Source organism: Myotis nattereri, assembly GCF_964212035.1.
Source record: "Myotis nattereri genome assembly, chromosome: 6".
Lineage (NCBI taxonomy): Eukaryota > Metazoa > Chordata > Mammalia > Chiroptera > Vespertilionidae > Myotis > Myotis nattereri.
Window position 1 is genome coordinate 5875224 of NC_138081.1, and position 69768 is coordinate 5944991.

At 49.9% G+C, this 69768-nt stretch overlaps 3 protein-coding genes across 6 annotated transcripts in view; 1 reads left to right on the forward strand and 2 right to left on the reverse strand.

The window, feature by feature from the left end:
• Window positions 1-26181: 26181 nt before the first annotated feature.
• On the reverse strand, window positions 26182-32219 carry LOC308520792 (HLA class II histocompatibility antigen, DM beta chain). Its single transcript, XM_081093521.1, has 6 exons — window positions 31587-32219; window positions 30692-30973; window positions 29176-29460; window positions 27696-27812; window positions 27518-27553; window positions 26182-27175 (listed from the first exon to the last, which is right to left on the reverse strand). The coding sequence occupies exons 1-6, from the start codon at window positions 31663-31665 to the stop codon at window positions 27159-27161; spliced, it is 816 nt and encodes a 271-aa protein (XP_080949647.1). The 5' UTR covers window positions 31666-32219; the 3' UTR covers window positions 26182-27158.
• A 9331-nt stretch (window positions 32220-41550) lies between these two features.
• Window positions 41551-44928, reverse strand: LOC308520891 (HLA class II histocompatibility antigen, DM alpha chain). 2 transcript variants are annotated; one of them, XM_081093589.1, is made up of 5 exons: window positions 44757-44928; window positions 43505-43786; window positions 42497-42775; window positions 42161-42289; window positions 41551-41873 (listed from the first exon to the last, which is right to left on the reverse strand). In XM_081093589.1, the coding sequence occupies exons 1-5, from the start codon at window positions 44848-44850 to the stop codon at window positions 41869-41871; spliced, it is 789 nt and encodes a 262-aa protein (XP_080949715.1). In that variant the 5' UTR covers window positions 44851-44928; the 3' UTR covers window positions 41551-41868. The 2 variants fall into 2 exon arrangements, with proteins under 2 accessions (XP_080949715.1, XP_080949714.1); XM_081093588.1 differs by having other exon boundaries at window positions 41572-41873; window positions 42161-42775; window positions 44757-44864.
• Window positions 44929-61022: 16094 nt separating this feature from the next.
• The window catches only part of BRD2 (bromodomain containing 2), a 9404-nt gene continuing 658 nt past the window's right edge, over window positions 61023-69768 (forward strand). The window contains exons 1-13 of one of the 3 annotated variants that reach the window (XM_081094471.1): window positions 61023-61137; window positions 61683-62967; window positions 64542-64845; window positions 65459-65596; window positions 66071-66209; window positions 66289-66503; window positions 66599-66973; window positions 67478-67606; window positions 67798-68031; window positions 68162-68427; window positions 69006-69310; window positions 69478-69600; window positions 69713-69768. The exon at window positions 69713-69768 is cut by the window's right edge and continues 658 nt beyond it. In XM_081094471.1, the coding sequence (XP_080950597.1) occupies window positions 62942-62967; window positions 64542-64845; window positions 65459-65596; window positions 66071-66209; window positions 66289-66503; window positions 66599-66973; window positions 67478-67606; window positions 67798-68031; window positions 68162-68427; window positions 69006-69310; window positions 69478-69600; window positions 69713-69768 (2310 nt within the window). In that variant the 5' untranslated portion in view covers window positions 61023-61137; window positions 61683-62941. Of the gene's footprint in view, window positions 61138-61446; window positions 62968-64541; window positions 64846-65458; window positions 65597-66070; window positions 66210-66288; window positions 66504-66598; window positions 66974-67477; window positions 67607-67797; window positions 68032-68161; window positions 68428-69005; window positions 69311-69477; window positions 69601-69712 lie in introns of those variants that run through there. The other 2 variants (XM_081094472.1, XM_081094473.1) reach the window with 2 other exon arrangements.

A 69768-nucleotide genomic window follows, 5' to 3' on the forward strand; every position in this document is an offset into this window, starting at 1 on the left:
TTCTGCCTGATTGCCCCTAACCACTCCCCTGCCTGCCTCATCAACCCTAACTGCTCCCTGGGGGGCGGGCCAGCCTGGGCGAGGGGCCTGGTGTTCTGGTCTCCTCTGGTCATTCCACTGTTTCAGTTGCTGGGCTTTTATTACATAGACTACTTACACTCACTATCTATGATGCAGGCTAGCATTTTCCATTCTATTTTTTTCTATTCCATTCCGTACATACAAAATATTTGTTATAGACTTTTTATATATTACTATACTGTATATTACACATTTGTAGATAAAATCCATTTTAGCTATAAATAGTATATATCTCCATCCCACTAATATATGTATGTATATAGTCTCTCAGGTCGTGGGTGGAAGTGGACTTCGGAACGCGACCAGTGCTGGGACTCCCCTGACCCCACATTTCCACCCCCATGGTCCCTGCGCCTTCGGGGGACAGGCGAGTCTGCCGCATGCCCTGGGGCAGATCCAGGGTGGGTCAAGGTGCGAAATTCTCACGGAGGCTGGAAGGACTTGATGCCAAGTTCCCGTTTCCCGGCCAGAAACCCCCTCCCGCACTTTCCGTGTCCGCGGGGAGGGAGTGGCCACGGGAGCTGTACCGAGAGAAGAGGAACCACCTGGGGAGGAAATGTTCCCTCCCGCCACCTAACCCCGCCCCTCCCCGCACTCCGCCCCGCTTCCTCCCGCTTCCTCCCGCGGCCCCGCACCCTGCCAGCCGGTGACCCGGCCCGCGAGGGCGGGAAGCTCCGAGGCAGCCGGCGCAGCGCCCAGGTGGGAAGGAGCCGGGGCGCTCAGCCCGGTACTTGTGGTCGCGCTGGGGGCTGAGTCAGGGGGGCGAGGCGGGGGGCAGGGGACAGCCCCGGCGCGAGGGCTGGACGCCTCAGGTCCCCGCGGGACACCCGAGGGTCTTCGGGGAGCCGGCTCCATCCCGGGAGCCCGGTTAGACCGGAGGGTCCGGCGGCGTGTCCCCGCCCCCACCGCGCCGAGCTCTGATTGGCGTTCAGCCGAGCCAATCACAGCCTAGGGGTGAACTGGGCGGGGCCGGGGCGCTCGGAGCGCTCCTCTGGAGACTGATCCCCGCCTTCCCCGCTCCCCTAGCCCCCCCAGACGCCGGCTTTCCGACGCTCCAGCCCGGGGGGACGGGTCTCCCACGGCCCTCACCGAAATGTCCGCACCCGGGCCTGGGGACCTGGGGACCTGGGGGCCTGGGGACCTGGACAGCAGTGGACACCGCGGCCCGAGACCCCGGCTCCGTGGGAGACCCCTGTGGTGCAGAGTCCGGGCGCCTGCCTGGAGGAGGAAGGCGTCGGAGGCTCTGGAGATACCCAAGGACGCACTTGATCGCCTGTGTGGGGGAGCCTGGCTCCCAGAGGCTCAGTCTCTCTCAGGCTGCACAGCTGGACCAAGTTCGACTTTGTTTTCCTAATTCTCTCAGTTTTTTCCAGCTGCCTTCCACTGCTCTTTGGGAATCTGGTCCATCAGGAACAGCACTGCCTTTTCCAATGCCACTGGCATAACCTCAACCAGCTCCCAATCCTCCATGGCAATCCAAGACATCAGGATCGCTGCTACCAGATACCTCAGCCGGGTCAGAGGCCACCTGACCTCAGGTGGAGCAGACAGGTCACTTACCCCAGGATCCTGCTTGACTATGCCAATTGTTGGGTCCAAGATCCTCTGCCAGGGCCTTGACCTCTTTGGATTCCAGGAATTGGAAAAAGACACGAGCTGCCTTTTGGGTTTGTGTCATTGAATTAGGTAGATCTGCTATGCCTCCCAATCTCTAGTGCAGGGACAGTGTCAAACGCTGTTTCTGACTAATTAGATCAGGCAAAGACTCAAAGTCTCCAGAAACCCACCTCTACCTGCAGACTGATTATATTCAGTCTTGAGTAGCCTCAGGCAATCATCCACAGGTGGGGTGAGAGATTTTTCAACAGGGTGGTCTTAGGTTGATTATTCAGGATGGTTATTTGTATTTTAATTGTAATTCCAGTTTGATCCTGGGAGCATGTCAGTGTAGCATCCACTTACTCCACTGCCGTTTTTAATACCCCCCATTTTTTTAAATGTCATCTGGAAGTGACTTTGAAAAGTATGACAAAGAGATGGACACTTTAAACTAAATGTGTGTGAATAAGTTCACTTCACTGTAAAAAATGATTAATTTTATAATTGTGCATTTGACAGGTGTAGAACAGTGTGCCAACGTCCAAGAGGGAGAAATTAATCCAAAATAAATAAACCTGGCCTGGCTGGCGTGGTGCAGTGGTTGAGCATCGACCTATGAACCTGGAGTTCATAGTTCAATTCCCAGTTAGGGCATGTGCCCGGGTTGCAGCTCAATCCCCAGTGTAGGATATGCAGGAAGCAGCTGATCAATAATTCTCTCTCATCATTGATGTTTCTATCTCTCCATCTCCTTTCCTCTCTGAAATCAATAACAAATTTTAACAAAACAAAATAAATGAACCTGGACCTCAAGGCTTTGTGAACATTTTGTTTTGTATTCATGCATAAGTGGATTTCTGCTTTTAAGAGCACAATTTAATCTACTTGGTGGAAATCAACAGCAAAATAAAGAAGAGCTATTATAGCATCAATAAGTGTAAGTTTACAGAAATTCTATTACCAATTGCTATGCGTATTATTTACAACAGAATCCATGAATTATTTCCTTCAGATTAATCTGAATCTAGTGGGTATCCATTAAAACTAAATACATGAGCAGAGAAATAATAGTATATCATAGACCTGTACTCAAGTAGAAAAAGGTGTTCATATGATTAAGTAATATTTTTTAAAGTTAATGAAAATATTTCTCCTATGAGTCTGAATAAGTACAAGAAAACCTAAATGTGGCGATTCTGTCAGGAGTAAATGTGGAGATTTTTGCCTTCACTGCCTTGAGGTTCCAGAGAATGAGTGAAGTACAGATGAGTTGCAGTGAGTGGGTCCTTGTTGGTACTTTGCAGTAAGTTTTATTACTTTACATGGTTTTTGTGTTTAGAATGTGATATAATCCTGAAACAGACAGGGTTTGGAGCTTTGCCATGAGTTTGTCACTTTAGTGACGTAAAAACCACCACTGTGGGTATTTCTCGCCAGTGCTAGGGGGCCATTCCTTCTCTACAAGTGTCAGGAAACGGATGGTTGCGGTCCTCAGAAGAAAAGTTTTCAGCATTCCAGCTTCTCCCCCGAGGACTCATCAGAATCCAGAGTACTGTCACTTAGGCCAAAACTGCCCCATTTCTTAAGCCACATGTCACCCTTAACACAAGGTTATTCAACCTGGAGGATTATTGACATTTGGGACTGAATATTCATTGTAGGGAGCTGCCCTCTGCAATGTAGGGTGTTTATCAGCATTTCCCACTCCTGTCCACTAGATGTCAGCAGCACCCAGCCCTCAGTGTGACAATCAAACCGGTCCCCAGACACATTGCCAGAGGTCTCCTGGGGCGCTAAGCGGTTGAAGATCTTTGGCCTTAACAGAAATGTCGGTGCAAGACACAGAAAGGCCCAAAGCTGTGGCTAACGGAGCTTTGTGGACCCAGGTTTTGAATTGTCCTCTTATTTGGTACTCAAACATCTTACTCCCAGGCCAAAGCACCGAATATATTCATTCGTGACAGCTAAGCAGTGTGCCTTTCCTTTGTAAAGTGGGAGGATGATTGTGAAAGGGGAGGCGGGGAGAGAGCTGTAAGTGCAGTCATAAGTATATCACTTTAAAAAGCTGGCTTAAAACAATGAGCATTTGATTAAGCACAGCACTTTTTAAAATGTGTGCACGTGGATGTTGAAGGTCTAGATTCCCTCAAATCCAAGGGGTACCTGTGTACGCATTGGAAAGTTCTGGTACTCTCAGAAATACAAGAACCTCCGTTTGAAGATTGCTATTCTTGGGGGCTGGTACAAACCCAGGGCCACTGTGGATGAAGCAAGCAGGTGAGTCCCATGTTTTGTTTCTCTGGGTTTATTGTGTGTGTTTTCCTCTAAGCCAGCGGTTCTCAACCTGTGGGTCGCGACCCCTTTGGCGGTCGAACGACCCTATCACAGGGGTCGCCTAAGACCATCCTGCATATCAGACATTTACATTACGATTCATATCAGTAGCAACATTACAGTTACGAAGCAGCAACGAAAATGATTTTATGGTTGGGTCACAACATGAGGAACTGTATTTAAAGGGCCAGAAGGTTGAAAAACAATGCTCTCAGCTGAAACAAAGCGTCAGTTCCCTGAACATTCACCTCCAGCTGCCCAGCTGCTCAGCACATATCAGCCTGATTCCTCCCTTGATAGTAAGTGGAATGTGAAAGCAACCTCGGCATTTAGAAACTTTGATTGCCGTGAGTTAGGAGGACGATAGGACGAATGTTATTACCGTATCTTTGAATTCCCGTAGGAAAATGTTAGTTGTGTCGTTGACCAGCTTTAAACTGTCTATAGTATCCTCAGCAGAAGGCGATACACAAGCTGTAGAATGCCAGCTCCTCCCGGCTGCTTTAAAACGCCCTCACCACGCGTCACTCCGAGGCCAGCAGAGCTCTGAGAGGAGAAGCAGCTCAGGTCCCGAGGCCCTTAGAGGCCTCAGACACTTACACTCGGTTAATGTCAGAAAAACGTCATTACCATTGATATCAGGAATTTATCGGAGAAATAGGATGCCACAACGTTTCCCAGATGCTGTAAGTGGAGGGACGGGAGGATTCCATGGCATTTGCCGTATTGAATACTCAGTTGTGTCTCTATTATTTGGCCGCCTGTGACTCCATTTACATACTCTTAGACATTCATTTAAGGAATAAACACCAGTCTGCTCTGTAAGGTAAGTGAATGAAGTTCAGGACCTTCATTTAATCTGGCATTTCAATTTTAAAAGGTGGGGGCTGCCCAAACTTGTGAGTAACAAGATATCCTTCGACAGGTAAATGGATAAACAAACTGGGACATTTGTACAATGGAATATTCAGCAATTTTTAAAAATGAGCCCAACTAATTTGGAATATACTCCTCCTTTCCTGAGTTAGAGAACTTGGGATACATCAGTTTCCGCTTTTCCAGTAGCTTCAGACACAGGCAACATACACATGGGCTGAGAAAATGAGTCTTCTAATCTCCCCTTTTTAGGCCAACAATTCATTCTTAAATATTAGGAAGTATAAACAAATTTTCTTTGATTTTAGAATAAAATACTATTCAATTCTAAAAGAATACATTTCATATAAACTTTTGAAAATTAAAAATGTCTTTGAAAATATTGTAATACTGTTGCCAAACAAGAGAAACTTAATTCTTGTGTTCTGTACAAAAGCAGGAAAACTTGGAGTTTACAGCTAATGGCTTCTTGGAAGTTCATGAGAGTGCAGACGATCGCAGATGTAACTGAAGACCACTGGCGAGAGCACAGTAGAAGTACCAGGAACAAACTGAGTGAGCTGCTGAAAATGTGCAGATTTGTGCCCTAAATTCACCACCGTAGAGAATTCTAGACAGCACACGTTCTGTTAACTGTTAGAACCATGATGCGATCACATGTCATTGTAGCCTTGAGAACTCTCCTGTCCAGTCATGGGAATGAAAGTGAAAAGGGCAAATAACATCTTAGTGTTATAAATAGTTTTGACCTTGTGGGACCTCTAAGGGGATCCCAGGGCTCTCTCTTTCCCGGGGATCCTCTGACCACACTTTGAGAACTGCCAGCTGTGTCAGTTAACGGTGCTAAGAAAACTGGCTGTCTCCGTGTGCTGGGGGGCGGGGAGAGGGGGAGGTGGCGGGAGGATCAGATAGCCTGACAACACCAAGTGCTGATGGAGAGATGAGGAGACATAGGAACTTGTGTACACTATTTTTTAAAAAATCTTCACCCAAGGACATGTTTTTCATTGATTCTAAAGAGAGGGGAAGGGAGAAGGAGAGAGAGAAACATTGATTGGCTGCCTCCAGTACATGCCCGGACTGGGGACCACAACCTGGGTATGTGCCTTGACAGGGAATGGAACCCAGGACACGAACCAACTGAGCCACACCAGCCAGGGCTTGCATACACTCTCGGTGGAAGGGTTAATTCCCTACTTATTTCAACAATGTAGTTCACATATGCAATGCTGAATAAATTTGAAAGTACAAATATGCTATAACCCAACAATTCTGCTTCTATTTATTTGCCCAAGGGACCTGAAGAATTCCTCGTATACATGCACAAGGAAGTACACATAAGGGATGTTTGTTGCAAAGTGTTGGGGATAAATGTTGCATCTATCGTTTGGGATGTCAATCAATGGACAAACAAATAATGAAATTATGTTGTATTAATATAATACAGTACTGTGCAACCATGAACTAAATGTTCATCTTTCACAAGGACAATTCTCAGAAGAGACTGAGGGATCCACACTGACTTCAAACAAGCAATTAAATTAAGAAGGGAAAAGAGATGCAAGCAGCAAACCTGCATTTCAGTAGTGGATCGCGGTCATGGCCATTGCTCCCTGGATCTTCTGTGTGTTAGGAGTGTTTAATGTTATTTGTAACCACACAAAATGTGCTCCAGGTCCTTCATGCTGCCCATTATAGGATGTCTGCTTTTCTGGTCAAACTTCATATTCTCATAATCCACGTACAGGTAATAGAATACGTTTTTTGTTAAATTGACTAGAAGTCCAGTGCACAAAAATTTGTGCACTCAGGGGTGGGGGGGTCCCTCAGCCCAGCCTATGCCCTCTTGCAGTCTGGAACCCCTCAGAGGATGTCAACCTGCTAGCTTAGGCCCGCTCCCTGGGGGATTGGGCCCAAGCTGGCAGTCAGACATCCCTCTGGCAGCCCAGCAGCCCTCAGGGGATGTCCACTTGCCAGTGGGGAGCAGGCCTAAGCTGCAGTTGGACATCCTTAACGCTGCTGAGGAGGCGGGAGAGGCTCCCACCACCACTGCTGTACTGGTAGCTGTCAGCCTGGCTTGTGGCTGAGCAGAGCTCCCCCTGTGGGAGCGCACTGACCACCAGGGGGCAGCTCCTGCATTGAGAGTCTGCCCCTTGGTGGTCAGTGTGTGTCATAGTGACCAGTCATTCCCAGTCATTCTGCATTTAGGGTCAGTTTGCATATTACCCTTTTATTATATAGGATAGAGGCCTGGTGCACAGGTGGGGGCCGGCTGGTTTGCCCTGAAGGGTGTCCCAGATCAGGGTGGGGGTCCCGCTGGGGTGCCTGGCCAGCCTGGGTGAGGGGCTGTGGGTGTTTGCAGGCTGGTCACACCCCCTTCAGGGTGGGGGTCTTTACTGGGGTGCCTGGCCAGCCTGGGTGAGGGGCTGATGGCTGTTTGCAAGCTGGTCAAGCCCCCCCCCCAATGGGGACTCTCACCCCATGGAGGTTTGGCCAGCCTGGGTGAGGGGCTGATGGCTGTTTTCAGGCTGGCCACACCCCCTTTGGGGGTGGGGGGTCCCCACTGGGGTGTCTGGCTAGTCTGGGTGAGGGGCTGAAGGCTGTTTTCAGGCTGGCCACGCCCCCTGGCAACGGAAGCTCCCAGCCTCTCCTTTTTTTCTTTTTGTTTTTTTTATTCTGGGATTTATTTACCTTCTATAATTGAAACTTTGTAGCCTTGAGAGGAGCTCAGAGCCGGCGAGGGTGGGCGGGAAGCTTGGCTTCCTCCATCACCAGGGGCAACCCAAGCCTCCTGCTCGCTTCAGCTCCGTGGCCACGGCCGGCTGAAAGCAGGTATCTGGGGTTTATTTATCTTCTATAATTGAAACTTTGTAGCCTTGAGAGGAGCTCAGAGCCGGCTGCGGCAGGCGGGAAGCTTGGCTTCCTCCATCACTGGGGCAACCAAGCCTTCTACTTGCTCCAGCTCCATGGCTACTGGCCGTCGTCTTGGTTGGATTAATTTGCATATAGTCGCTCTGATTGGCTGGTGGGCATGGCTTAAGGCATAGCGAAGGTATGGTCAATTTCCATGTTTGTCTTTTATTAGTGTAGATTATGGTGACATTGGTTAATAGGATCACATAGGTTTCAGGTGTACATTTCTATGATACATGACCTGCGTGCTCACCACCCAAATAATAAGGTTTTTGTTTTTCAAATATATTTTTATTGATTTCAGAGAGGAAGGGAGAGGAGAGAGAAACATCAAATGGGCTTTGGCCCATTTGGCTCAGTGGATAGAGTGTCAGCCTACAGACTGAAGGATCCCAGGTTCTATTCTGGTCAAGGGCACATGCCCGGGTTGCAGGCTCAATCCCTGGACCCTGTCAGGGTGCCTGAGGGAACAACCAATCAATGTGTCTCTCTCACATCAATGTTTCTCTCTCTCTGTCTCTCCCACTCCCTTCCACTCTCTCTAAAAAGAAAAATCAATGGAAAAATATCCTTGGGTAAGGATTAACAACAACAAAAAAAATAGATGTGTACTTTAAAAAAATGAATCCTCGATGGCTTCATTTGAGACCGACTTTGAATTTTATTTCCAAGGAGACGTTTGTGATAATTTTTTTTAAAAAAAATCAATAATGAGAGAGGATAATTGACCAGCTTTCTCCTGCATGCCCTCTATTAGGAAACCCTGGGCATGTGCCCTTACTGGGAATAGAACTGTGACCTCCTGGTTCATAGGTTGATGCTCAACCACTGAGACACTCCTGCCAGGCAGGAGTAAGTTTTAATTAATTCTATTTAGAACTCAACAGAACTATGTCTAGTTTTGGGGCAAATAACAATTGTTCATATGCTTAGTATCTTTAAAATCCATTAGTTTGCCAATTCTTTATGATTTTTCAATTTTAATGTATTTTATTGTTAAACTAGAGGCCTGGTGCACAAAATTCATGCACTTGCGGGGGGGGGGGGGGGAATGGTCCTTCAGCCCAGCCTACACTCTCTCACAGTCCAGGAGCCCTCGGGGGGATGTCCGACTGATGGCTTAGGCCCACAGACTGCTAAGCCTTCAGTCAGACATCCTTAGCGCTGCCACGGAGGCGGGAGAGGCTCCCACCACTATCGCTGTGCTCGCCAGCCATGAGCTTGGCTTCTGGCTGAGTGGTGCTCCTCCTGTGGGAGCGCACTGACCACCAGGGGGCAGCTCCTGCGTTGAGTGTCAGCCCCCCTGGTGGTCAGTGCACATCATAGCAACTGGTTGTTCTGCCGTTTGATCTATTTGCATATTAGCCTTTTATTATATAGGATATTTTAAACATATAAACTGATGAATATCCATTACCCAAATACCCAGATTTGTTAAATCTTAATATTTTGCCTTATTTGTTTCAAAGTTTTAAAAAAGAAATCAATGCGTAAAATACAATCAATTACCCCTGAACCCTTCCATTTCCTTTTCTCCTTCCCCTGATGTAACTGCCCAGCATTAAGTCAGTTTTCTCATTACTATGCATGTTTTAATAGTTTTACTAAGCATTTGTGAGTCCTAAAACATTATAAAGTGTTATTTTCCTGTTTTATAAAGTGTTCCCTCACTGTGTATTCACAGCTCTGCTCCATGAGTGTGCTCCGTTTTTGTTTTATTCAGGTTGACGCTGTGGCTCCCCTTCACTCCTTAAAGAGCTGTGTGTGCTGCTGTGTGACTTGACCAGGTCCATTAGTCCTGTCCGGTTCCGACAGACTTTAGGTTGGTTTATGGGTGGTTTGATAGTTTGTGTGTTTGTTAGACTTGCTTTTGTTTGCTTTCACCAGCTTTTGCTGCAATGAACACTCATGTACCTGTTGATTTGGGCTTATTTGTAAGAGTTTCATTAGGTTCATTTCTGTTATAAATTTTTCTCAAGCTTCAGGAATAATTTAGAATCTAGTCTTACTAACAGTGAAGAAACATTCATTTGAATTTCAACAATTCTCTTAGGTTACTTCATTTTCTCCTAAGAACTTTGAGTGAAAATTAATCTTTTCCATTTACTTTTATCTATTTGTGCATCTACCCTTCCTTATATCCAGGCTTAGGAAAATGGATCAGCTAATAGTCACCCCTTAACATAATAAGAATAATTCATAATGGTTGCTTCTCAGTGGATAGATGCAAGGTGATTATTCCCGTATCTTGATACTTGCCCTATACTGCTTGAATTTTTGGTAGCAAGTAGATATCGCTTTTTATAAAGACACTAAATTGTTTTAAAAATTAAATTCGATAGCTTGAATTAGGATAAATGACATTGTGACGAACTAAACAGAGCTCCTAAGTGGTGGAAAGAAAGGGGGAATTGGAAATTCAAAAGGATAAAGAAAAATAAGAATTTTCTAGGCCCTGGAAACCTCAGCTATTCCAAAAGGCTGCTGCCATGCTTCTCCAAAAATCTGGGAGAGCAGCTAAGAGTCCCAGCAGCTCCTACTAACCGCTCTGGCAGGGGGCGGGGGGAGGCGCGGGCTGGCAGGGTTTCTAGGTAGCAGAGAGGCGCGCTGCCTCCTCGGAACCTGTCATAACTCCTCCCGAAAGGAACCATCGCACACAACTTGTTACAAGTTCAACTGACTCCCCGGAGGGGCGGCGGGCGTTGCCCGGCTTCTCCAGCGCAGCTTCTCCTTGGCTGTGATGGAAGGCATGAGCCCGCCCTGTCTCCCAGATGTAAATCAGTGTTAAACTCCAACTCCCACGTCCCCTTTGCTTTGCCCATTTATATAAAGCTTTTTTTTTTTCACCAAAATCGCAATTCATTGAATGTTCATTGGTTTTAACTTTATTTACTGGTTTGTCACAGAGTCCCTTAACTGCTGAGATTTTTCAAGTATATTTCAACCTCGAGCCGGATGCTGTCACGGTGCCAGAGTCATTGCGAGAGCAGCACAGATTTGGTTGAATTAATCTTGTTTAAAATATGATTCATATTTCAAGTCGGATTCAAGACACCCAATCCATAAAGTAATAAAGAGAAATGTTTCCAATAGCAAGAGTCACTGACAAACAGAAATAGATGAATGTATAAAAAACTAAATTATCAATTTTTTTTAAAAAGTAGGCAAAACAGTAACACGCACTGGCAAGCGGTAGCCTGTAGGTGGCGCCCGAGGGCAGGGGAACGGTCGCCAGAGGCGTGTTTGCATGGCATCTTGTGTTGCTCTCCCCTCTGTCTCCACTTCTGTCCCCTGCGGTTTGTCTCCCTTATAATAGCCTATATCGGTACCCAAAGCAAATATTTCCTATTTTGATCTACTTATTGAATATGTTTTGTTTTCTGAATTTTATTCGATTCATCCGCCAGTCCTGGTCTCGGCCTGCTCTCATTTCTCTCGGTTCTGCAGAGCTTTTTTCTGCGACACGAGCAGCGCTTGGTGACAGGCCCACAGACGGTCCTCCGAGGCTGTCCTCCCTGGAGAGTGCGCGCTGCAGGGAACGCACAGGAGGTCCTTTGGAGAATGGGGGAAATACTGGAATTTCCATTTCTACTCACTTGGCGACTTTTAAACTTCCTATTTGTGTGCATTCTAGTGTGTATAACCCAATCCTATTACTAGTCATGGGCGTAACTTATAAGTAAATAAACATGCATAGAAGTGCTCACATTTCTTTTACCGAGAGCACTGACTTATTTCCTTGAGCTGCTGTAACTAAACGCCAGAGGCCTGGGGGCTCATAAACAGAAGCTTATTTCTCAGGGTCCTGGGGCTGGAAGTCTGAGAGCCCCTGGGCAAAGGGGCGGGCGCTCTGCGGGGTCTCGTTCATTAGAACACTGACCCCATTCATGAGGGCTCCACCCGCAGGACCTAATCTCTTCCCAAACCGCCCCCCACCCCAACACGCCACATTAGGCATTAGGGTGTCAGCATGTGAATTTGGTGGAGAGGACACACATATTTAGACTGTAGCAAGGGCTCTACCCTTCCTTCTTTTTTTAAATATATGTTTATTGATTTCAGAGAGAGGAAGGAGAGGGAGAGAGAGAGAGAAACATCAATGATGACAAAGAATCATCAATCAGCTGCTTCCTGCACGCCCCTTACTGGGGATGAGCCCACACCAGGCAAGACTGGGAATCAAACCGTGACCTCCTGGCTCATAGATTGACGCTCAACCGCTGAGCCACGCCTGCCGGGTGCTTCACTCTTTCTTGGAAAAGGCTGAGCACCACAGTTCAACGTGTGCTTGGTCCTCTGTCTTTCAGGGAATGGAGGTGTCTCGCCTCTCACGCTGTCCACAGGAACGAGCATAGATGTTAATATTTATTGCTCTCCACTGACACAGAGTTCAGTCTTCAGACCATCCGACTCCTGGCCACCCTTTGAACACGTTTTGGGAACATTTTCATTAAAGCCAAGGATGTCTTAGAAATGTTTAATTAAAAGTTAAAACTAAAAGAGAAAACAACAATGTTTTCTTTGCACCAGCAGATAGAAGACTTTGTGAAAAATAAAAAAATTAAAACTTGCATAGTTAATGTAAAAGTTACAAAATTCCAGGTATAAAATGAGTAAATCATGAGGATACAATGTACAACATGGCGACAATAGTTAATAATCCTGTGTTGCATCTTTGAAAGTTGCTAAGAGTAAATTTTAAAAGTTCTTATCACAAGAAAAAGAATTGTAACTATGTATGGGGACAGATATTAACTACAGTTATTGTGGCGATTGTTTCATTATATATACAAATATCAAATCATTACGTTGTAACCTGAAATGAATATAATGTTTATATGTCAATTAAACCTCAATAAAAACATAGTAAATGTAGAAGTAAAGCTGAGAGATAGCAGAGCAACTGGGAAGTATTACCGTATTTTTCTGTGTATAAGATGCTATTTTTTTCTAAAATCATTAGACTGAAAGCTGAGGAAGTCAGCTGAGGAGGAAGAGGCAGGTCAGTATCTGCCCATACCTTTCAAACAGGCTTCCTCCAGTCATGAGCCTTATTGTTACTGACGTCAGCTGATGCCGTAATTGGAGGTGGAGGTGAAGAGTGTGCAGATGCAACAGGGACCGGAGCGTTCTGAGCCCTTATAGATGTCAAAGTATAAAAAGATAAATACCCGTAAGCGATTGTCTTACTCTGCAAAATTCAAACTGAATGTAATCAGCTGTGCAAAAGAGCATGGAAACAGCTGCAGAGAGACAATTTGGAGCCCCCTCCCCCCGCCCCCCCCTCCCCCCCACACACACACACTGAGTGTATGATTAGACAGTGGAGAAAACAGGAAGAACAACTCCTTAAGATGCCAAAAAAGAAGAAGCCTCAAGAGGAAAACCAGCAAAATGTTTAAAATATTGATTTCTTAATTTTGGGTTGGAAAAGTGGGGGGTGGCATCTTATACACGGGGCGTCTTATACACAGAAAAATACAGTAGATAAAGTTATCAGCAGCATCCTCAAACCAAGGAAGTGCCCCTTGCCCAAGTTAATTCACATTTGGTGTAATTTTTCATTGGTGATGCATAATGCATCCAACTTGCTCACCCATGCTTCTTAAACCTTGGTGTACATAAAATTACTAGGAGTTAGGCTTAAATGCACATCCTCAGGCTCCAGCCCCAGGGATTCTAACTCAGCAGGTCTAGGGGAGTCCAGAAGTCAGCATTTCAATCCCCCAGAATAGCCTAACGCTGGCTGCCTGTGACGAGCACGTTCTCTCTTGCCACCAGCCATGGGAATGTGATCAAAGGAGCAGCTCTAGGAGCCCATCTGCCGGGCCATTGCTCCAGCACCCCTACAGCCAATGTGAGCAGTGCGAACAGCACCCATGTTCTTGCTTTGGAAGTGATCACATTCCCAGCTCTGCATGGTCCCGGTCCCTTGGGGCTGGGCACGGACTCTTCCCTGATGCCCCAGGCCTATCACTGCTCCTTCGTGCACCAGCTGGCATGTCATGATGTTTCCTTGGTAACCGTTGCTTGGTCCTGCGCCTCCTGCCTCCTGGCCATTCCCCTGTAGCCAGCTGCCCTTCCTGTGCCCATAGGTGGGCCATCTTCTGGATCTCCTATCTTCCCAGCAGGTGTGGACCTGGGGGATCCTGGAGTCGGGTGAGAAGCACCAGTGTGAAAACAGGGGGGACTCGCCTCTCCTAGGACCTTCCATAAAACAGGCCCTAAGTCCCACCCCAAATGCCCTTCCCCTATGTTCCCTCTCCGTGAATTAAACCACTGTTCACTCAGCTGTCCACACCAGAAAAGTGGGTCCAATCAGTGTTCAGGTCCCATCAGGTCTCTTGCTTTGAGGAACTTCATCGATTTTATCTCCTTTGCTTCTCAATAACGGCATACATGAGTACTGAGTACAAAAGTGGGTTCAAAATTAGAGAAATGGATTTTTTAAAAATGTATTTGTATTGATTTCAGAGAGGAAGGGAGAGGGTGAGAGAGACACAAACATCAATGATGTGAAGGAATCATTGATTGGCTGCCTCCTGCACACCCCCTACTGGGGATCAAGCAGGCAACATGGGCATGTGCCCTTGACCAGAATTGAAGCCGGGACTCTTCAGTCACAGGCTGACGCTCTATCCACCGAGCCAAACCAGCTAGGGCAGAGAAATGGATTTTGAAGGCATCTTTTTGTAGGGATAATAGAAGTCCTGATAAATTTGAGGAGAGAAGATAGAGGAAAAATAGATTTAAGTAAAATAATGTCCCTGAAAGCACTTTGGAAAGTTCAAAATGTTGCGCAAATGTAATGCTTTATTATTAACTTTTTATTTTTGTTCTAATTCTGTACAGAAAAATTTGGATACTGAGACAGAATTTTAGGACTTTGGTCAAAGAATACTAAATAGCCTAGTTACTACTTGTTTATTTATAATGAAATTTCAGCAACAAAGAGAAAGTTATCTATAATAATAAAAGCATAATATGCTAATTAGACCAGACAGCTGAAGGCTGAGGCAAGCCGCTGTGGCTGCAAGGGCTGAGCCCTTGCATGAATTTTGTACATTGGGCCTCTAGTTTTATAGAAAAAAAAAAAGAAACACTGCAATGTCCACTCTGTACAACCCAGCTGAGGTCCCGGGTTCAGATTGCCACGCACACCCAAGAGAGAGTAATGAGCAGTAAACCAGAACCCGCCCAGTCCACTCAGCTTTGTGGGGGGGTGTAGGGCAGGAGGCAGCCTGTGGCCCACAGCTTTGAGCTCAGCCGCGGAGTGCTCACCACAGCCCAGGTGCTGCCTCCACCTCTCAGCTCAGGGAATCTGCTTGATTGACACAGACAAGACCGCAGGGATAGATGGGAGCCGTCCTATGGCTGGAGAACTTCACACGTGACAGGGGCCGCATCTTGCAAAGCCTGTGAGTGTGAATTCCAAGCCAGGTCCCATGCATATACCTCACACGGAACCCCAGGTCAGGGTCCCGCCGGGTGTTTACACATGGCTTGTCGCGCAGGCCCACGAACTCTAATGCCTACCCGGGCTCACCCGCCAGACACAGCTCACCAAGCAGGTCATTTCTACAACCAAACTGCCGCTTTGTCAAACGGCTGACAGTCCGCAGTCACCCAAACCCAGTTCCTTCCAGAGGAACAGCAGGGCAGGGTAAACGCGGGTTCATCTTCCCACGGGAAACACTGCTTGAACACGGCTGCTGATTTTCTTCAATCTTTATTGTTGAGATTACAGATGTCCCTCTTTTTACCCCCCATTGCCCTCCCCCCTGCCCCTGGGGAGCACTCCCAGCCTCCCTCTCCCCCTCCCCTTCCCCCAGGCGCCTGGCCTGTGCCTTTCTCTCTCCTTAGCTCCCTCTTCTGCCTCTGTAACTGTCTCCTGAGCCTGAGCGGCCAGTGGCTCTCCTCTCCTCCCTCTGAAACTTTCTAAATAAACTTTCTCTTGTATTTGGGGCGAGTCTGTGTTGCCCCAGGCCCACAGCACACCTGGTTTGCACATTCCAGTTGGGCGCGGCCTGGCGCTGGCACTGAGTGGCAGCAGCTCCTGGGCATTGCAGGGAGAGAAGACTGGACGGTGCCAACAAAGAGGAAAACATCTGCCTTCTTAACCTTCACACATGAAGAGCACAACCAATCAGCCGGCATCTGCCGTGTCCCTAGTGCCCACACTGCCATCCCCGAGAAGGAGAGGATGGGGTGGGGGCCCACGGAGACCGGAGGGAATGGCGGCTGGGATGGCTGCAGACTCTCCGAGGGCCTGAATACCAGGCTAATCGGAAAGAGCTCTGAGGACCACAGCCCAATGCCCTCTAGCCGTGTCATGTAGCCCCATCGCGCAGCCTCCCCAAACCAGCCGTGTCCTCCTGAACGCGTCTCTCCTGGGTTCTGTGGAGTAAAACACGTCCAGGTGCCCCCAGCACAGGCTCAGGTGCGCACAGTAGGTACTCAACACAGGGGTCTCTCTCCTATTGTCCCACACCCTGCCTCATGCCTCTCCACGTCCCCACCCTCCTGCCCCTGAGCACAGGCGGTCAGAGTCCCCACTGCCTCCCCATCGGCACCAGGAAGAGCCCCTGGAGCAGGCACTGGAGCCCATTGTTTGGGGCCACGTGTGAGACTTGGGGTCAGGAAACTCCCACCTGCCAGCTGCTGGGGGTCACCTGTCACCCTGTCCTTGAGAACCAGAAATAGAGCTTCCAGTTCCCGCTGGGACCGCAGATCGGTAGGTAGGTGTGGGCTCCCAGCTTCCTCACCCAGAATTAATGTGGGTGAAGCTATAGAAGCGAAGGGAAGCAAGGGTGTGGCGAGCTAGCAACGATGAAAACAGCGAATACAAATGTTCCGAACCTGCGGGAAGACGGGCTTGCTGTCCTGAGTGCGTGTGTACAGGGAGCGGGAGGTCTGCGTCCTGGATGGAAGCTGCCTGGGAGGCCAGGGCAGGAGACCACCCTCTTCCTTCACAGCGGCCTGGGCCCTCACTGCCTCCCCTGCACATGGGAACGGGCGTCGGAGCAGCGCCGATGAGCGAGGTGTGAGCTGTGGGTGTTCACTTCCGGTTACTTGTTACTTGCACCATTGCCCCAACTCGCAGAGCCTGCCTCCTCCCAGCTGCGCTTTCCGAAGAGCTGGCTCATGGAGTTGTTGCAAATCGGGAGGTCCACGTGCGTCTGAGGCTCTCCCAGGGCTGGACCTGGATGAATACACACCTCAGGGCCCGCCTTTCATCTCTTTCCATTGCACATTACCCCACAACCTAGCTGCTGCATGGAGGGTGAGCTCACAGACCCACAGAACTGGACAGCAACGGAGCAACACCCCTGCAAAACATGGGTGACAGACCGAGCACCATCCACTAATGCAGGATTGTGGTAAAGAACCAGGACACTGCCCTGACCGGTTTGGCTTAGTGGATGGAGCATCGGCCTGCGGACTCAAAGGTCCCGGGTTCGATTCCAATCAGGGGCATGTGCCTTGGTTGCGGGCACATCCCCAGTGGGGAGTGTGCAGGAGGCAGCTGGTTGATGTTTCTCTCTCATGGATGTTTCTAACTCTCTATCCCTCCCCCTTCCTCTCTGTAGAGAATCAATAAAATATATTTTAAAAAAGAAAAAGAACCAGGACACTAAATAAGATGATGGAAGGTATCAACCACAGAAAGCAAAAACAGTAATTTATAAAAATAAAGAGATGATTTTAGATATTGATCTAGAACAGCGTAAATGACAACTACTATGGGTGGAAGAAGTGACAGGATGGATGGAGGTGAAGGGTGAGTCGTGAGGTGGCAGGTGAGATGAGAAAACAGGACAGAACTCAGCAACATGGAGGATAGAGATAGCAGTGCTGACATCTGGGCAGCCAGCCCTCTCTCAATGAGAGAGAAAAAGACAAGAATAAGTATTTGAAGGGACAATGAGTAATGAACTTACCAATGTTACAGAAAAAGGAAAGACTGCAGAATACAGGGCTGAATGAGTAAAAAAACAACAAAAACTCCACACCGAGGGGTTTAAAAGCTCATGGAAAGAAAGAGCAGATTCCTACAGCACAGTAACATCAGACTGACATCGGACTTTCAACAGCACCGATGGCTCAGGAGGAAGATAGAATGATTCATAGCAATGAAGGAAAATAAGCTTGAACCTAGAACTTTGTGTCTACGTTGCTGTGCACGATGGCATAAGACAGAGATTCTTACGCAGGCACAGCCTCAGATACAAGCACCCATATTGAAAAGAACCGTGGAGGAAGTACTCAGTACTCAGATATGAAGAGTCAAATCAAGGAGCTTACAACAAGGAATACGGTAATAAGGGTGCTTTTCAACACAGTCAGGACCATATTAAAGAAAAAGTAGGGGTGTGTGTGTGTGTGTGTGTGTGTGTGTGTGGCCAGATTTTAAAGTTTAGACAATATCCACTTGGTGAGGGGATTGACATTTGTGTGAAAGAAGGAAAAAATCAAGATGGCAGGCGATGGGTGCATTAAATTAACCTGATTGTGGTAATCATTTCACAATGTGTGTCTATTAATTCATCACATTGTACACCGTTTTAAAAATCACATTGTGCAACTTAAATACATACAAATTTATTTGTTATGCATACATCAATAAAGCTGGAAGAAAACTTTTAAATAAATAACACTTTTAAAAGGAAATCAAAAGGACATATGAGTGTACTAAAAAATTTGGGAGGAAGATATAAATATTAAGATGTTTTAAGGAATTAATAAAGGTAAGCATACATAGCATATGTCTTAAATTAAAGGTCACCATCATAAAAGCATAATCAGTATACATAACTTTTAATCCAGCATAAAAAACAATTAGTCCATCAAATGGAAAGCATGAAAAAAAGAAGAAACAATATGTAATAAATACAATATGTGAAATGAGTTGTAAATATACATCTTAATGCATCAGCAGTTACCAATGAAAAGACAGAGGCTCACAACGGAGGAAATAAAAGACCAAACAACGTGTTATTTACAACAAGGACACTCAAACCAAACACAGGAAGGTTGCGATTAAAAGGAGGAAAAAGATTAGCAAGAAGATGCAGCAATCACAAATATAATATAACATCAGCAATACAACCTCACAATTTATAAAGCAATAGCTAAGAGAACTACAGATAGAAGGTTTTTTCTAATTGCAGTTGATGATTTTAACAAACTTCTCTCAAAAACGGTATGTAGGCCGGAAAATAAGCAGATATCTTGAAGAACAGAACAATTAAATTATTTAAGCTCAAGCTTATTAATCAAGTCTTAATAAATAAGAACCAAAGAATGCCTCAGCTTAAAAATGACTAAAGAAACAGGACAACTTACTGAAGTGCATGATTCTGGATTGCAGGGCAGGAGGTGGGGGAATGGGGGAACCACAAGGATCTTTATTGAGAAAACTAGTGGAATTGGACTATGTACTGTAGAGTAGATGACAGTATGATATCAAAGTTAAATTTCCTGAATATTATCATTCCTGTGTTTCTATATAAGAATGTCCTTGTTCTTAAAAAACTCACTGAAATATTTAGCAGCGAAGGGGCGTGATGTCTGAGACTTACTCTAAAATGATTAGGAAAAAGCCTTAGAGACAGAAGCAGAGAGGAACAGAAAGCGACACAGCAAAATGTTAAAAGTTGTTGAATCTAGACAAAGCGCCATAGGAATTTTTATAACTTTCTCTATGTTTGAAGTCATTGCAAAATAAGAAGGTTAAAGCTTTCATAAATAACATTTGAGTTAAAATAAAAATTATAAAGAATATTAAAATGTAGAACTGAATAGAAAGTAAAACATTAGATAACAAAATTTATGTGATATGTTTAAAACAGAATTTAGGCCGAAACCGGTTTGGCTCAGTGGATAGAGCGTCGGCCTGCGGACTGAAAGGTCCCAGGTTCGATTCCGGTCAAGGGCATGTACCTGGGTTGCGGGCACATCCCCAGTAGGAGATGTGCAGGAGGCGGCTGATCGATGTTTCTAGCTCTCTATCTCTCTCCCTTTCTCTCTGTAAAAAATCAATAAAATATATTTTAAAAAAATAAAATAAAACAGAATTTAGAGGGAAATTCTTTAACTTCAAATACATTTATTAACAAAAAATAAATAAAATGCTAAAAGTTAGTTTAAAAGGAACAGAACAAACCACCCAAAAGGAGGAAGGGATTAATAAAGAGAAGGATAGACATCACTGAAAACTAAAAGCAACAAAAGTTTTAATGAAAACTAAAGTTGGCCTTTAAAAAGATACATATATAGTTGTTCTAGAAAAGAGGATAAAGAACAAAATCTACTCAGCACATTGTCTATAAGAATTTTTAGGGAGCATTATCTCAATTCCTTGAGGTTCTGCTTCCCGGCATATGTCGACAGTTTGGCTCAAATAAACTCACAAAATTCTTAAAAAAAAAAAAAAAAGAAGAAAAAAAAAGAATTTTTATTACAAAATAAATAAATACAAGAAAAGCAAGTTTTGTGCCCATGCTTTATTAAAGTAAACACAGCTCCCCAAGTAAAATATTAACTAAGTGAAACCAACAGTAAATGTGTAACTATAGGATGATCAAACAGGGTTTATTCCAGGAAAGCGAAGATATTCACATCAAAAGTTCTCTATGTGACTCACCATTATTAAGAGATTAAGAGGGAAAACACACAAAAAAAATAAAAAAATCAATGCAAAATTTAAAACTATTTCTAAAATGTCAACATCTATTTATGTTGATTTTTTTAACTTTTAGAAAACTAGGAATAAACAGAAAACCTGCTTAATTTAGAAAAGTTGATACATAAAAACCTACAGCAAGAACTTCTGCTTCTGGAAAGATAAAATAAACATACTTTTCTCTATTCCTCCCTCTAAGTACAACCAAAAACTCTGGGCGTTATATACAAAACAAACATAAGAGGGAGAGATAAGAAGGCAGACCCTGTGGGAGGCCAGGACCCGAGGATGACACATGGTGAGTTCCCTGGGCGTTCCTTTGAACTCCTGTGTCCCAGGGCGCGCGCACGCACACATACACACACACACACACACACACACATGCACACACACACACATACACGCATGCACAGCTGATAGCAATAACCAAAAGATCAGGACAGAGGTAGCCCTTCAAGACAGAAAACTTTTAGAAAAGAACTGCTCTAAGCCAGGCAAACACCACAGAAATAACTAGCCCCACTCCTACTCACAGAAAGATCCAACTGGAAGCCTAGACTTCCACTCTCTTGGGGCTCTAAGAGGCACTCGAACTCTCCCTGCAGTGCTGTCCGAGTAGACCCATTTGGATGCCAAGAATTTCATTTCTTCAGACCAGTAATGAGGCCCCCTCCCCTAGAAGTCAGTGGCAGAGGAAATGGGGGAGAGGGGATGTCCCACACCTGCCCAGCACAATGACAATGGCTGAAAGAAGTTATCTAAACAGAATGAAAATGACAAAATAGAAACTCTGGAACATCAAGAAAGAAGAAAGAGCAATGTAAACAAAAAATATAGGTAAATACAAAAAAAATTATCCTTAGTTTTTTAAGTTATGTTCAGTGGGTAAAGCAAAAATTTAATATTGCCTGACATGCTCTAAATGTGTGCAGAGGAAATAGTTAAGACAATCTATATATATAAAAGGCTAATATGCTAAGTGTCCATCCGGGTAATGACATCACGTAGCAACACCCGGCTTCCTCTCCCTAGCGATTAGCCTCCTTGCAGTTTCTTCAGCCTAGGAACTTGTTTTACAACCAGGTGCAAACTTTTCACATTTTAACCAAATGTCTGTGAAGCGTTTTTTTATGCCTCATCTCATTTGATCCTCACAGAAGTCCTGGAGTAGGTAGACAGGAGACTTGGTAGAATCCTATTTTCTTTTCATTAGCCAGAAAACGAAGATTTAGAAAGCTTAGAAACTTGACCTGACTGAAAAGAAGTAAGAAATGGTGGACTTTGAAAATGACTTCAGGTTTTCTCACTGCACAGAATAGAGTCAAACACTGCTGCAGTTAAATATTTTACCCTTTGTTCTCCCTGTGTGATCTACAATAATAATCTGTTTCATGTTGATATTTACTGCTGTGTTGCTAACAATTACCTGAAAGAGAAGTTGGGGTGCTTCACTGGGCTGGAAAAAGTTTAGCTAAATCAGAAAGTAGGTCTAATTAAGCAAGTTTATTCTATATCTATAAAAGGCTAAGTTGACTCATGCATGTGCAATACATATAAAGCTCTTGCTGGTGCCAATTGCACGCATGTGTTTCCATCTGTCATTGTTGAGCATGAATTTGGTTGACACTTCTATTATAGAGAAAGGGTGAATAGCAATATTAAAATATTTCTTCTAATTAATTTCCTTTTAATGTGCATGAATTCGTGCACTGGGCCACTAGTTATATGATAAATGAAGGAAGAAAAAGGGAGATAAAGGGAAGTAAGGTTTCCATACTTCATTCAAACTGGTAAATGACAACACAGTAGATGGGGATAATTATGTATGATAATGTTACACCTAAAATAACACTCTGAAGTTGCTATACAAACAGATATACTCAAAAACACTATCCTTTATAATAAAGAGCTAATATGCTAATTAGGCAGGATGGCAGAATGACCTTCCGGAACGACCAGTGGGCAAAGGGCAGGGCCGCAGGGCCGCCAGGCTGCGAGGCAGCTGGGGCCAGGAGGCAGCCGGGGCTGTGAGGGCCCCTTGTATGAATTTCATGCATCAGGCCTCTAGTAGATTAAAAAAAAAAAAACAATTATCAAAAAAAATGCTCAAGTAAGCCACAGAAAAAAAGAATAAAATAAACAGAAGTGAAAAATAGAAAAAATAAATAAAATAACCAATAAAAAGCCTTCCCATATTAATATAGGCTGAATTTTGCCTCCCACCCCAAATTCATATATTGAAGCTCTAACACCTGATGGATGAATTTGGAGATAGGGCCTTAATGGAAGTAATTAAGGTTATAGGATTCGTGTCCTTATAAAAAGAGAAAGAGCCCTGTCTGGTTTGGTTCAGTGGTTAGAGCATTGGCTCTCATACCAAGGCGTCTTGGGTTCATTTCCTGGACAAGGGCATGTACTTCGGTTGCAAGCTGGATCCCTGGCCCCGGTTGAGGTGCGAGTGGGAAGCAAACAGTTGATGTGTCTTTCTCACATCAATGTTTCCCTGTCTCCTCTGTCTCTCTTTCTCTCTCTCCCTCTTCTCTCTCCCTTCCACTCTCTCTAAAAAATTAATGGAAAAATATCCTTGGGTGAGGTTAAAAAAGAGAGAGAGAAAGAGAGCTCAAACTATTCCCTCTCTCCAATCCGTGATCTCCAAGTGAGGACCAGAAGGCAGCCATCTGCAAGCCAGGAAGAAAGACTCACCAGCCTTTCCTTCATATTGCACTTGTGCCCACGGACCTCCAGCTGCCCTTCCCGACCCACACTCCACCCTGGTGACTGGCCCGGTGCCGGCCTGTAGGACAGCACAGGTGCCGAGCTCCTTGCTTTCAGCCTCGCACCAAAAGCCAGGAAGGTGGGCCAGGTCAGGGTTTTTGTGCCCTTGGCTCCCTCCCTGAAGGTCACCTTGGGCTGGCTGTGTCCCTTACCTGGGGAAACTGTGGCTGGCAAGGTGGAGACTTGCTGGAGCTCGCTGTCCTCCTGAGTGATAACCCCCAGCCCTGTCTCTTCAGGCCTTGGGGAGCCCAGCTGTGTGCCAGGTCCCTGCACCCCCTTCTTCGTAAACACTGCCTTGTAAATAAACTCTCCTAGGACTGGCCTCCGTGGAGTGAGCCCTCTTTTCTGTTGTGGCCCTGACACAGTGCAAGCCATTTGTTGCTCATTCGCTGCCCCAGAGCAGTCTGGCCAGAGGCTCTCGGAACCCTCACATGCAATGAAACAGTGGGGAGGGGGGGCAGTGAGCCCTGTCTGGGCGCGATCTCTGTGGGTGTGAGGCCTCTCCACTCTCTGCAGGCCTGGGGACTGTCTGGCCAAGGGTGGCAGGAAGCATACGGAGGAGTCGCCCGGGCCCTACTTCAAGGCCGTGTGAGGGCTCTTGGGAATGGCAGGCACTCCATGCAAAACCAAAGTGGGGATGGGGTTAGACTCCACCCTCATCTGTTCTCTCATTTCCCTAATTTTACTTCGCAAACAGAATTACTTGAGAAGATGATCGAAATATAATTTTCCTAAATAAACATTGAGATTAAATACCAATCTTGTCTGTTCCTTTCACACGAATGTGTGCATGAGTCAGGAAACAGAGCAGACCTGGAACACAGGATAGAATGCTGAGAACACGTGTGCGCGCGCACACACACACACACACACACACACACACCGCTGTATATTTGGACTTTATTCCCATTGTCCTTAATGGTCAAAAGAAAACTCTCAAACTTGAAGCCAACACGTTCCCTAAAGTAGTGGTACTGCCCAGAGGGTTGAAGTTCTCCCTGCAGCGTGGGCGCCCTCCTGGACACAGAGCCAGCTCTTTGATGGTGAAGAATAGGGCTACATGACCTCCAAAGTCAATTCCAGCTCCAAGTTCAGCTTTTAAAACAAACAAGACACCTGGCTGGTTTGACTCAGTGGATAGAGCATCAGCCTGTGGACTGAAGGGTCCTGGGTTTGATTCTGGCCAAGGGCACATACCTTGGTTGCAGGCTCGAGGCAACCAATTGCTGTGTTTCTCTGTTGATATTTCTATCTGTTTTTCCCTGTCTCTTCCACTCTCTCTAGAAATCAATGGAAAAATATCTTCAGGTGAGGATTTTAAAAAACCACATAAGACATTGAAGAAAGAATCGTTTCTTGTACCACTTGGATAAGATAACTCAAAACCCAACACTTTCTCTCTCACACACACACATACCTTTCGGGAATTTAATTCTGTTCCACACTCTACTGTCCTTTCAGCCCTGGAGCTGGCCCGTTAACCCTCGTCCACCTCCCTTCCAGGCACCAGGCACTCCCCTGTGTAATGACTTGTACATCCTCCCTTTTGTCCCTGTTGCTACCTGCTGTGCTGGACCCCGGGAGACCTACAGGGCACTTTTCCCTGCTCCGCATCTGGATGAAACGAAAACCTCACGGTCAGGGCACGGAAGTCTCCCCAGGGGACTGGAAGCTGTCCAACCAGCTGACCCACTTCCTGCCCTGGGGCCTGTCCGTGCTTCCCTCCGCTGTGACCAGACCAGGCCCGCCCCATGCACAGCTTCTCCAAACCGGCCAGGCGTGGCCAAGACGCAAAGCCCACCCCGGGCTAGCCTAGAATTTCAAAGGGAATTTCCTGTCAAGCAAGCAGAAACAAGAACAAGGGGTGGGAAAATGAAACCTGACAAGCCTTCGAACAGCAAGCTACTAAAGGAAAGGCGGCAGGGCGGTGGAGGTTAGTACACGATGCCCACGCTAAGTAAACACTATCTAAAAACTTTAAACGAAACATAAAACGGATCAGGGTCTGGAGATTCGTTTCTGGGCCTACATTTAGCGATTAGCACACGGCACCCTTCTCTTCCAGCCTTCAGGGCCTTGCTCAGGGAATAACCATTTTGAATTCATGAGCTCTCCCCTCCCCATGAGCTCTGCTAAACTCCTTCCAGAGAGGCCTGCTCACAGGGTCCTCGGGGAACCCACGTGTGGAGGCCATCGGTTCACTGACTGGACAAACACTGAGCACATCAAGTCTGTTGAATGGGGCTCCGCCCACCCTCAGACAGGCCCGTCCCCAGAGACACTGTCCACCCACCCCCACCCCTGGACAGCGGCACACAGGAGGGTCCCACAGCCTCCTGCCCCAGCTCCTCAGACTCCTCGTGGGCTCCTATCTAGAGACCCACAAGGGCCCGCCTGGCCCCTGGCCCTCCTGCCACAGTCCGCTGCTGGGCTAAGCTCCTCCAGCACGTGTTCTTGCTTCTGGCTTCTCTTCTTTGCCTGAAGTCCAGCATCCAGCTCTACTTGCAGACGGGGCTGCACAGCCAGCTTTCCGTGCGCAGCAGGCCTGGCCCTTTGCTGGGCGCAAACAGCACCTGGCTTCCGCAGTTTGAAACCCAGCCCCCACAGGGGTGCCCGTTGGGTTGGGGTAGGAGGGAACGGGAGGCTGGCTCTGAAGAGCCGTGTGCACACCCGCGCCAGGGGCCTCAGAATGAAGCAGTTACTTCGGCTCAGGTAGACGCACATCCTGTAAAAAATTGGTTCTTTGTCCTGGCCGGTATCTCAATCGGGTAGAACTCTGTCTGGATGTGCCCTGCAGGATTGTGGGTTCCATCCCTGGTCAGGGCACACACAGGAAGCAGCCAATGGGTGGAACAACAAGTCAATGCCTCTCTCTCTCCCTCCTTCCCTCTCAAATCAATTTCAGTTTGTTTTTTTTTAATATGTCTGCGACCTTAGACAGGTATTGAACCTCTCTGGACCTCCCTTTCTTCGTGTGTGACGTGGAGGCAGACAGTCTGCTCCCTGTGCAGTTATGGGTTATGGTGAGATACAAACAAAGCTCCCAGCCCAGGGCAAGGTCATGATGGGCACTCAGCTGCTCCCTGCCCCACGTAGGGCACAGGGCATGGAAGAAGTAACTCCCAGAACTCAGGTCTGAGGTTAAGCTCCGCCCCTGGATGCTGCCTGAGGCCTGTCAGGGTTGTGATGAGGATAGAATGAAATGATGCATGTGAAGCACCTGACACGATGCCTGGCCCAGAAAGCTGAGTAACTGCTCATAGCTAACGCCACTACTGTGGGCTCACTTTGTGCCACGCAATGTCCTAGCCGTTTACAAATATAAGCTTCATAGGATCCCTTATGAAGTAAGCAAGATGTTAATCCCTTCCTCTACTCGGTGAGTCCATCCCTCCATAGTTCAATTTCTTCTTATAAATTACAAATTTAAAAACTGCCCCAAATTCCGTCTTTCTAGATGGAGAAATAGGAGGAGAACTCCTCCACTCAAGTAGGAGAACATCAACCCCAGCCCCCAGCTCTGCCCATGGCCCCTCCGCAGCGCCACAGGAAAAGGCAGGAAAAGCTGTGCTTCCACCAGAGTTTATTCCTCGGCGATGTCACCAGCAACTCACTGTCCGCGTGTCACAGCGGGGCCGAGGAGCAAGTTTGGCTTCCTTCCCCGGATTATATTCACCCCAGAAACACAGCCTTGGACAGTAACTTGGTTACAGAATATCCCCAGAAATGAGCTCCTCCAGTTGCTAAGGTTTACATACGGAGGAGACTGGGAAACTCAAAGAAACGGTTGGAGAATCCCAGAGAAACCAGAGGGTCTGAGGATGCTGGAGGAGCACAGACACCACTGAGAGTCTGAATCTTTCTCTTGTGGAGTGGACGCTGCAGAATCCTGCCTCTAGGAAATGTGCCGACCTGCAGAAGAAATAAAAAGGAGATAACAAGGCTTCAAACCAACCTGACCCCAACATTTGTCTCTGTAACCATCATGCCTGAGCCCTTAATACAAGGTTACTGAAAATCCCAGAGCCATCCTCAGCCTCCTCCCTGTAGACACTCCATTGGGTAGAAGAGGAAGGTAGGCACACACAGGAAGCAGCTCCTAATCCCAAGAGTGGTGGCTAACTCATGCTCTTGGCCTGATCCCGGTGGAAGCTCACCCCTCCAAAAAGCACCACTAGCTGAACCCAACGCTGACCCCTCAAACTTCACCCCTCCCAAAGGGCCCGTAGGCAAACAGACCAACACAGATGTTACCTCCTGGATAAGTGGACCCAGCGAGGACAGTATAGCCTAGGAGAGGAAAATAGTTGGTTAGAGGGAAGTCTTTGTGGATAAAAGTCTCTGGCATTATTCACAGCAAATGAAGTAGCAATGAGAGAACCAATCACTGACAGGAGTCAGCGGAGCCTGGGAGTTCAGGAAGGCCACTCACCAGAGGAGCCGGCTCTCCGCCAGCTGAGCAAACCCAGGGAGAAGATGATGAGGCCCAGGCCCAGAGCCGCTACAGACACAGAAACCTTCACTGTCTGCTCCGGGGACAGTCCAGGGGCTGCAAAAACAGAAACCTACTAGAACCAATCCCTGTTGCTCATCCCCAGAGCAACTTTATTTATTTCAACCTCCACCTAGCGGGTTCCAAGGGGCTTTTTCCCAACCCCAAAGGTCTAGCTCACTCCACCTCACTCCTCAAAACTCCCATTCTGTGAATATCCCTAGAGTAATCTTAGGGGACTCCTAAAGTTAGCGCCCTGGCTTCTAGTTCCTGTCAAGTATGGTGGGGCCTCTCTTCCTTCACCCCAGAGGCACCCTCACCAAAGAATAAAGGGTTCCTCATTCCCCTTTCCAATGACCCATGGTGACAATGTCTGCTCCCTTACTTGCTCTATCTGAGTTTTTCCTACTAACATGTCTTTCCACCTTTCCTAACTTCCAGTGGTTGTATTCCACCAGTTACGTGCCTCCTCCTGTCCACATCCGGATTTCCCGTGTGTTCTTCCAGAACCTGTCTCCAGCCCATTCACAGCCTAGAGCTGATGCTACTCTAAACCCTGTCCCACCTGGATTCCTTTCTCAGGTTAAATGAACATTCCACCACCAAAGGGAACTTCTTGGGCAGGCTGTGCAGGAGACTTTCCCAGGAGAGCTCAGGTGAGCCTGTGGGTTCCACTCTCTGCTCCTCATGCCCTTTGCAGCTGCCCGATAAGACGCACACTTCCCACAGGGCGAGGTCTGCTGCCAGCAGCCAATGTGGCATCCTGTTCCCTGGCCCTTTGTACACACTTCCTCTTCTTCATTTCTTCCTCTTCTCTTTCCCAAGGATCCCCAGATCTGTATGCAACTTCTCAGTTCCTTCAACTACCTCCAATCCTGGGGTTTGAGCAATCATGACTGGCTTCTTGTTCATTAGCCCCCAAGCATCCACCAGCCACGGCTTTTCCTCCCTGATAGAGCAGCCCAAATCCAGCACTGCCCCGGGCCAGGAGAGGGTCCCCTTTCTTCTGCAACCTTCTTTATCTCTCCAATTCCCATTCCTGACCCGACAACAGAACATCTGAGGACCCTAGAATATTGCATCACAATTTTTGGTTCTGAAATCTACATCCTCTTTTCAGGACAGCCCTGCTCCCCTCCCTCCTCAGACAAGCACATGACATCAACCACACCACCATAACAACGGCAACAACAACTGACTCTCCGTTCCTGTATCCCATTGCCCCCTCCCCCCGTCTCCAGTCATAAGCCCTCCATAGTTCCTCTCATTCTCAGCATCTCCCTCTCCCATGCACCATGGACTTCCCCACATCTCACTCCCTCTGTTGAAATATTGGTGTTCACTTTCAACCACCACTTGCAAGAGCTGTCTGCTTTAACCCCCATCCCCACCATCCCCACCATCCCCACCATGCACTTACTCCAGTCCTGAAGGATGGGCTCAAGAGCCCCAAAGTGCTCCACCACACAGGTGTAGGTGTCCCCGAAAGAGGGTGTTGTGGCTAAATGGGAGAGGGTCTGGTAGGTCCAGTCTCCATTGGACTGGATAACCTTATGGGCACTGCCATGAGGGGGGACAAGCTGCCCGTTCTTCCTCCACGTGATGGTCACATCGGCCGGGTAGAAGCCCCACACGTAGCAGGCCAGCATCACGGGCTCCCGCGTGTTAACGGGAGTGGCTTTGGCTACTTGCACAGATGGCGGCCCTGCACAGAGGAAACAGTGGTCATGAAGGAGGGAGAGCCTTCTCTCCAACCTGGTTTCCTTCCTTTTGTAATTCTTTTTTTTTTTATGTTTGTTTGTTTTTGTTGTTTTTTTTAATTCTTCATGGGTTTGCCAAATCACCCTCCGCACGCCCACCTGGCCCCCACATCCCTTTGAAATAAGGAATTAGGACTTACTCCTGCTTCACTCTTTATTTTCCCCCATTCCTTCACTGCCCCTCCCGGTTTTCCTCCTCCAGAATTATGTTTGACCACAATAAGCACAGCCAGGTCCGAACTGCAAGCTGTTCCGGGCGGCCCTGTATTTATCTCAGAAACATAAGCTAACGGTGGTCCCGAGTTATAAATTAGGGTTTATGCAAAGGTAGAAAAAGACTTTTGTCCTCAAACCTCACTCAACAAATAAATTTGCTAAATAAAGCCCTTTTTCCTCAGATAATTTAAGGAAACAAGCCCAACTCAGGACTCTCTTAAATTTGGATAAATGTAGTTTAAATGAATGCGACTGTGAATGTACACATTTCTTTACTAGCTTACTCTCCTAGGTCACCCTCCTGCTTGCCTCTATCTTGGTGCTTTTCAAACAAAATCCCAGAAGTTGTGGTAACATGCAGATTCCCTTGCCTGAATCCCCAGGGATTTTCACTCCATGGGTCCGCGGGGCTCGCACTTTTCAGGAGCACCTTCCCCAGGCAATTCCGAGGAAGGCGGGTCAGAAGCCACACCCCAGGGCACAATACTCTGCCCCGTGGAGACCAACTCTCCCTTGACCTCTCTGAGTCATTCTCAGTGCAGAGAGCATGCAGGGTCGGACGCTTCCCTCAGCTCCCATGCCGGGTCCACCCCAGGCCTGGAAGCTCAGGGCCTGGGACCGAAAGGCGTGCACCTGGGGAAGCCATCCTGGCTATTCTGCCACACCCGGTGGAGCTGGGACCTGCCCCGGAGATGCCGGCCTAGGAGGAAAGCAGCAGACTGTCCTCTCCGGAGCTCCAAGCGGCCTCAAGCATCACTTCCCCTCCTTTGTTCCTGCTCCACCCCTGCCGACCACCTATGTCCGCTTTAGGGCCAACCTCCCTCTTTTTACATCCAGGTCCACACACTTTCTGCCCAAATCTCAAACCCCTTGCCTGCAGGGATCCTCCCTGGCCCCCCTCTCTCAGCTGTGCTTTCTAAAAGCACCCCCCCCCCCCCGCGCGCGCCCCTCTCTCCTTACGTGTCCTTTGGGTCAGGGATTCCCAAAAGGGCTGTGTGCGTGTGGCACAGTCCTGGGGCCCCGTAGACAAGCGCTGGAGCAGGATTTCCTGGTTGTTGAGGTAATTTGCGAAGTTAGTGGCCAAGGGATTCAGCACCCCAAATTCAACAGGGACCATTGCTTCCTTCTCTGGATCCCAGCAGGTCAACAAATCTTTGTTGAAGGAGATACAGTAAGTGAAATCCTGTGGAATCCCATCATCATCCAGCAGACAGGTGCTTACCACGTGGGCCACAAAGCCGCCTGCAGGAGCCAGAGGAGAGGGCGGGGCAGAAGCAGGGTCAGTGACACCCAGAGACCGGACACGAGCGTCCCACCTTGGGCAGCATCTACTGACCAAGCTCATGAACTGGAGTTCCCAGGAGCCCTGATTAAGGGATTAGATGGTAGCAGCAGAGGTGTTTTCAGAACCTGTTTCCTCCTTATGTGAGACCAAGTATGGGGACAGGAGTGGCCCAAAATTATCTGCATGTTTAAAAAATGACGATTCGCCCAGGCCAAGACCTTCAATGAGGCACATTACTGAGTGAGAAGAGAAAGAGTCGGCCTTGCTCCGTGCTGGATGTGTTACAAATGTTCACTCCGTGCACATTCGGGAAGCTCTGGCGGTGTGCCGGGCACTGAGGGAGGAGCCGGGATGCAGCCCTTGCCTCCATCGCAGCCCGAGGTCCTTGTCACACAAATGATTCCACAGCCTCATTACTATTAACTCCCCTACAAAGGTACAGTGCAAGTGCCATCGGAGTGTGTAGCAGGAAGACAAACCAGTCAGTGCGTTCAAATCCAATAACAAGACTGAGCCCCCAGCCCCGAACAGGAGCAGAGGAAGGCGGGTCCCAGGAAGGAATGCCCTTACCTGCTCCGGTGCAGCCCAGGCTGAGGCCCAGCAGCAGCCGCAGGAGAGCGCTCATGATCTGCCTGGGGAGACGGGGCATCCGGTCCCCCGGACCAGCTCTTCCAGGGGCCTTGAGTCCTCACCTGCCCCAGAAACCCCAGCCTGGGTGTTGATCTCCAGACCCTGAGCAGAATATGGTATTGCCCAGGCCCCTTGATCCCCAATAAACAAGTGATAGATACTAACTTGTTCCTACCAGCTCACCCAAGTCGCGTCCCAAACTGAGGGTTGTCAGATTGGCTAGGAAGCCAGGGACAAACATAGAGACAAATCAGTGAGTGCCTCAGTGTAGCGTCATCGGTTGCTAGGTAAATCTCATCTTGCCCCGGGCCCTAAACAACTCCTGGTTCTTAGCTCTTACTATGGAATGAACAAACCAGTCTGTATGTGGATTTCCCTGGGTCAGTGGAGGGAATACTCCCAGTATTCCCAAGACCAGGATGCCTGCACCAGTCCTGCTCGCTGGCTAAGCTCTTTCCTCTCAATGTCTTCCCAAAGACCGACTAGATAACATATTTTGTTCCTTAAAGGGAGGTAAGTTGGGAAGATATTCCATAACCCTTGTTCTGCCCTGTCACCCAGCAGACTGAGGACATGGAAGGAACCTTCTGGGGGAGGTGACAGAGGCAGGAATGCGGAGAAGGAAGGAGGCACGGGAGAGCTCAGGGTTCCCTCCGGCCTCAAAGCAAGACAGCAGAATATGGAAGGCGGCTGCACCGCGCACACGGGCCAGGGACATGGCCTGAAAACCCCCCTGGGCCTCCAGTCTTCCTCTGTCCAGCCAGTGGGGTTTCATGTCCGCCTTTCTGCTTCCTGAGCAGGAAACCCTATCCGCCTACGCTGTGAGCCGCCTCAGGGCAGCCAGCAGTCCAACTCCACTTAAACCCCTCGATAAGTGCGGGTGACGGGCCAGTGCCCAAACCTCACCCGTTTGCCCCAAACTCGAAACTCCTCTGTGTGCTTCCCCCACTGGTCCCATCTGAACTGGGGCAGGTCCCTGCATTATGAAGCCATGAGAAAAATAAGATAAATCCCCCCTACTTTTCTTCCCCTGGAATTTATTTTTTTATTTTTAAATTTATTGGGGTGACATTGGCCAATAGGATCATATAGGTTTCAAGTGTACATGTCTCTGATACAAGATCGATATAGACATTGCACTGTGTGCCCACCACCCAAAATCAAATCATTCTCCATCCCTATATTTGGCCCCTTTACTTTTACTACCCCTCAGTAACCACTATACTGTTTGCTGTCTGTGAGTTTCAGTTTTATATCTCACATATGAGTAAAGTCATATGGTTCTTAGCTTTTACTGACTGACTTATTTCACTTTCCATAATATTCTCATGGTCCATCTATGTTATTGCAAATGACACTATTTCATCTTTTCTTATGGCTGATTAGTATTCCATGGTATAGATGTACCACCTTTTCTTTATCCAATCCTCTATCGAAGGACACTTTGTTAAGTCTCCATATCTTGGCCACCGTGAATAATGCTCTAATGAACATAGGGGTGCATATGTCCTTGGAAATAAATGTTTTCAAGTTTTTCAAGTAGATACCCAGAAGAGGGATTGCTGGGTCATACATATGGTAACTCTATTCTTAATTTTTGGAGGAATTGCCAGACTGTTTTCCATAGTGGCTGTACCAGTCTACATTCCCAACGACAGTGAATGAGGGTTCCTTTTTCTCCACAACCTCTCCAGCACCTATCATTACTAGTCTTGTGGATGCTAGCCATTCTAACAGGTGTGAGGTGAGGTCTCATTGTACTTTTTATTTGCATCTCCCTAATAGCTAGTGAAGTTGAGCATCTCTTCATGTATCTATTGGCCATTTGTATGCTTTGGTAGAAGTGTCTGTTCGGGTCCTCTGACCACTTTGTAATTGGGTTGTTTGTTTGGTGGTGAATTGTATGACTTATTTATATACTTTGGATATTACCCCCTTGTCAGAGCTGTTGTTTGCAAATATCACCTGCCATTCAGTTGGCTGCCGTTTTGTTTTGTTGTCAGTTTCTTTTGCTGTGCAGAAGCTTTTAGTTTGATTTAGTCCCATTCATCTATTTTTGCCTTTACTTCCCTTGCCTCTTGGGTCAAATTCATAAAATGTTCTCTAAGGCCAAGGTCCATACATTTAGTACCTATGTTTTCTTCTATGTAATTTCCTGTTTCAGGTCTTATATTTAGGTCTTTGATCCATTTTGAATTAGATTTTGTACATGGAGACAAACTGTAATTCATTCCATTGCATGTGGCTTCCGAATTTTCACGGCACCATCTATTGAAGAGGCTTTCTCCATTGTGTGTTTTTTGCTCCTTTGTCAAAAATTACTTGCCCATATACATGTGGTTTTATATCTGGGCTCTCAATTCTGTTCCATTGGTCTGTGTGTGTTTTTTCCTGCCAGTACCGTACTGTTTTATTATTGTAGCTCTGTAGTAAAATCTGAAGTCAGGTAGTGTGACACCTCCAGCTTTGTTCCTTTTTTTCACATTTGCTTTAGCTATTCAGAATCTTTTGCGGTTCCACACAAATCTGGTGATTTCTCATTCTGTTTGTTTAAAGAAGGACATTGGTATTTTGATGGGGATTGCATTAAATCTGTATCTTGCTTTGGGTAATATATATCCATTTTAACTATGTTGATTCTTCCCATCCATGAACATAGAATATCTTTCCATTACCCTGGAAAAGACAGATTTTATTTATTTTTTAAATATATTTTATTTATTTCAGAGAGGAAGGGAAAGGGAGAGATAGAAACGTCGATGATGAGAATCATTGATCAGCTGCCTCCCCCACGCCCCCCACTGGGGACCGCAACCTGGGCATGTGCCCCTGACCGGAATTGAACCTGGGACCCTTCCAGTCCGCAGGCTGATGCTCTATCCACTGAGCCAAACCAGCGAGGGTGAAAAGGCAGACTTGAAATGGCAATTCATTCTCCTGTCCCTTTATGAATGATAGCGTTGGTGGCTTTTTCCATCACAAATTTACAGCCTTAACTTGGTCTCTCTGAGCTCCCCAACAGGCTCCAGAGCTGCCTGTTCTCACGTGGTCTCTGAAAGCTCTTGGATTTGATTTAACAGTGAGCTAAAAAAAAGAGAATGGGAGGGGGGGGGGGCCGAGCCTGTCACCACACATTTCTGTCCTCCACCCCAAGAAATTTCTGATCTTTATGAAGAAAAATGTGAGGGAAAAAGCATGCACCAAAAGTAATACCAGGGTGAAGGAATATCAGAAAGAAAAGACTTGCTTTCTATAACTGAGCTTAACTGAAGGTGTGCCCGGGTTTCCCGGCGCCCTGGCGATAAGACTGATCTAGATACTACCTCATCTAATGAACTATCCAGTGTGCTGGAGCGGCAGAGCCTGGGCGGAGAGCCCAACATTTGTTGAGCTTCTGTGTGGTGACAGATACTGTACATGCCGTCTCATTTAACCTCAAAGACCTGTTAATTGTCCTCATTTTACAGTTTTGGAAAGAGGTCGAAAGGTACACACCCAAGTGTGGAGGCGGGCGCGTGCCCCTCCCCCCCCCCCCCCCCCCACACACACACACTGCCCCCTGGGACTGAGGCGACCCGCATGGCTAGTGGTGGCCTCGCTGAGGAAAGGAGAAAGGGGAGCGCCCATCCAGCCAAGCCTCGTCTTTCCAGTTCTCAGAATTCCTTCTGCTCCTCGAACTCATTAAAGTCTCTTCCACTTTCTCTTTCAGCGGTTCCAAACTGGGTGCGTTCTGCACACACACACTTCCTGCTCGCACCCTCCCTCCCGCTGGGTAGGAGGAGCCCAACCTCGCAGGAACTAGGCCTGGGGCTCCTGTTGACAGAGCCCGGCCCCACCCAGGACTGCTCGGTGGGGTCCAGCGCCCGCACTCACACCCGCACCCGCACCCGCACCCGCGCCCGCACTGCACCCGCACCCGCACTGCACCCGCACCCGCGCCCGCACTGCACCCGCACCCGCACTGCACCCGCACCCGCACCCGCACCCGCACCGCACCCGCACCCGCACCCGCACCGCACCCGCACCCGCACCCGCGCCCGCGCCCGCACCCGCGCCCGCGCCCGCACCCGCGCCCGCACCCGCACCCGCGCCCGCGCCCGCACCCGCACCGCACCCGCACCCGCACCCGCACCCGCACCCGCACCCGCGCCCGCGCCCGCACCCGCACCCGCACCCGCACCCGCACCCGCGTGGCCCGCGCGCGGCGGCTGAGCGAGCGCCCGCCCGCGCCCAGGTCTCTCTGGCAGCTGAGATGTGAGACCCGTGAGGCAGCGGCAGGAGACGTGGCTTTCACTTCTCCATTAAAGGGAAGACTGCGGGCGATTTTTAGAATCAAGAAGGACAGAAAAACCCAGACCTACGCTCAGCGAAGCAGAGTCTTCCTCTTCACCCCGCGTTGTTTTTACAGACAACGCCCTGCCCCCGCCGCCAGTCAGCCCCGGGGACTATCTCAGTGCCCGCGCTGCTGGGGACGCGATAGCTGTGTGCAGAGGTGGGGGCCCAGCCGGCGCCCACAGCGGCCCCACTGTCACCGCACCGAGCAAGGGCCCGGCGTGAGCCCCCTTCCCACGTGCCAGAAGTGGACGAGCCCAGGAGTTCGCTCGGAAAGCACTGCAGGACCCCCCCAGAGCTGGGCGGTGCGGCCCCATCATTCCTCCTTCACTCCAGCAGTGGTTCTCAGCCTTGGCTGCACATTGGAATCACCTGGGAATCCTTAAAATCCTGATTTCTGGGCCTCAACCTCCGGAAATTCTGTTTCTTTGTTACTAATGTTGTGGCCCCACCCCATAACAAAGAAACAGAATTTCCGGAGGATGGGGCCCGGAAATCAGGATTTTAAAGACTCCCAGGTGATTCTAATGTGCAGCCAAGGCTGAGAACCGCTGGCTTAGAGTCCGTGGGGCGGGAGAATAAACACCTGTGAGAAGCATGTATGTTAAAGCGAGTTAGCAGAAGGCCAGCGGACTGAAAAGGGGAAGGGAGGTCACCGTGGCCGGGCGGCAGGGCGTCCTCGCCGGCCGGCCCGGAGGGACTCGGTGGGGCAGGGAGCTCCGCCAGCCCGGCCCAGTCTCCGTGCTGCCCGGGTCTGCCAGGGGCCCGCGGCTCCCACGGAAATGAACGGCAGTGCGGCACTGGACCCCGAGGCAGTCCCGAGGAGGTGGCGCGCTTTTCCCGCGAGGATGGCCGTCATGGCATCTCTTCTGGGAACGTCCTAGCGCCGCGCCCGCGGCCTCAGGTTCCTCTTCCGCGCAGGTGCTTTTGACTCAGGCTCCACTTCACACTCCAGAGCTGCTCCACCCACCACTTCTCTGTAATCCAAAAGCAATCGCCTGAGACCACACTTGTGACTTCCCTCCATGTCTTCTCAAAACCACACACACCTGCACCTGCAGCGCTGCGCTGCTCCCCAGCCTCGCCCGCCCCTCCCACCTCCCGCTCCCCCACCGGGATTCGAGCTCTAGACCCTGACCTCTGGGTTACAGCTGCTGTAACTAGTCGGTCATCCTAGCATCCTGCAGCCAAATCGCTTGCACTACCAAGGGATAGCCTGCCCGATGGGCCACACAGCTCTTGCCCAGCGTAACCTCCACTTACCTAGGAGAGAAGGGGGGCGAGGGAGGTCAGTGCTGCCCAGACTTACCCAGATACGAAGTAACGGAGCATAACTTGAACTCCGGATTTATTATTCTAAATCCTATACTTCTTTTTAAGTTGGCTTTGTTATTTGTTGTTGTTGTTGTTAATCCTCACCCAAGGATATTTTTCCGTTGATATTTAGGAAGAGTAGGAGAGAGGGAAAGACAGAGAGAAATACCGATGTGTGTAGAAGCACATCAATTGGCTGCCTCCTGCACATCCCCAACCAGGGCCTGGGCCAGGGAGGAGCCTGCAACCAAGGTACACGCCCTTGACGGGAATCCAACCCAGGACCCTTTGGTCCACAGGCCAATGCTCTATCTAGCCAAACCGGCTAGGGCCTAAATCCTATACTTCTAATAATCAATTAAAATAATGGAAAATTGCCAAACATTTATAATATTAATAAGTACCATAATATATGTAGAAATTACCATAAACGTAGAAGAACTTTATGAGGGGGAAAACTTTATTAAATTACATAAATGAAGACCTGAAGAAGTAAAGAGACATATCATTTTCCTGAATGGGGCATCCTAACATAACAAAAAAATCAATTTCCCCCATATCCAAGTGACATAACCGAAATGATGTCCCAACCAGAGTCACAGCAGAATTTGGGGAGAAACTGACAAGTTGATTCCAAAACGTCCATGGAAACAAAGACCATGAGTATCTTAGACAATTTTCATAAAGAAGAGAATATTAAAAAGCTACAGTAATTAAAACAACCCGATGCTGACACAGTAACTGAATAATCCACAGACAAATCCACCCATAAAGGGAACTTGGTGTAAAATCCCTGGGGATAAATGGAATATTTGGTCATCGGTATTAATAAGATCAATTTACTATTTGGAGGAAAAGGAAGTTGAAAAAGGGAGTTTCTTACACTCAGTAGAAAAATTCTAGGTCAATAACGACCTCCACACACAATCACACTAGTCACAGTGCCGGGGAATATCATACACAGCCAGGCCAATGCAAGGCCAAGCTTTCACCCAAAACCACTCGTCAGGAAAAGAGGGATTTGCCTTCTACAGAAGTCCTTAGGGTTTTTCTTTCCAAATTCAGGCCACGTGGTTCCAGCTCTTTGGAGAAGATACAGCATCCTAAAATGATCTCAATTAATAAACTCATTAGAAGAATTAGAATAAAATTGTGTTATGAAGTGTGAGAGTGGAAACAGCATTATGCCTACATTCATATATTACATTAGAAAATGTGACTTTAAATTTGTGAGTTGCTAACTGAATAAAGGTAGTTTGAATATTTTTTTAAATTTTTTATTGATTTTAGAGAGGATGGAAGGGAGAGAGAGAGATAGAAACATCAATGACGACAGAGAATCATTGATTGGCTGCCTCCCGCACACCCCCTACTGGGGACCGAGCCGAAACCCAGGCATGTGCCCCTGGCCGGAATCGAACCCGGGACCCTTCAGTCGGCAGGCTGACGCTCTATCCATTGAGCCAAACCAGCTAGGGCAGTAGTTTGAATATTTGACTATTTCTCTATAACTTCTATATTTCTAAAATTTCATATATTAAAATTTTTTTAAAAAACCTTTTAAGATGTTCTCACTGAGATGAAAATTCAAACGACAATGAGGTATCACCTCTGACCTGTCAGAATGGCTTCCATTAACAAAGCAACAAATAACAAATTCTGGTGAGGATGTGGAGAAAAGGGAACCCTAGTACACTGCTGGTGAGAATGCAGATTGGGGTAGCCATTATGGGAAACAGTATGGAGTTTCCACAAAAAATTAAATACGGAACTTCCATTTGGCCCAGTGATACCACTTCTATGGTTATATCTTAAGAAACCCGAAACACCAATCAGAAAGAATGTATGCACCCCTATGTTCATAGAAGCACAATTTACAATAGCAAAGATCTGGAAACAGCCCAAGTGCCCATCAGTAGTAGATGGTACGTTTATACCATAGAATACTGTACAGCAGTAAAAAATAAGTATTTCTTTTCCTTCAGGACAGCATGGATGGATCTGGAGAGTATTATGCTAAGTGAAATAATCCAGTCAGAGAAAGACAAGTATTACATGATCTCAGACATATGTGGGATCTAATGAACAAAATAAACTGATGAATAGAATAGATCCAGAGACATAGAAGCACGAAACAGACTGCAGAATCTCAAAGGGAAGACAGGGGAGGGTGGGTAAGTAGGAAGAGATCAACTGAAGAACTTGTATGCATACCTATACTAATAATAGTGGAATATGCAAATTGTCCAGGACACCATCACATTAACAGTAATGACCTAACAGCAGGCTGCGTGGGGGCGACCAGGTTGGCAGGGGGCAGTTGGGGGCGACCAGGCTGGCGGGGGGGGCAGTTAGAGGGGACCAGGTCAGCAGAGGGGGGCAGTTGGGGCAAACAGGCTGGCGGGGGGGGGGGGGGTGGTAGTTAGGGGCAACCAAGCTGGCAGGCAGAGGCGGTTAGGGGTGATCAGGCTGGCGGGGGGTGGGGGGGGCAGTTAGGAGCCAGCGGTCCCAAATTGTGAGAGGGATATCCGACTGCTGGTTTAGGAGAGGGTGCAGGCTGGGCTGAGGGAACCCCCCCACCACCACCACGCATGAATTTCATGCACCGGGCCTCTAGTATATATATGCATAACCCATGGGCACAGACAATAGGGTGGTGAAGGCCTGGGGTGGGGGTGTGGTTGGGCTAGAAGGGGTCAATGTGGGGAAAAGGGGACATCTGTAATACTTTCAACAATAAAGATAAATTTAAGAAATATAAAACTGCATTTTCTTGTGAACTTGTATGGTTTTCTAATATATTTTATGTAGTAATCTTTTTATTTTTTAATATAGTAATCTTATGTCAGTATAAATATTGCAAATGCCTTCTTCCATTTGCAGCTCATCAGTTAACACAGATTCCTCCCTGAATAGATTTATACACAGATTCCCCTCTGAATAGATTTAATTTTGGCCTTTAAAACCCTATGGTTTGAGCTTTTATGATCTTAAGAAATCCTTTCTAACCACAGGCAGTTACAATTTTTGCCGGAACATAAAGTGTTAAGGTAATACCCCACTTTCTCAATGGGAAACTTTTCTACATGCCAAACACTGTTCTAAGCATCTGACAGATAGTAACTTAATTAAGCTTCACATCAATCCCATCAATCCTACTGTTATCATCATTTCTAAAGAAAGCAAGATATGCAAAGCATATGCAAAGTAGGTTAGCCCCAGGAGTCATGTGCCCGGCCCTAGGGCCCCACTATGGGCCCAGGTGGCACTTTCAGTTCTACCTGGACCAGCCGCTGGGAGAACAGACGGTTTGGAAGGACACATGAATTCCGGGCCCTTCCAGGCTGCTCAGATATCACTTCAGGAGTGTACTTGTACTGTTTTCACAGAAATGACATGACAGAGTCAGAACAGCATCTGGCCTGGCCGGAGTGGCGCAGTTGGGGAGGAGGGGGGTCCCCCCGACCCCCAACCTTGTGTGTAACCGGGACCCCATGCACCAGGAGGTCTGATTTCCAGTCAGGGCACATGCCCAGTTTGTGGGTTGATCCCCAGTAGTGGGCGTGCAGGAGGCTTCATCAATTCTCATTACTGATGTTTCTATCTCTCTCTCCCGCCCCCTTCCTCTCTCTAAAAAAAAAAATCACCATCGCCGGTTTGGCTCAGTGGATAGAGCATTGGCCTATGGACCAAAGGGTCCCAGGTTCGATTCTGGTCAAGGGCACGTGCCTCGGTTGCAGGCTCCTCTCTGACCTGGGCCCTGGTCAGGGCGCATGCCAGAGGCAACCAATCGATGTATTTCTCTCACGTCGATGTTTCTCTTTGTCTTTCCCTCTCTCTTCCACTCTTTCTAAAAATCAATGGAAAAATATCTTCAGGTAAGGATTTAAAAAAATCAATAAAAACAAGAGTAACATCTGAGGCTTACTTTGCCACTCCTGCACCCGTTTCCGGGTGATGGCGAAGGTGGAAGGGAACCTACACTTCTCAAGGCAGTGAAGTGCAAAAATGCCCACAGCAAAAACCCCAGCACTGTGTGCGCCCGGGACCAGGAAGCAGCTCTGCATTCACGCCTCACAGTCGCAGGCGCTGGCGGGGATGGAAGCATCACGTGGTGCTGAGACCGGGACGGAGGCAGCTAGGAGCCAGGGGGTTCCCATTCCCCCACCCCCACCCCCCAAGGTTCAGGTTAAGGCACGTTGAATTTGACATGACAACTCACTCAAGTTAAGATATCCAGAAACAAACACCATGAGTTAAAAAAGGAGCCACACCAACAAAAAGTAATGAGATTTATTGCCTTGAAGTGGGAAGGATAGTGGTCACGATAGAAAGGCCACTGGGTTCCCTGGGATGCAGGCCGGGGTAGCACAGCCCCAGCTGAGAAACCTGCACACACATGAACACACATGCACACGCACGTGCACAGATACACGAACACACATGTGCATAGAAGGCCCAGGGGAGGCCCAGAGCCTTCTGCTCTGAGGAGGAGCGATGCTGGGCAGGCTGTGAGGAACGGGAGCAGCCCCTGCTGGGATGGCCCAGGTGCTGGCATCAGACTCGGATCAGGAAGTCAGTCTGAGGAGAGAAGGACGGGGAAAGCCATCAGAGGGACCCCCTCCTCCCCAAACAGTTGATCTCTCCTTGCCCCTCATGTCCGCACCCTTCCTGCAGCTCCCATCACTCCTCAGCCACTGAAAGCCATCCCTGCGACCCCCCACCCTGTGTGTAACCGGGACCCCAAGCAGGCGATGCCCATGGAGCTGATACAGCCCCGCCACCCGAGGGCCCGAGGGCCACTCTCAGTCCTCCCCAGGCCCAGGAGAACCCGGGCAGGGCCGCCAGCCCTCCGGCCCCCAACGTACCGCCTGAGCAAGGCTTCCGGAAGTGGATGATGAGGACCAAGCCAACGAGGATGCCCAGCACACCCAGGCCGAAGGCCACGCCGCACAGCACATTCTCCAGCAGATCGGAGGGCAGCGGGTTGTGGGGCACTGGAGACAAAGGGGAGCAGGCGGGCCCTGAGACCTGGCCAGGGAGCCCCCACCCTGGGAATGATGTGGGTGTCTGGGCTGACAAGGGAGAAACTGAGGCGTGAAAGACTGAGACTGGACTAAACAAGGTCCAAGTGGAGAAGGAGGCTCCGTGGGCCTGTCCCCTTTTGCCCCCAGTGAGCCCGGCTCCAGGGAGGAGGGTCTCACCCCAGTAGGCAACCGCTGTGTAGCCGTCAATCTCATGAGTGACAATGCAGGAGAAAAGGTCCGAGGGTGCCGGGGTGAAGTTTAAGTAAGAAAAGGCCTGGAAGCTGAGTCCATCGAGGGCGGAGACGAAAGTGGGCCCAGCGCCCTCCACGGGGGCCAGGTGGCGCTGCCAGGCCACCGTCAGCGTGGGCGGGAAGAGGTTGCTGACAAAGCAGACCAGCGTGTTGGGCTTGCCGAACTCCAGGGGCTTCAGCGTGAACACCTCGACCACGGGGAACCCTGGAGGGACAGGTGGACAGACAGAAGGGACGCTTTAGGGAGCCAGTGTTTGGAGGGGGCGTGGCATACAGAGGGGAGGGCAGAGACCTCCATGCGGCGGGCTTTGGGGGGAGGTAGGGGGCGCTGGGCTCTGAGGTCTTCTAGGCAAGAAGCAGAGCTGGACCTAGAGGCAGAGCCAGGCCCGGGCCGCTGCGGCCGCCCCCTGGCTTCCTGCAGCTCTTCCTGTCCAGGCCCCTGCGTGCCCTCTGATCTCCAGCTGCTTCTCACAGAACAGCGGCAGGTCCCCGTCTATCCTGCTGAGCACAGCCCCAGCGCCCACATCTCCAATGGTCGGCAAACTCATTAGTCAACAACGATTGAAATTTCTTTTGAGAGCCAAATTTTTTAAACTTAAACTATATAGGTGGGTACATTGTTATTAACTTAATCAGGGTGCTCCTAAGGCTTAGGAAGAGCCACACTCAAGGGGCCAAAGAGCCGCATGTGGCCCGCGAGCTGCAGTTTGCCGACCACGACCAGGGCCTGCTTCTGCCGACTTCAAGTCTAACTCACCCTGGGGACGCGCCAATCTAGGCCCCTGTCTTTGGACCCCCACAGAGACAGGCGCAGCCCGTGGCTGGGAGAAAACCCAAGGACCGGGCAGAACCGGAGCCCCAGAGGTGGGGGGCTGGTGTACAGATTAATGAGGTTCCGAATGCAGCTCCCACCCCACAACCCCAAAACCCTGACCTCTAGACACCGGGATTTGCCCTTCCAGCTGCGGGCCTACTTCCTGGACCATGGCTTGGCAGAATGCTTTGTCAAAGAAAATGGTGGAGGCATCTCCAGACTTCTGTGCCCAGTCAGCAAACTCAGGCAGGCGAGGCACGCGGGTGTTCTGGGAAAAGTCGAAGGAGAAGAGCTGGTCCTCGTCGTAGACCTCGGAGAACCCCACGCCCGGGCTCCAGTCCTGACAGTACACCGTGTGCTGGAACGTGTGGTTCTGCAGGCCAGCCCGCCACCCTGCGGCTGCTGCGGAGGAGACAGGGCGGGTCAGGTCTGCAGCCCTGGAGGGGGGAGCCCCTCTAGTGTCTGTTATCTGGGCTCTCCCGCCCACTGGGATCTCTCCAAACTACCTCTGCCATAAAAAGGCCAGCGTCTGAAGTCTGCATCTAAAGTGTCGCTGCTGGCGGCCGAAACCCGGCTCGCGCCCTGGGAGACCTTTGTCTAATTCCTGGGCCACCCTAGTGAATGGGGGGGGGGGGCGGGCTTGGAAGGGAGGGTGAAGGAACGGCCACGCCCTCCCCAGGCTGTAGGTGACACTGCTCCCTCCTCCCCCCACACGTGCTGAACTGATAAACAGTCTCCAGGCTTCTTTGCAGCCACCTCACTGGCCCCCGAAAACGGCTTCCCCTCGCTCCACCATCCAGCCCTGGCAACGACAGGACTGGGGAAGTGACTCCGGAGCTGCAAGAAATAAGCCCTCGTCTTTGAAACTTCTGGCAGAAATCCCGCCAGTGAGCAGGATACCTACCCAATCCCCAATCCCAAGAATAATAGGCATTCAGAGTAAGAGGGAGCTTCCAGATTATTCTCCCACCCTGCCCCATCCTTTCCAGGGAGGGAAATCAAGGAAGACTTTTCAAGAATTGCAGGGTGAGTTGATGCCCGAGTTGGTGGCTCCTGCGTGGAGCCGTGGAAATAACATTTGCTTTGCTCGAATCCCAGCGCTACCACCTCCCAGTGTATGAACTTACAGGAGTTACTCGAACTCCGAGTCTCACTTTCTTCATCTGCAAAATGGATATAATAATCTCTGCTTCAAGAAGCTCTTCCATGAAATGTGTAAAGTTCCCCTGACAGCTTGCCATCCATCCACAGTAGCTCTGTCCCGATTCTGCTAGTCTCCACTACCCGGCAGTACTTCCCACCATTTACAAAGCGCGGGCTCTCCTCCAGGGCTCTGGGTGGGCACTGGCGCCAAGGGGAGGTGCTGTCATACCTGGAGGGGTGGCCCGGGAGTGGGGCAGCAGCCACAGGAGGTGCAGCAGCTGCAGCAGCGCAGGTCCAGGTCGAGGGCCCCGCACAGGATCCATCCTTCACCCACACCGCGGGCAGGAGCTGCCCCCAGCCGCCCAACTCCCTCCCAGACCCTGTTCCGCCAGCTCACTTCCAATAGTGTCCCTGCCCCTTTGGCTAACCAATCACAGGAGGGAACGCTCCAACATCACCAGTCGCTGGGGAGAGAGGCCTGGGGCCAGCAACCTCCTGAAGAGGGCTTTCCCAGGCCAGAGCAGGGTGTGTCACTGGGCTGGGTAGGGGAGCAGGGACGTCTGCCTCCTGGTGGGGGCCCCTCCGGTGCCTGCTCAGCCTCAGCCAGGGGTCTCGCCCCAGCCAGCGCCCGCGGCGAAGCTCCTCGTCCCGCAGCAAACCCCTGGCGCTCCGCGTTCCCTCCCATCATTAGCTCCAGTGCGTTCTGGAGCCAGAAAATACAAAGGCAAATTCCTGCTTTCAAAGAACTTATAGACTAGTGGGGGGAGAGGGTCAACGAATAAATACACAACATTGTAATTAAGTTTAATTAAAACGTGCCGAGTGGTTTTGGAAGCAGTCATTGTATGACGGTGAAGGAACAGGACGGCTTCTAAGGGTCTTGAAGAAAAAACAGTTTGACAACAGGACGTGAGTGAAGAGAAGAGCGTTCCAGGTCAAGGGATGGGCAAGTGCGTAAAGTCAGAGCCCCAGAGCCCCTTCCTGTGACGCCTCCGTGCAGCTGGAGCGGGTGTGTGGACACTGCTCGCGCCTCCCTGTCCGGTCCTGGGAGGCTGGGGAGTGCTCAGGTGGAGCTGGGAACGCAGGCCAGAACAGGCCACAGGGAAAGCCCGGCTTTTACTTGGCAGACGATGGAGATATTAAAACTGACACGTGCACAACCATTTCAACCTTCAAAAAGAACTGTTCCAATATTTCAAACACTGGACTGGAGCTTAGAGAGAATTGAGGCAAAACTGCTGATCACGAGTCTGTAGTATGAGATCAAATAAAAAGTGGCCCACACACTGCCCTCTTGCAGCGACATAGCAACGGCCCAGGCGACAAATGCTAAGATCCTGAGTTAAGTCACGAGGGGAGGAGGTGGGGGGATCGAATACTGAGATAATTAAGAAGTAGAATCTAAAGGGCTTGGCTAGTGTTAGCTGTGGGAAGGGGAGCTGGAGTCAGGGGTAACACCCGGCTTTCTGACTGGGTGGCGGGTGAGCCACGATGGACAGATCTGAGGTAGAAAAAAAACGCCATAAACGCAGGTTTGATAAAGAGGAGAATGAATTCAGGTTTGCACGTGTTGACTTTGAGATGCCCGTGGGAGGGCGACGCAGGAGGTGTGAGGTTTGTGGGTGTGGATGTCCGCTTTGGGCTGAAGGACCTTCATTTGAGAGGCGTAAGTGTTGAAGCAGAGGTGGTGGACGAGATCACCCAGTGAACTGTGCAGACGCGCGGGGAGGGGACACGGTCTGCACCAGCTCCAACCCCAAGCCTCACGCCAGTCGGGATCCGGATCCAGTCAGGAGCACATAGCCACGCTAGCTTTTCCAGGCTGGGTTTACTATCGAGAATCCGTTGCAAAGGCAAGAAGTGCAAAAGGGAAACAGAGAGTGGCTGGGGTGCACACAGGAGGAATACCCGGACGTCAGAAGCCGCTGTGGCCTGAGCTGGAACCGTGTCTGCACCTCTGTTGCCCGGGGGACATACTGTCATAGTCGGCTCTGGATCTACTGGAACACTGTCATCCCCAGCAAGGCTGGCTCACCGAGAAGGTACTTCCTCTGCCCAGACTCGCCTGTTCTTGCTGCTGCTGTAACTACCTGCTGTGCCTACCTGCTACTGCGTCTGTTAGAGACAAAGCGGGAAGCTTCCGGTTTCTCCTGCCTGCGGGGCTGTCTCCCACGGGAGCCAACTGGCCAGGAGGCTGGAAGCACACGCCTTGCAGACTCCTCGGCCGGCCCAGCCGCCCAGAGCACCTGCAGGGGGCGCGCCAGGCGCCGACACTGCCTGGTAACCAGGGCACTGAAATGCACTAGCTTGTGAGAATCTGGCGGCATTCTCCAGGGAATGAGAACAAGGAAGGCTCCCGTGAAGAGAAACAGAGGCGTCCCCTGAAGAAGGGCAAGGCCAGCCAGCATCGTCAAGTGCCTCTCAGAGGGACTGGAAACTGTGCTTCGATTTGGAGAGTGTGAGATGGTTGATGGATTTATGGAGAGCAATTTCACCGTGTGGTGGGAGCGCTCCAGATGGTGGTGGGCTGAGAAGTGGGAGGCGAGGCAGAAGCTGTCAGCGTATAGCTGCAAGTTTGCTAGAGAAGAAAAGGGAAAGACAGAAGGGGTGGGGGAAGACGCAGGCAGAAAGAACTCATGTGGCAATTAAGTAATCTTAGAAAGTAATCTATGTGAATACGGCCCATCTATGTTTCTGAGACTTTCAAAATCCATATTCCCTTTAGAAAAGCAAATGACAGCAATAAGAGCCCAAAACAAAAAAAAAAGCCATGGCCTCCGGGATATTCCGAGATGGGCGTGGGTGTGTGGGGGGAGGCAGCGTGCCAGGGCCGGAGCAGCGTTTGGAAACCCCTGTGGTACACTCGGAACACAGAGCGTTTCCCAATGCCCCGCCTTTTGCGGACTAACCCACGTTAGTGGCTGTGGTGAAGGTTCAGGCCCCTAGGAAAGCAGGAAGGCTGTGAGGTGCCAGGCCGGAGGGGGAGACGTATGGCAGCACCAGGGTGTCGGCAAACTTCTGCTTAAAGGACCAAATAGCAAATGCTTTCGGCTTTGTGGTTGGTGCACTCCATCTCGGTCCCGTGACTAGCCAGGCTCCACACAGCCCCAGGCAGCACGAAAGAGCAAGGCCATGCCCGCTCCCTCCTCCTCCTGCTTCTTGGGCCTCTCCGACTTCTTCCTGGACTACTTTCTTTCGCTATTTTTCACATATCGGTGTCCCTGGGGTTTTGTTCTTAACCTTCTTTTTACTTAAAGACACTGGAATTTAAATGTCATATAACTTCCATGATCATGAAATATAACGGGTTTTTTTCCAACCATTTAAGAATGTTAAAACGGTTCTGCCATATAAAAACAGACAATGGGAGGGATTTGCTCACAGACCACAGTTTGCTAAACACTGTTGTATGCATGTGGCCAGAACCGGGAGGGAGACCCAAAATAAACTCACGCTCCAAAGAAGACCCCCATTGGCCCTTGGGGATGAGAACTGGTTAATGACACTTTATGTCCCAGTTACAACAGATGGTTTGGAAGGTCTGTGTGTTTCAAGGGGGTGGGTGGGGGGTGGCACCAGGAGAGGGATGCATACAGCAGACACTGCGGCTCATCTGGGTGGGAGGAATGAGGCAAAGGCTAGAGAAGGGCAAGACCCGTGTGAGAACCATAACCCCCATCACCAGGACAAGAGTGAGGTTTGGCTAACTCCTCCCTCTCTTGGTATAAATGACAAAAAGTTCAAACACTTATAACTACCCTTCCCTCTATGTACTCCCTCTTCCCATCAGGGCCTTCTAACAACCTCCAGAACAGACGATCTCAAAGACGGTCTCTACGTTTGGGGAAGTGATAACCGGGGCAGGAGAGGAGCAAAGTGGCAGTCGGGCCTCCCAGACCCTGTCCACCCTGGCCTTCAGATATGAATGCCTGAGGACGCCCGCGTGCCACCAGAACCAGCCGCGGCTTTGACACCCAGCTCTCCCATCCTGTTTTCCCTGGCAAATCTTCTGAACCATCTCTCCCCTCTCATACTTGCCATTTAATCCTTAACCCTCCACAATGGAATTATCACGAGTATTTTTGTGTTGCTAAATCACATGGACTCTTCCCAGTCTCAGCAACATTTGACACTGTTGGCCAGGCCTCCTGCCTACCCTTTTGACATCCAGATGGCGCTCTCTCCTGGCGGCTCCTCCCATTCTCTGGCGTCCTCTGTCTCCTTCGAGCACTCCTTCCTTTCAGCTACCCTTTAAGTGTTGGTGTCCCAGGAGGCGTGTCCTCAACCGGCTCTCTGACACTGTCCGTGTCCGGGATGGCGTTTACTCCCACACCCCTTACCACCGACTGGCTGACATTGTCCAACCTACCCCTTTGATCAGCTCTGCTCTGATTCACACCCCTTGTCCCCAGCTGCCTGTGTGGCTCCATTTGGATGTCGATGACAGCAGTTCTCAGACTGTATTCTGCACAAAAGTCTCCCTCAAGAAATTTTTCTTTATTTTTTTAAAATATATTTTATTGATTTTTTACAGAGAGGAAGCGAGAGGGATAGAGAGCTAGAAACATTGATGAGAGAGAAACATCAGCTGCCTCCTGCACACCTCCTACTGGGGATGTGCTCGCAACCAAGGTACATGCCCTTAACCGGAATCGAACCTGGGACCCTTCAGTCCACAGGCCGATGCTCTATCCACTGAGCCAAACCAGTTAGGGCCTCAAGAAATTTTTAAGTGTATTTTTTATTTTAAAATGTATTTCGACATCAAACACATTTGCATAATAATTATGCAATAATTTATTGCATTTAATAAGGCTTTTTTGGTTATAAGCGATAGAAACCAATTCTGGCTAACTTAAATTTTTTAAAATATATTTTTATTGATTTCAGAGAGGAAGGGAGAGATAGAAACATCAATGAGAAAGAATCATTGATTGGCTGCCTCCTGCACGCCCCACACTGGGGATTGAGCCCACAACTCAGGCATGTGCACTGACCAGAATCGTACCATGACCTCCTGGTTCATAGGTTGATGCTCAACCACTGAGTCACACCTAATTTAATTTTTTTTTTTAATCAGTGAACTGTACATTTTATATATTTTTTAATTTTATATTTATTGATTTTTTTTTAGAGAGAAAAGGAGAGGGAGAGATAGAAACATCAATGATGAGAATCATTGATCGGCTGTAGTCTGCAGGCCGACCCTCTGTCCACTGAACCAAACTGGCTAGGGCAGGGGTGGGCAAACGTTTTGACTCAAGGGCCACAATGGGTTCTTAAACTGGACCGGAGGGCCGGAACAAAGGCATGGATGGAGTGTTTGTGTGAACTAATATAAATTCAAAGTAAACATCATTACATAAAAGGGTACGGTCTTTTTTTTTTTTAGTTTTATTCATTTCAAACGGGCTGGATCCGGCCCGCGGGCCGTAGTTTGCCCACGGCTGGGCTAGGGCCTAACTTAAATTTTTAAATGGCAATTTATTAGAAGGACACTGAGTGAGCTTATGAAATCAAGAGTGGAATAAGCTAGCCCCAGGGAGGGGAGCCCTGGGCCCCAGCAGCAGGGGTAAGTTGCCATTAATATGCCTCACCTTCAAGGACCTCCAGCCTCTAGCTTTCACGGTTCACAGTGCTGGGCGAGACAACCCGACTAGCCCAGCTTGTATTAAGCCGGTACCTCCACATCAATCAGCTGTGGCCAGGCACAGCACCTCTATGCAGCAGAGCTATTTCCAAAGCAGGGAGAAATCATCACGAACCAAACAAGCACCCCAACACCGCTCTCTTGAACGTACAGCATCCCAGTTGCACGAGGTCACCTAAGCACAAGCGGGGTGGAAGCTGCATTAGGCTCAGGCAGCATTGCTCAGGAGCTGCTGGGGGAGACGTCTTCTATAACAGATTTCCTTTGGATCTATAACTAAAATGCTTTTTTAAAATTCTACTAGAAAAAAGTTCAAACATACACAAGAGAAGAATCTAATAAACTCCTATGTACTCTCATAAGTTTCAACAATTTTCAACATTCTGAGTCTTCCATTCATGTTTCATTTGTTCTCCTGTTCCACACACTTTTCCCCCTGTATTTTACAGAAATTCTGTCATTATAGTCCACGAGGAAATATTTCTAAGGGAATCTATAATAGATGATAAATTTTCTTTACGATAACTATAATACTCTCACCAAAAACAATCACCTAACTTCATTTAACGTAATGTGTTTTCCCCCCAATTATCTAAAAAATTTCTAAAAGATGTTTTAAATGAAAAGCAGTGTCTTATGGTTTTTAAACTGTGCTTTCATTTCTTTAAAAATTGGTGAGCCCTAACCGGTTTGGCTCAGTGGATAGAGCATCGGCCTGTGGACTGAAAGGTCCCAGGTTCAATTCCGGCTAAGGGCATGTACCTTGGTTGCAGGTACATCCCCAATAGGAGGTGTGCAGGAGGCAGCTGATCGATGTTTCTCTCTCATCGATGTTTCTAACTCTCTATCCCTCTCCCTTCTTTGTGAAAAATCAATAAAATATATTTTTTAAAAATTTGTGAGTTTTCTATTTTATATTGTCTCATAAACCCCTCTTGATGGTTCAATGATGAATTCTAATAGACAAATTAAGTTGAACAATTACTACTCTGAATGCACCTCCATCTCAAAATTTACAAAACCAAACTCATCACCTTTCCTTCCCAACGTGTTCCCACTCATATTCAAGACCTTCATAGCTTAACTATCCAGCCAATTATCTGAGCTACAAATGTGAGCCAACCTCATTTTCCTCAAACCTTCTCATCTCATTGTTTGCCAAGTCCTACCACCTCTCCATAGCTCTTAAACCTGCCCTTCCTTTTCTTTCCATTCCCACTGGCTCAGGCCATCATTGGTTTCTTCCTTGGATTATGGCAACTTTCTTATAATTGTTTCTCTGTCCCCAGTCTCATTGTTATCTTCCAGTGCTGCTAAAGGGTTGTTTTTATTATGCATATTCAGTCACATCATTCTTTTGATCTGGACCCTACTTAACCTACCTCTATATTCCTATGGGACGAAACCTCACCTCCCTCGGGAAGCCTTCAGGGCACTGAACAGAGATTAGTGCACAGCGTCTTCAGTGTGCTTCCCAGCACCCTGTGCCTGCCACTGCCGTCGTTTTTATTCTTCTCTCCTATTCCTGTCTGCTTCACAGTCACCTGACCCCCACTGCAAGATCCTTAAGGGCTCATGTCATATTCTTTTTTACCTTCTTGGCATCTACCAAGAAGACCCACCAAGCGACTGCCCATTGGACGAGTAAATAGGCTGCTAGTGCCCTGGCTGGTGTGGCTCAGTGGTTTTGTGCCATCCTGTGCACTGAAGGGTCCTGAGTTCGATTCCCAGCCAGGGCACATGCCCAGGTTTCAGGCTTGATCCCCGGTAGGTGTGTATGTGGGAGGCAGCCAATCAATGCTTCCCTCTCACATCAATGTTTCTCTTGCTCTCTAAAATCAATAAAAACATTTTTTTAAAATAAATTCAAATGGGCTGCTAGTTAGTTACTGAAGGTGTTGAAGCTGAGCCTGGAAGCCTTCAAACTTTATTTAGCAAATATTTATTGACCACCCTCTATACACCTGGAACTTTGCTGAACACCAAACACCTACCATCTAATCCTATATAATAAAAGGCTAATATGCAAATTGTCCCCACAGGCGGGAGTTCGACCGACTGGAAGTTAGTTGTGCGCTGACCACCAGAGGGCAGCACGGAACATGGTGGGCATCGGTGACCCAACACTGGCAATGGATGGCAGCGGAGAAGCTGCCGGCCCCTATGGGCCCCAACAAGAGCAGGACTGCGGTGGGATGGTGGAGCAAGTGAGCGGGCAGTGCCAGGCCAAGGCGGGTGCAAGTGGGGGCCCCGATTGCCCCACCAGTTGCCCCACAGATCAGCCCTGATTGCCGGCCAGGCCTAGGGACCCTACCCATGCATGAATTTCGTGCACCGGGCCTCTAGTTGTAATATAAAGGGACATTAAGTAAATAAATCTATAAAAGCAAATTGGAAAAGATACTATGAAGAAAAATAACTCTGATTCCCTAAGAGAGACTAACTGGAGTTGGGGACCACCTGATATTGAGATGGGATCTGAAGATAAGAGTTAGGCAGGGTGGGAAGAGTGCACCAATGGAGGAAACAGCATGTGTAAGGCCTTAAGGCAGGAAAGGGGCTGGCTCCTTCTAGGAAGTGAGGAGGGCCCATGTGGCTGGAGCACAGTCAGCGACAGCAGATGAGCCAGAGGCAGGGGGACCTTGTGGACCACAGAGTTAGTTCTGATGCTGCAACTACTTTATCCTCTTCATCTCATGCGTGAATGTGCTAAGGTGGCTGACCCACCTCCAGTCTCTCCAAAGCCAACCCATGTAAATCTTCCTACAAAGGTAGCTCTCACTTCCCCAATCAAAAAACTTAAATAGCCCTTCCTCTGTACTACATTCAGTCTGACTTACTTGGCCTGGGTCCTCCATACTCTTGAGTTCTATCCCCGGATGACGGAAACTGCTCTCCAATATCAGTTGTGAGCCCCATACCAACTAGTGGTTGTTTCCCTTTCTTTATTCTGCCACATCCTGTGGGGTCTCACTTCCTCAACAATCAGAACAGGGGTGCTTAGCCTGCAGCCCACATGTCATAAAATCCAGGGGTCCATGAACCTGGATGGAATAAATAAGTCACCTTATTTTCAGTAACATCTAACTAAAATTTAGTTTTATGAGTGTAGAAAATGAATCTTTGTAGTAATAGCAGTATGTTAATGTTGTCATCAACAGAAATCATCATCAATTAATATTTTCATAACCACATATACAGACATCTCAAAATATCTCTACTTTACAATTATGGGAGTTGTTAGACCTGCCAATAAGTCATTTTATTTAATGTATGAGTTAAGAAACATATGTGTGATATTAAGAAAACACATATTTCCCTGATCAGTGTAGCTCAGTTGGAGTGTCATCTCATGCACCGAAGGGTCATGGGTTCGATTCCAGTCAGGGCACATACCCAAGTTGTGGGTTTGATCTCTGGTCGATGTTTCTCACATCCATGTTTCTCTCCCTCCCTTTAAAATAAATTTTAAGAAATCTTATAAAACATACATATATTACTAGACTACCACACATTTTAAAAAGATCTTGATAATTGTATATTTATGCATTTACAAATATTATTTGTTGGACACAGTCCAAAGGTGCCACCAAACGGCCAAAGAGGTCCACAGCACAAATAATCTTAAAAACTCATTTGACCCCTGGCTGGTTTCACTCAGTGGATAGAGCATTGGCCTGCGGAATGAAGGGTCTGGGGTTCAAATCTGGTCAAAGGCACATGCCTGGGTTTCAGGCTCGATCCCTAGTTAGGGGCATGCAGGAGGCAGCCAATCAATGATTCTCTCTCATCATTGATGTTTCTCTCTCTCTCTCCCTCTCCCATTCTCTCTGAAATCAATAAAAATATATTTTAAAAAAACTCATTTGACAAACATGACGTTCTCAATGGAGGACATCCTACTCATATTCCCTTGTTCTGCTTTTCCTTCCTTTTGGATGCTCTTCTGTTGGTTCCATTCCCTATTCTTGCTCCCTAGGGAGGGAACCCAAAGCCCAATCCTTGACCACAACTAAATTCAGTTTCCTACTTCCTCCCTTATAAATCTCACCTACCTTATAAATCAAACACTGCCCCAAGGATGACTCCCAAATCTACCTCTCCTAATGTTTTTCTCCAACCTCAATCCTGGATCTTAAACTTCCTGCTATGCTTAGCAACCAGAGTACACACCATCCAGCATCAGACCGCCTGGGTTCAAACCCCAGCTTGGTCGCTTACTAAAAGTGTGACTATGGGCAAATTATTGAACATCTCTCGTTTCAGTTGCTTCATGTGAAAAATGAGGGTGATGACAACAGTATCTACATTATCCTATATAATTAAGAGGTAATATGCAAATTGACCCTCACTCCATCACAAGATGGCTACACCCACAGTGGAGGCAGGGTTCCTATAACGAGCCCTAACGAGCAATCAGCAGGGACCTGAGACTGCGTGGCGCTGGACCTGAGGCTGCGCCCCCCCGCCTGGTGGGGTTTGACGGGGGACCTCAGGCTGAACCCCGCCGCCTGGCAGGGCTTGACGGGGGACCTCAGGCCACGCGCCCCACCCAGCACCGGGCCAGGGGATCTGAGGCTGCACCCCCAACCCAGCAGGGCTTGACGGGGGACCTGAGGCTGTGCCCCCCACCAGGCAAGGTTTGACAGGGGCCCTGAGGCTGCACCCCCAACCTGGTGGGGCTTGATGGGGGACTTGAGGCTGCGGCCCCCCCGCCTCCCCACCCGGCAGGGCTTAACAGGGCTAGGGCCGGCCAAGTCTGGATCTCACCCAATGGGGATCGGGCTGGCTGGGTCTGGTTCTCACATGATTTCGAGGTGCATGAGGGTGGGTGGAGACTTGACTCTGGGTCCCGCAGCATGCCCCAGACTCTGACAGGAGTAAGATTTTCATATACATTTTACTATCTTTCATCTCTGACTATATATATATATATATAAATATGCAAAGTGTCCCCTTGGTAGTTAGACCTACCGGGAGTTTGATTGATCAGCAGCCAGGGAAGGGAGGCCCTGGCCAGCAGCTGGCAGCCACTAGGGACCCTACCCATGCACAAATTTTGTGCACTGAGCCTCTAGTAGGGTTATAATGATTGAGTTAATACATATAAAGGACTTTTAACAGGGCCTGATACATGTCAAGTACTCAATAAATGTTAGCTATCACCAGTCTCATCTCATTCCAACCTGATAATTTCATCTTGTGGGTTTTAATATTTTATTGAATTTATTGCAGTGACATTGGTCAAAAAAAGTACAATTCTATAATACACCATCTGTGTATTGTATTGTGTGTTCACCATCCAAAGTCAAGTCTTTTTCCATCACCACTTATCCCGCCTTTACCCTCTTCATTTTGTGTTTATTAACAGGTATAGTGCTGGCTACTAGAAATATAGAGTTCCTATCCTACCACATAACCCTGATCAAGTCATTGCTCAAAAACTTCCAGTGGCTCCCCACTGAGTCCAAACTTAACAGCACTAGAAATCCTTCACAACATCACCTCAAATAAATTTACCTTCCAGGCGTCCCTCCTACTGCCTTACTGCTTGTAGCTTATATTCTCTTCTGGCCAGGCTGGACTGCCCTGCTGTGTAAAAATGACCGATGCCGTAATGCTTTGTCTTTCCTCACACCACCCCCATGGGATCTGTACGCCCGGAATGTGTATTTGGCGGCAATGATTGTGTCTTACTATGATTATTTCCCCAATACTATGTATGGTACCCCATAAACACATACATTACATTCTTACCTAAGTCCTATACTTACTTAAGCATCAATTTCTTTCAACATTTGCTCTCTTTGTGAGCACCTCATACTAGGCAGGTACTACGCCAGGAGCTGGGGTTTTATACCGGGGTGGGGTGGGGGGGGGGGGAAGACTACAACATGGCCCTATTCTCAAGATCAAAGTCTACTAAGGGAGAGGAACCCGTAATCACGCAAATGCCATTCACTGTGAAAGGCGCAATCACAAGGACACCAAGGAATGCGCAGTCAGTGAATTTGGGAGGCAAGAATAGGCTTTTCAGATGCTTTGGGGACTCGAATGGTTTGGAGAAAGGCCTATTACGTGTTAGACTGCAGTATGTGTAAAATACAAAGGCATAAAACAATGGTGTGTCTAGGGAATAGTAGTTCATTATGGCTGAAGTACGGGGCACAAGAGGAAGTGGTTAGACACAGGTTGAAGAGGAAGGCAGACCTTTCTGTCAAGTGCAAAAATTTGGATTTTATCCCCCATGCAATGAGGAATTAACATAGGGTTTAAGCCAGCGGTTCTCAACCTGTGGGTCGCGACCCCTTTGGCGGTCGAACGACCCTTTCACAGAGCTCGCCTAAGACCATCCTGCATATCAGATTTTTACATCACGATTCCTAACAGTAGCAACATTACAGTTATGAAGTAGCAACAAAAATAATTTTATAGTTGGGTCACAACATGAGGAACTGTATATAAAGGGCCAGAAGGTTGAGGACCACTGGTTTAAGCAGTAATGCATGGCCAGAGTTGTACTTTGGAAACCTCACTCATCACAGTGCAGAGGCAGAGAGAAAAATCTAGAGCAGCATTGTCAACAGGGCTTTCTGCAATGACGAAAATGTTCTATAATCGGTGCTGTCCAGCAGGTCAGCCATTAGCCACCTAATGAGACCTTGATATGTGGCCAGTGCAACTGAGTCACTACATTTAAAATTGTATTTAATGTTAACTTAAATAGCCACATGTAGCTAGTGGCTGCTGTACTGAACAGTGCAGCTTTAGTGACAAGAAAAACCAGTTAGGATGTAGCTCAGGTGATAGGAAAAGGACAGTGTGATTCAATAGATATTTTGGAGGCAAAGTGGTAAGTATAGTGGGTAGAAAGTTGTGAGTAAAAGAAACCAAGAACGCACTGTCAGATTCCAGGCTTTGTGACAGAACAGCGGCCATCAGCCAGGATAACACGGGAGCAGGTCTCCCAGGCGTACAGGTCACATCAATTCTGACCAAGTTGAAACGGTTGGGGGTTATCCAAGCGGTAATACTTAGTAGCAAGTTAAGCTCAGGAGAGCAGTCTGAACAAAAGGTACAGATTTGAGCTTGTCGTCACTGAATGAAATTACTAGAGAAGATGAACAGAACTAGAAGCAACCTGAAGCAACATCCTGGCAAACATCAACAGGTAGGAATAAAGGAGAGTTCATGAGGAGACGGAGAGGAACCGCTGGACAAGCAGGGAGAGACACCAGCAAGACCGGCCACAGAAATCAAGGGTGAGACTTTCAGGAAGGAAGCACGATCAAGTGTCAAATGCTTCAGAGAGGTCACTCAAGGTAAGAACTGAAAAGTGCCTCCTGCCTTTGCCAATTAGGAGGGCCTTGGTGCCCTCTGCCAGGAGTTTCCCTAGTGGAAGAGAGGGCAGAGAGGAAAATAGGTGATTTCAGGTCTTGACTGTGCAGGGGAGATAAGGTAAGAGTCTAAAGGGGTACAATAGTGATAAGGTTATTTTCTTTTCTTGGGGGGGGGGGGCTGGGAAACTTGTAGAATGGAGATGTTAAAAATGCCAATTTGTAGAAAATAGGTTAGCTTCAGAGTAATAGATAAGGTCAACCAGGTCAAAAGAAAAGGTATTTTCTTAAGCAGAAGAGAGGACTTCCAGGACAGTGGAACAGTCATGTGTGCGGACGGGAGGGAAAGCTGCGAGCTCTCGGGTGGCCCTCTGTTGCTATTGATGGGGAGGGCGGGGTTATGGACTCCAGAGCGAGCATTTACCTATACTCTGCGGGTCAAGGAAGAAACTGTTGTCTGTTAACGAGTAAAAGGTCTGCTTCAGGGGGCAGCTCAAACACTGTAACGTCCTAGATTAGCTTTTTATGGGATGGACTCAAGAGTAGAGGGCAAAGCCTTAAGGATAGGAACTATCCGTTTTAATTTCAGTGGTCGGGCACGAGGTGAGTGAAAAAGTGACCAGAAGGCCCGTAAGTCCTGGGGGGCGGGCAGGACTAGCAGGTCTCCACTAAGAAGTCTAGTTAGGCCCTGGCCGGTTTGCTCAGTGGACAGAGCCTCGGCCTGAAGGGTCCCCGGTTGTCAAGGGCACGTACCTCGGTTGCGGGCACATCCCCAGTGGCGGGGGGGGGGGGGGGGGGGTGCGGGAGGCAGCTGATCCATGTCTCTAACTCTCTGTGCCTCTCCCTTCCTCGCTGTAAAAATCAATAAATATATATATTTTTAAAAGTTTAGTTAGGTTCAGGGCAAGCGAGAGGCTGCAAAACTGCGTAAGTCAAAGGTGGAAACAAAACGCCCACAGCGCAGCGGCTTCTCATGCCCCCGCGGCGGGCACCACGGGTGACCGAGTCCTTGTCCCGCGGTCCAAGCCCGGGGGGGCCGCCCATCCTCCCATCCTCACACCCCGCACCCAGGCAGGCCCCGCTCTCCTCCACTGGCTTCCGGGGCGCGCATTTCCGCGGGGCGCGGGGCAGGGCAGGCCGAGCAGCACCTCCAGCCCGCGGGGCGCGGGGCAGGGCAGGCCGAGCAGCGCCGGGCGCGGGGCGCGGGGCAGGGCAGGCCGAGCAGCGCCGGGCGCAGGGCAGGGAGGGGGAGGGGAGAGGAGCGGGGGAGGCGACAGGCCGCGCCGCCCGCTCCCGCTCGCGCCCCACCCACCGCGCGCCCCGCCGCGCCGCCGCGGGCGCCTGCGCTCTGCCGCTCCCGCCGCCGCGGGCCCTACCCCTCCCCCGCCCGGGCGCACCCTTGCGCCGGCGCAGTGCCACGTTCCCGGCCGCGGCAGCCATGCTGAACCCGTGAGGAGAGGCGTGGGGGGGAGCGGGTCGGCGCCAGGGCCTAGGAGGCCGGGGCCTAGAGACGCAGCGGCGTTAGGGCGCGCGGGGACCCTGGAAGCGGGCCTGGGCCCGGCGCTCCCCTCGGCCCCTGTGCGACCCCCGGAACCTTCGGAAACCGGCCCCCAGGAGGGAAGGAGGGGGCGGCGGGCACGTGACGCGCGCCAGCCAATCCGGGCGTTGCTGACGTGTCCGCGCGGCCCGATGCTTTCCCCACCCCCACACTCGCTGAGAGGGGAGGGGCGGGGGGCTACGCCCCCTCCCCCACACAGCTTCAGTTTCCGGGGTGGGGGGTGACACCCCGGATTACATCTTCCCCCACACCAAGCCGAGGGGACACTGGATCCCCCCTGGAAGGTCCCAGGACCCAGGTAAGTAGGGCCCTTGAGCGGGGATGTTGCCAGTCGTTTAGTGCTTCACCAGCGGTGGGGAGTCCGGGGGGGAGGTTCTTGGGGTTCAGAGTGTAATCCTGAGGGTGGGTTTGCCCTTCAGATATTTCACAACCAATGGAGGTGGAGGGGGGCGAGCAGGAGGGCACCTCGGGTGGGGGAGGGGAATGGCCAACCTCATGCCTCCATGCCCATTGGAGGGCGAAGGGGCTGGGGACTGTGCCCCCCTCCCCCATTCCCTTCGTCCCCTGGGGGTACAGAGTCCGGAGCCCGGTGAGGTTTCCTTTGGGCGGGGGTGTCTGTGGGGGGTGTTGGGGTTGCCCAGTGGGTTGAGGACTGGGGTGTGACCCGGTGCGCGGGGTGAGGGTTGAAGTGGGCCGTCCGCGTGGGACCGAGGCTGCTCCCGGGCCCGCTCCCTCCCCCCGACTCAGGAAGTGGCGCGCCCGTCGCCTTTGTCAGCCGTGGGGGCCGCCGCGGGCACATGGCGCGATCCAGTTCGCGCTTCGAGTTCTTGCCGAGACCGTGCCTTCACGTGGGCACGGCCCGCGGAGCTGCTGACAAACTTCTTGGCTCCGTTGGGTCTTCACTGAGCATGTGCTCGCCCCAGGCCGCGAGCTCGGGCCCGCGGGGGCAGAGCCGGGCCCGGGGCTGCGGGAGGGCAGGGGGTGGCGGGCTGAGGCGGGGCGCGCGGCTTAGGCCGGGCCGTGGCTCCCCAGCTCACGAGGCCTCGGGTTTCTCGGGGGGTGTCTTCCGCCCCTCCCCCTCCCTGAACAGGTCTCCCCTTGCGCGCTGCGGGGGAGGGGACGGGAAGGAGGGGAGTTGCTTTTCCAAATTACTGAGTCGCTGGAGCCTCCAGTGACTCACGGGGGAGGGAGGGGGCGGGAGGGAGCGGGGCCGTGACTTTCCGGAATGCAGGGAGCGCCACGGCCATGCCTGGCCGCCCTTTCTCTTCCCCGGCCCCGCGTTCTCCCCTCCCAGCCGCCCCTTCCTGGCGGCCTCTGTGCAGACTGGCGCGGCCCGGCCGGGGGGAGGGAGCGGCTGGGAGGCCGGGCCGGGGGGAGGGGAGGCGGTTCTGCAAAGTTGCTGTGTCACTGCCCTCCCGCCGCCGCCGCCGGGCGGCCCCGTGTACTTGGGGGCCAAGGCCTGGTCCCTGGAGGGAGGGGGGCCGGCACACCGTCCTTCCCGGGGCGCACCTGCCCCGCAGGGGCTGCCCGACTGGGTGGCCGTGAAGACAGGAGGCTGACGGCCATTTTAGACGCAGTGACGAGGTCAAGGCTCGAGAGCTGCTGCCGAGGGCGGGCGGGCGGCGGGGCTGGCACTCGGGGGTCGGGGCCCTCGGGAGCCCTGCCGAGGGGAGGGGGCCTACGCCCTCGTGGCCTTGCACTCATTTCCTTTCGGATGTGCAGCCTGTTCTCTTTGGTGTCCAGAAAAGGGGAACCGAGGGGCCTGGGAGTCCAGAGATCACGGCTTCAGAGGTCTGACCTTGCTGGGCTCTGGTTCTGTCCATTGGCAGCCCAGCCCTGTTCAGACAGCAGATTGCAGGAAGACTTAGCTGTGTGGGCCGGGGGGAGGGGGCGAAACCGAGCTCCCAAAATGGCTCCTGCCCCTCCTCGGAGGCGGACGGCCCGGGGGGAGGGGAGGGGAGGAGGGGGAGGGCTAGTGAGCCGCAGCGGCCGCCTCCTCCGCTCGCCCTCCTCCCTGGCGCTGACCGAAGGACCCGCCGCTCCGTGGGGAGGACTGCGGACCCCGGTGGGGGATGGGGGCCCTTCCGGCCGCGGGAAGGAGGGACCCTCAGGGGGTGCGGGCTCGCCCTCGGCCCGGGGGGCAGTCCGAGCGCTGGCCCGGGAGGGTGCTCCCCGAGACTCGCCCCTCGCGGGACTTGCTTTTTCCGCTGAGCAGACGTCGGAATGAGGTTGGGAGGAGGTGGGTTTCGTCTGTAGGTGTGTTTCCAGGTTTTGGCCCCACTTGGGGCTCCTGAGATCGGGTCGAGCCCGCAGGTATTTGTATTCATAGTGTGAGTGGGCCGCGGTCGGAGATGTGCTCGGGGTGCAAGCTTTTGGAACGAATTGTAGGTTTTACCTTGTTGATACAAGTTTTGGGGAGCTTTTTGCCTTTGTCTTTCTGTTGTCTGACCTGGGGCAGGGCAGGGGCTATTTTAAGACTCGGGCAAGCCTGTATTTTTCGTGGTGGGACCTAGAGACGCTGGGTCCCGTCTCCGCTGCGTTGGGGGCCCTTAGCTGTTTGCCCGAGTACCAGGCCGTGGCTTTAAGATGGCGTCTTCTTCCTCATTTCAGATTCTTCGCTGCGCGGCCTCCCAGTGGAGAACCATCCCCCGGCGGCGCCCTGCGGCCACACCCTGCCGGCGAGGCTGGCGACGCCCACGCGGCCCCACCGGTCCTGCGGGTCTGGCCTGTGGAGGAGCTACGAATGGCCCGACCTGCCCCAGCTTGGCGGTCGCCGGTCGCCCCGGGCCCGGAGGCCTGGGAAGACTGTTGGAGAGGGAGGTGGGGAGAGGGTGCTGCCCCCCGCCGACGTCCTTCCCCTGGAGTCGCCGACCCTCGGCGCAGCCAATTGGCTCAGCGACATGGCGGCCGCCGCTTCCCTGAGGGCCTCTGCGGCACTCTTCTGCCTGGTGACCGACGCTCTGGGAATCAAGTTTATGACGTAATCGCTCCGGCGGACCAATAGAAGATGCTCCCGCGGAGAGGCGTTCCTTCCCCTTCGCCTGGACTTCTTCCCGGGCGTGCGCGCGCGCCGGGGGTGGGGGAAGTCTCGAGCGCGGTGGCGCGCATGAGCGGCGAAGCTCCGCCCCTCCGCCTATATATAAAGGGCTGGCGCGGGGCTCGGCGGCGCCATTTCGCGCTGGAGTGGAGCAACCTCTAGAACGGGCTGGAGGATTCTGCCTACCGATACAGAGCTTTCGAGTCGTCGGGGCCCGCCATTGCAATCCACGTCCATCCGCTTGGAAATGGCCTTCGTCTCGGCCTATGACCGTTCCCGGCGGACAGTACAGACCCCATAGAAGCCCCCGAAGCTCCCCTTTTTCGGGCCCCGCCCAATCCTCGGAATCTGTCCACCCCCTCTACTCCGCCCTCAAGAGGATTTCAAAGATGGAGGCGGCGGCTCCTTAAACCACTTTCCGTGTTCATCCGCCTCCATCGAGATTGAAACGGGACTTCGTCCGCCCCGGACGGTCCCCGCAGGAAGAGGGGATTCTTGCAGATCAACAGCGGGCAATATTGACGACGTTGTCTGGGATCGGGGGCCTTCCTAGGGTTGGAAGAGTCCCCTCGCTCGCCCGCCTCTGCTGAGGCCGCCGCCATTTTCTCGCTGTCCGCCTCCTGCGGAGCGCGCCAAGCTGCCGGGAGCTTTCGGTGAAACAGCGGAGGAGACTTTCTTTCCTGCCCGGTGGGGGGGGGGGGGGGTTGTCGCCTGGAAGGCAAGGGCAGCGGCCCCCCCTACTTCCCGGGTTATGCTGGACCGGGCGGCGAGGGGAACCGAGGCCACCCGGACTTGCCGCGGCTGAGTGCAGCGCCGGTTCCCCGCGGTCAAGATGCTGCAAAACGTAACTCCCCACAAGTACGTCGCGAGCGGGACGGGGACGTTGGGGGCTGCGGCACGGGGGCGAGGGGGCGAGGGGTCGGGGTCGGGGGGAATACAGAACTGACGGGCGCGCTGCTCTTCCGCGGCGCGACTGTTGACTCGGGGGCTCGCGGAGGGACTTGAGCGACGGTTTTGGAACCGTGGTCGTGTCCCGGCCGCTGCGTATGGAGGGAGTACAGGTTGTCAGTGTCTCCGCTACTTCCCCGGCGGTGGCCCAGTCTTAACCGAGTCGGTCCCAGCTAGGTTGGCGGCGGAATGTAATGGGGAAGGACCACATTGATTGGGCTGCGGGTAGTGAGCCTTGTGTTTAGCGACGGTTTGTCATAGTCCTTTTGAGGTGTTCGCGGCCACAACTAGTGCCTTATAGGGTTGCCATGGTGACAGCTTCGGGGACTGGCTACGGGAATTCCCAGAGTAGGGACAGGGATTATTGTTAGGCTGTGGGTTCTTGGTATCTGGGCTGGATCATTAAACCCCTGCTTGTCTTACAATAACTGGGTCGGTTTTGTGTTGGGGTGGATGAATGTTTTGTTCGGTGGTGGGGACAGTTTTGATATCCTTGAGTTTCATTCAAGGTGGGAGGTGGAACTAAGGATTCCGGTCCAGCTGTCTTCGGGTGTCAGTAAGATCTCAGGGTAGTGATCTTAATCGTAGGCCCTGGAAACACCTGGTCCAGAGGAGCACCAAGGAGAATGTAAACCTGAACCACTGTTGGCCTTGAATCTCCAGAGTTGATGCTCCAGTGGGAACTGTTGTTGGAATCTTGTTTTTTGGCAAGGTGGGGGCGAGGGTCTATCCCTCTTGTGACCTTGACTGGACAGCTCTATATTTTGAGGCCCTTGGAGCGAGGAGATTGGATTTGCCAAAAATTCCTGGGGCTGGCAGCCGGATTATTACAGGCTGTGAAGTCCGACAAATATGCTCCTTGTCTGATTTTTTTTTTTAAGTTGATACGGTTTTCCGTTAGATTTCCGGGGTCTATTTTCTCTTTGAAGTTAACTATGCAGAGCATGTGGAGGATGCTGATCTCTTCTGGTCTTGTGGATTCTTAGCTGTCTGATCAACATTTTATGAAATTCTCCCTTTTTAGTTCCCTTCCTCTTTCCACCTGCTTCCCCCAGGCTCGACCACCATGGCAACCATCAAGCCCCTAGTCACTAGGGCCTAGAGGTCCTCAGGCTTGGAGCTTGAGTTTCGAGGCTACACCCATTTCACTTAAGTCTCTTCCCCATTAGCCTGTGGTTCTCAGTTATGTCCTACAAGAAACCATTTGGGGGCTTTTTTTTTTCCCCCTAAGTAATTTTAGAAAAACATGATAGAGCCTCTCAGACTCCAGAAGGTGGGATCTAAATAGGTGTGGTAGAAATAAGGAAACACAAACATGGGAATGGGGGACAAGAACAAAATCTCGGATGTTTGAGTACTGGCTGTCAAGTTTGCCTCCCTCTCACTAGGCCCCAAGTGTGGGTTTATTGGGTGTGTAGTGTAAGTTACACTCTTCCCTAGTTTCTATAGCTTGCCACATCTAATCTTGTTTCCCATTTTCACAGGCTCCCTGGGGAGGGGAATGCAGGGTTACTGGGGCTGGGCCCAGAAGCTGCAGCGCCTGGGAAAAGGATTCGAAAGCCCTCCCTGTTATATGAGGGATTCGAAAGCCCCACAATGGCTTCAGTGCCAGCTTTACAACTGACCCCTGCCAACCCACCACCCCCGGAGGTATCCAATCCCAAAAAGCCAGGACGGGTTACCAACCAGCTGCAGTACCTGCACAAGGTGGTGATGAAGGCTCTGTGGAAACATCAGTTTGCATGGCCCTTCCGGCAGCCTGTGGATGCTGTCAAACTGGGTCTGCCGGTGAGTTGAGAAGTTGAAGTGGGGAGGTGTGGGAATGAGCAAGAATGTGTGTGAGTGGGGGTGGGTTGTCTAGTATAGTTGCTGCGGCCCCTAGAGATTTCCCATCTCCCCCACATTGAGCATATAGCCACCAGATTTCTGAATTTTTGGTCCTTTGCCATTGATCCAACAGTTTGCTATCTTGGCATTTCTCTTTGTGCCCTCCGTGTGTCCTTCCTTAACTTTTGTGCCCTGGCTCCATTTTACAGATTCCCACCCCTGGTTGGGAGAGGACCACGGTGGCCAAAATTCTTAGCTTCTTCCTCTCCCTCATGCAGCCCATGGATAGCCAGCCCCAGAGGTAATGTCACAGGATGGGAAACCTTGCAGAGTGGGTGGGGGAGGTGTGGGTGGTTAGAGAAAGACAGTAGGGGCCTCCTGCTGGGTGTTAAGAATCCTATTCCATTTTTTTCTGTCCTGTAGTTTAATTGGGGCCGCAGTTTAGGGAACTGTACTCCTTCGACACAGGGTGTGTGTGTGTGTGAGTGTGTTGGGGATCAGTAATTTGCTTAGGAGAACGGGTGTGCATTTTTTGGTGGCTCTGACCTACTTTTTTTGTTTTGTGTTTTTCTAGGATTACCACAAAATCATAAAGCAGCCTATGGACATGGGTACTATTAAGAGGAGACTTGAAAACAACTATTATTGGGCTGCTTCCGAGTGCATGCAGGACTTTAATACCATGTTCACCAACTGTTACATCTACAACAAAGTGAGTCTTCCTCTGTGTGTTCATTCACAGATGGGGACAGACGGTGCTTTCATTGCTGGAGTTTTGTTCTCACAATTCTTTTACTATAATAGGTGTTCTCAGTAGTCAGGATCTAGAAAACCTGAGCTCCAAAGGGTATCCTCACCCAGTGATGTGGCTTCAGAAATCCAGAGTTAAAGGTTTAAGTAGAACACTCTTCATACTTGGCTGGTGGCCCTTTTGTTAGGAATTCCTAGAGATCTGAAAAGAGCGGGATCTACTTTCCTTATTTCTGAATTTTCTTTCTTGGTGGCATTTTGAGGGACAGGGTTTGGGAGAGAAAGTGGGAATTAGTGGCCCCGTGTAGGTAATTTTTAGTACTCCGTGACAAACTTATATCAAAGGAGTGGTGATGATGCCTGGAGCTAGGAATTCCTTTGAGGAAAGTAATCTATACTTTGCTGATATTTGAACCTTTTTGTTTGTTTTCTGTAGCCCACTGATGATATTGTGCTGATGGCACAAACGCTGGAAAAGATCTTCCTACAGAAAGTGGCATCAATGCCACAAGAGGAACAAGAGCTTGTGGTGACCATCCCTAAGAACAGCCACAAGAAGGGGGCCAAGTTGGCAGGTAGGAAGAGTGGCAGTTTTGCTAATGGGAGACCAAAAGGTGGGAAAGATGACCACACTAACCTTTTTTTCTCTTTTAGCACTCCAGGGCAGTATCGCCAGTGCCCACCAGGTGCCTGCTGTCTCCTCTGTATCTCACACAGCCTTGTATACTCCACCTCCCGAGATACCTACCACTGTCCTCAACATTCCCCACTCATCGGTCATCTCTTCTCCCCTTCTCAAGTCCTTGCACTCCGCCGGACCCCCGCTCCTTGCTGTCTCTGCAGCTCCCCCAGCCCAGCCCCTTGCCAAGGTATAGATCCATGGATTTCTTTGGGACAGTCGGGAGGGAAAGCTTGATTGAGGTGGACCTGAGATAAAAGGTTTCCATCTTGTTTTTCTTTGCAGAAAAAGGGGGTAAAGCGGAAAGCAGATACTACTACCCCAACACCTACAGCCATCCTGGCTCCTGGTTCCCCAGCTAGCCCCCCCGGGGGTCTTGAGCCGAAGGCAGCACGGCTTCCCCCTATGCGCAGAGAGAGTGGCCGCCCCATCAAGCCCCCACGCAAGGACTTACCTGACTCTCAGCAGCAACACCAGAGCTCCAAGAAAGGAAAGCTATCGGAACAGTTGAAACATTGCAATGGGATTTTGAAGGAGTTACTCTCTAAGAAGCATGCTGCCTATGCCTGGCCTTTCTATAAACCAGTGGATGCTTCTGCTCTGGGCCTGCATGATTACCATGACATCATTAAACACCCCATGGACCTCAGCACTGTAAAGGTACCCACTGCATGGGGCAGATGGGACACTCAGGCAGTGATTGGAGCCTAGGGATCAATAAAAACTCAGTCACCTCCTTAAGGGAACACAGCAATCTTTGTTTTTTAGTATTTTATTTTTACTAAATAGTAATGTGGCAATTGGTCAAGTGCTTGATAAGAGTCCCTATTTTCTGGAGTTTGAAATTGTATTATGGTGGGTCTTCCGAGCAACACTATATTTCATTTGTCTTGCTTATTGGCGGTATTGGGTTAGGGTAGTTAAGGAGTGAAGGATAGTCAGAGGCCACTGACCCCTGTGACTTAGAAAGGATTTTTTTCCTAGACATAGATATTTCTTCAACCCACCCAAATTCCTTTGACTTCAAATTTGAACCCCAGGGCACAGATCCTTAAAGTCACACCCCCACTGTGCTCTCGAGCGGGCTGCTCTTGCGGTGTCGGGTTGGCAGGGAAAGGTGAGTCTCCCTGCCTGTGCAGCTTCTGATGCTGCCTCCTTCTGCAGCGGAAGATGGAGAATCGGGATTACCGGGATGCCCAGGAGTTTGCTGCTGATGTGCGGCTTATGTTCTCCAACTGCTATAAGTACAATCCCCCAGACCACGATGTTGTGGCCATGGCACGAAAGCTACAGGTGAGTGTCAAGGTTGGAGTCTGGAGAATGACTAGGCCTGGGGAGAGAGAGTTTTGTCATCTGCACTGTACCATCTTAACATGAGGATCCCTTAATCTTTACAGTTGTAAATTGGAGCCGCGTCACCAGGTGGCTGGGTACAGTCAGGGCACTGTCCCCCAGCATGGTTTTGAGTCAGCCTCTCTTCCTAGGACGTATTTGAGTTCCGTTATGCCAAGATGCCAGATGAACCACTGGAGCCAGGGCCTCTGCCAATCTCTACTGCCTTGCCTGCCGGCCTGGCCAAATCATCTTCAGAGTCCTCTAGTGAGGAGAGTAGCAGTGAGAGCTCTTCCGAGGAGGAGGAGGAGGAAGAGGAAGAAGAGAGTGAAAGCTCTGACTCTGAGGAAGAACGGGCTCATCGCCTGGCTGAGCTGCAGGAACAGGTACTTGTCCCCGTTCAGCTCATTAAGACATTCTTGCTTGTCTTTGCCCCTTGTTTCTTCTCTTCTTTTCAGATTGTTTTACTTGATGTGTTTTTCTCATTTCACATCTTGATTCTTTTTTCCTTTCTAGCTTCGGGCAGTACATGAACAACTGGCTGCCCTGTCCCAAGGCCCAATATCCAAGCCCAAGCGGAAGAGAGAGAAAAAAGAGAAGAAGAAGAAACGGAAGGCAGAGAAGCATCGAGGCCGAGCTGGGGTAGATGAAGATGACAGGGGGTCTCGGGCACCCCGCCTCTCTCAGCCCAAGAAGTCCAAGAAAGCAAGTGGCAGTGGGGTTGGCAGTGCTGCTACACTAGGTCCCCCTGGCTTTGGACCTTCTGGAGGAAGTGGCACCAAGTGAGTTGTAACAGGAGGATGCATTCTCCCATTCCTTACATGTTTTCTCCTGTAAGTGGCCAGGTGACAGACACAGACTCTGAGGACCACAGGGTCTCTCAAAGCTACTCAACTCTGACAGTGCAAAAGTAGCCATAGACAGTAAAGATACGAACATTAATATATGTTCCAATAAAACTTTATTTTGGTAACCACACACAAAAATCCCCAAACCAGGACACAGCTTAAGAAAGGAAACGGCTGAAACCGGTTTGGCTCAGTGGATGGAGCGTCGGCCTGCGGACTGAAGGGTCCCAGGTTCGATTCCAGTCAAGGGCATGTACCTGGGTTGCGGGCACATCCCCAGTAGGAGGTGTGCAGGAGGCAGCTGATCGATGTTTCTCATCGATGTTTCTAACTCTCTCCCTTCCTCTCTAAAAAATCAATAAAAATATATTTAAAAAAAAAAGAAAGGAAACGGAAAACAAGTATGCAATACCACCAAACAAAAACAACAGACATCATTGGATTGAACAGTAGGAACCTGTTCAGAGAGGGTTAAAGGATGCTTCTCTAACAGAATTTTCTTTTGTCTGTAGACTACCCAAAAAGGCCACAAAGACAGCCCCACCAACCCTGCCTACAGGCTACGATTCAGAGGAGGAGGAGGAAAGTCGGCCCATGAGTTACGATGAGAAGCGTCAGTTGAGCCTGGACATCAATAAATTACCTGGGGAGAAGCTGGGTCGAGTTGTGCACATAATCCAAGCCAGGGAGCCCTCCTTACGTGACTCAAACCCAGAAGAGATTGAGATTGATTTTGAAACTCTCAAGCCATCCACGCTTCGAGAGCTTGAGCGCTACGTCCTTTCTTGCCTTAGAAAGAAACCGCGGAAGCCCTACAGTGAGTATGAATGGGGTCCACCAGTCTTTGCTTAGAGTCTCGCTCGGGGCAGGTTAGAAAGGCGGCAGTAGTGTGCATACTTGGTGTGCTCCTGTCAGCTCCCGGGATGGAAGGAACTTGGCAGCACTAGGGTGCAGTGTCTTAGGCCTGGTGCATCTCTTTTCTAGCCATTAAAAAACCTGTGGGAAAGACAAAGGAGGAACTGGCTTTGGAGAAGAAGCGGGAGCTAGAAAAGAGGTTACAAGATGTCAGTGGGCAGCTCAATTCCACCAAAAAGCCCCCCAAGAAAGGTGAGTACCTGTACACCACTGCAAGTCCACTGTATTCTGCCGCCTTGACTGTCCTTTCTTCACAAATGGAGATCAAACTTACTTATCTTTAACCTTTAACTTTGTTTTGCAGCGAGTGAGAAAACAGAGTCGTCATCTGCTCAGCAAGTAGCGGTGTCACGCCTCAGC

Bases quoted from the DNA above. Each gene is read 5' to 3' on its own strand.
- LOC308520792 (XM_081093521.1), bottom strand. From the start codon at position 31,665: ATGCCCCGTCTCCCCAGGCAGATCATGAGCGCTCTCCTGCGGCTGCTG. The intron at 29,461-30,691 runs GTAAGGAGAGAG...TCCTCTGTGCAG, and splicing joins ATCCCTGACCCAAAGGACAC to GGCCGCCATCTGTGCAAGTA. The intron at 27,813-29,175 runs GTAAGTGCATGG...CTGTTTTTGCAG, and splicing joins GCCCATCCTTCAGGACTGGA to CCCCTGGACTGTCCCCGGAG.
- LOC308520891 (XM_081093588.1), bottom strand. From the start codon at position 44,850: ATGGATCCTGTGCGGGGCCCTCGACCTGGACCTGCGCTGCTGCAGCTG. The intron at 43,787-44,756 runs GTATGACAGCAC...TCTCCTCCGCAG, and splicing joins CTCCCGGGCCACCCCTCCAG to CAGCCGCAGGGTGGCGGGCT. The intron at 42,776-43,504 runs GTCAGGGTTTTG...CTGTCCCTCCAG, and splicing joins GCAAATCCCGGTGTCTAGAG to GGTTCCCCGTGGTCGAGGTG.